The following is a 70177-nucleotide window of genomic DNA, read 5'->3' on the forward strand; positions in this document are numbered from 1 at the left end:
GGAGCACTGATGCCCTGACGCACAGATGCTCTGTTTCATATAGGTGCAATGAATTATGGTCATTGTGGTTCACTAACAGGCTTTCAGGGCCTGGCAGCATTAAATCTCGATAGTTTGAAAACTAAATCATCGAGAACCTGGGGGATTCATGTATCATGGCACCTGTAATAAATCTAAAACAAAGGTTTACTTATTGGATTGTTAATTTAGCTGGTAATACATCCTGTGAAAGACACAGTCATCTATAAATAACCACTGCCTTTGCAAGCTCAGATGTAATAGAGTACTTGTTTCCACCAGTCAAGAACACTGTGTAGAAGTAGCCTTATAGAGTGTGGAGTGGTAGTTGTTTAAATTCAGGTTCAATATCAGGTAGAGTAAGCTTCCCTAAGCTTTTCTGTGGGAACCATCTGTGAATGTTTCCCATGCAGTAGATGAGAAGGATGAGACAGCCCCAAACAGTGTTAGGTGGCCCTGTGCTTTGCCACAACAGTCAAAGGTAGTTATAACAGGCCCAGCTCATAAGTATAACCTGATATTGTTGAGGGTTGGAGAGAAAACCAGCCAGATGCAGAGCTGCACGTTGATCCGGTCCCTGTCAGAGAAGACTCTATAGCACTAACGTCAAAAGGTGCACTTTCATGACAACATAAATCGTGACATGTGGAGGATGTTATTTCCGGGCCTTGAACTTGCCTCTGTGCTGGAGATGTTCCTGTCTTTGAGGAGGCACTTTATTAATTGGAGTCAAAGGGGTGACTTCACAATGACCAAGCCACAAAAACCTCTTAATAAAGGTTCATTTTTCCTTGTTGATTACCAGCTCTGTAATTTCTGGGCCTTTAACCTCATACTGGCCCAGAATCCATGCAGTCATGCTGATAGCATGCACTTCACTTCTTCACAGGATGGAGTATTGACTCTAAATCATCCGTCCACCAGCAAGTTGTTGAACCCTACAACTCCATTCTTGGACACCACATTTCTTACCCGACAATGCAATAATATCTTTCTTAGCCACATGTACAAACATCATGTGGGAGATTGTGGATCCAGTTGTTGGAACAGGTTATGAGGCCAATGGTTTTAAACTGTAACTGGATGCTTCAGAAATAACAAAGGATTTTTCCATGAGAAGAATATTCTATTTTTAGCCATGTTAGTGGTGTAGCTCTAAGGATGGCGGTGTTGGTCTGTTTAGCACCACTTGGTCCAGATTGAACTATCTGATAAAATATTTGATGGATTGCTAGAAATTTCTTTACAGATAGCCATGGATAGGATAAATGTCACTGACTTGACTTTTCATCTAGCACCATCATCATGTTATCATGGACTTCATGTCCATGCTTCATGGTTGTCTGACAATTAATCGTACTGACATTGATACAGACAATCATTTTCCCCTCAGGATGAACAGTGAGTCTTTTTTTTTTTTTAACCTGAATCTTTCTTTCATACTTTTGCCTTCCGCCTGCAGGATAATCACCACAAGCAGTCAAACAACCAGAGTTTAAACAAATCCTCAATTTATCACCATTATTTATTTTTGTCTGGCCCGCACCCAGAATGTCACATATAATTGTTCATTGTATAATAAAATTGTATATGCATAAATGAGCATGGTAAGTCAAATTAAAAAAAGAAAAAGAAAAACACTTGAAGGTGAAACACAGGCCCTCAACAAGAGCTTTAGCCAGGAAAAGCTGGACTTAACTGTTGGATCTTTTCCCCTTCTTGTCCCTCTGGTATCCTTTAGTATACGCCATCACAGGTGAGCCAGGTTTGTAGACCTGCATGTAGTTTATCGACACCACGTTAAATAATGTCTGGGTATCAGAGTATAAAATTTTCAAACAAGTGTCTCTTGCTGCCTTTTAAAGCCACCAATGTGTGAAGGTGCCTGGTCCAGCAGGATTAATGCTGGTCTTTGTGTTGAGAGTTTTGTTGTCAAAATAACAGAGGATTCATGCTTTAAAATGAATTAGTTCATTTCGGGTGATTGAACCTGTGCCACTTCTGCCTGGGCAATCTGATATGTTGCCCTCATGGTGTGCTGCAAACAACTTCTTTGTAAGTTGTGTTCTTTCTCTCTGGTGAACACAACAGCAATTACTTTCGGTGGTTGGCCTTTTCACACCTCCCATTCACATTTTTTTTTTTTGAGCCTGTCCATTCAGCCATTTGGAGTAAGGGGGTGAGATGGAATGGGGGGTGGGGGGTCGTATTGTTTAACTACAGCCATTTCCCAGTGAAAGACCTCAAGTCATTCATCTTGTAGAGTACAGGTGAACTCACCCCATGAGGGGAAATAAATATGAACACTGACCCGAGCAAATGGATATTTTTCTTCGCAGCAATGACTGTGGTGGGAAGCAGGGATCTAAGTTCAGAATAAGAGTGAAATTGAGGGAGAAAAAACAAGTGTGACAAAGTGCACAGCTGACAGTATACGAAATGGATGAAGGTCACCGAGTCCAAGGTGAGAAATGGAAAACCATGGTATGTGAGAGTGTTAGATTATCATGATATGAAATGGTTGTGGATTCAGTGGAGTCAAATCAGGAGGGTAACAATGCAAAATATTCTTCCCATTCCAAACCAGGAGAAAATATAAGCCCGTAAAACACAAAAGACAGACAGAAATAAAGAAAGAGAGCAGCACAGAGAGGGAGGCTGAAGGGTAGATTACCTCTGGGTTCACCTCAGGTGTGCCTCTTGATCATGCTGTTGGTCTGGCTTAGAGATTTTGATATGGGTAGTGACTGTTTATTGAAGCTGGCAGAGGTTGTGCTCTCGGAGGTGGCAGCCTCACATGAGCCTCAGAAACAAGCAGCGTGGAAAACATCCAGGGAACAGAGAGGCCATAAACCATCATCCTGGCACATATAAAGGCTGATATAAACATGCATCTCACTCGTATTTCACCTCTTTATTGGACTCGGCTTCATAGCACATCCAAGATATACAAGTGTCTACAAGAAGATAGTCTAAATTATCTCTCTATCACTGTACCTGCTGTGAGTTACTGAGCAATTTGATGCCTAAAAACCCAAAATGTAAACATTCCTCCGATGATGGAGCTGGCAGCTAAGCATTAAAAAATCAGAGTGGGGTAATGGCCCAAAAATATTCTGACTCATATCTTATGAATTCTTCCAGTGACATTTATTTTAATTTTCTAAATCTTAAGACAGTAGGAAGAGCCTGAGCCAGATGTAATTTATTTTCTTGTTTACATACCTGTTAATCTCATACGTTTCGTCTTAGTCATTCAGTATTCTTCTATTGGCTCATGTGCTGATTAATATTGGTGGCTTTAATCAATATTTTTGTATCAACAAACAATTACTTAGCTTCACAGATCGTAATAATGCCTCTCAGGCTTTCTTTGTTTTGGTTTTTCTAGTCTGCAAATGTAATGTTTCAGTTCACTCTCTACACTCTCATAGTGTCACTTTCAGCCACAGCCAGCTGCAAAAGATCTCTGATAAACCCACGTTATGTTACCTGCCCAGCACCAAACAGCAGATAGACAAAGTTAGCGACTACCTGGTAGCTGAGGAGCCACATATTTATTTAAAATATATTTAAACAAAAGCTAAAAAGAAAGTGAATACTGGACTGTTGGTGTTTATCAGGTGGCCAGAAATATGATTTTCAAATAAATGCTTAAGCTGCTTCACATTTGCTAGATGCTTAAATGGGCAAGTGTTTGCTAACGCACTCAGCATAATAACTAAGTAAGTACTTTAAAGCAGCAATAATGTTAACACAACTGAAAGAATTTTACATTTTCACCTCATAAAGTTGCTGTGTTGAACATGTTAGCAAACACTTGCCTATGTACACATTCATGGGCTATCATTAGCATTCATTTAGAGTTGTGTTTTTGTGGCCACCAGACCCCCGGAGGGAAATATCTGAGTGTTTAACAGACACATGCTCCATATGTTCAGCAGCAAGTTGCTTACTTTGTCAGTTTATTGCTGGGCAGGTAGCATATGGCGACTTTTTGAAGCTTATTTGTTTGTTTGTTTGTTTTTCTCAGTATTTTTCACCTTAGCCTGTATCTTTAAGAACAACAACAACAACAACAAAAAACTGGTGGTTCTAATTAATTAATGCATAATCATTGCTTAATTAAGCCTTAACAAGGGGAAGTGTAGTGTATGGTGTTAGTCTGTTTTCTTTTGATATATGGGAAGCAACTGATGATCAGCACAGTTCCTCACTGTGTCATGTGAGTGTGTTGTGTGTCTCACAGGTCCTCTGCTTTTCATTAATAAATTCAATTACAGCATCGTGTCTCTGCTGATGCTGCTGCAGCGTAAAAGACAAGGTTACTCCAGAGGAGTGCTGCTGAGCTCGAGGCAAGGCAAAAAATTACAGCCTTTACAGCAAAACATCATTGTTTAATAAATTGCCTTAAACAGTGAAAACCTGGCGTGTGAGAAACTGCTTTTAGAGAAAGACACTTATACAAAGGGGTGTATAAAGTTTAAGGGATGGGAACTTTTGCAGTTTCACTTTAACTTGCATTGGTTATCTGGGGACTATTTGATGATATACATCATTGATTCTGAGCTTTCCCCTTGAGACCGGCTCCTGCAGTCGATATTTATTGAAAGAGGAACTCAGCTTAGTACATTTATTCGATACTTTTCTTAAAGCTGCACTAATTAATATTTTTTACGTTAACAATGGGTGAAATGACTGTGTAACGTGAAAGGTGCCCATTGTAGTGAAAACCCCACAGAGAATTATCACCAGAATTGACAGTTCCCCTCAGGTCTGTAGAGCATTTTAGCATCTTTCAGTTTTGGTTTTGTGGCTCGCAACTTTACTGTCCCTCCGTCTCACTACTCGAATAGCATCGTTTCTAGCATCAGCAGGAAGCATTGCAAAGCTCTGATAAACCAAAATGAATGCTACCTGCCCAAGACCAAATGGCAGACAGATAAAGTTACTGATTAGCCGGTGAATGAAACAGAGCCTGTGGCAGCTTAAAGAGCCACATATTTCCCTCAGGAGACCAAAATCAGAGCTAAAAGAAGAGTTAAAATCGGGCTGGAAACATGACTCTGAATGCTAATGTTGCTCTGTTCTTTGTTCAGTGTCTAATTAGGCAACTGTTCTCTATCACTTTATACTAGTACTCCACCATATTTATAAGGAAACATTAGACTTTTCTAAAAACTGTGTATTTATTTGAGAACTGTAGCTGCCAACACTGCTGATTTTAAATCTACATACGATAATGTTAATTCTGTTTAGAAAATGTGATGCGTTGTTATAGCTTAGGATTTAAAAATAGTACCTCCACCAGCTACAACATGAAAAATGCTGGACATGTAAATTTGTCAGTAATAATTATAAAAATACTAATTTAACACTCTGAGAGGAATCACACTTTTACTTTTGATATTCTAAGAAAATGTTGTTGGTAATTATTCTGGCATTTACTTGAGTAAGAATGAATGCAGGAATTTTACTTGTAAAAGAGAATTTATACATTGTAGTATTGCTACTTAAGTAAAAGATCTGAATACCCCATGTTAGCTGCCTGTACCTGCACTATCCATTAAAGGCACAACTTGTAAAGAAGAATATAAAAACAAAGACTGTTAATGAATAAATCCTATTCTAAAATGGTATTGTTTGCTGATTCCCCTGAACATGCCTTAAAAAAAAAACACACAGTGCAACCCTTTGCATGCTAAAAACGCCACTAAACCGCACCAATTCTGTGTGGAATAAAAAATAATCAATTAAGTTTACCCACAGCATTTTTATACTGAGTTGCACACAACAGTCAGCAAATAGAAAGAAGCAGAGGGAGCGAGGTGATGGCACAAAAGCAGCACAGTACAAAAAGACAGAGAGAGAGAGACAGACGAGAGAGAAGGAGAGAGAGAGAGAGAGAGAGAGAGAGAGAGGGGTAAAGAGAGCTCTCCGTTCTTTCATAAGTACTCTTAAGACAGACACCCACAATGAGAATAAATTAATCATTGTTCAGGGAAATGGGAGACATGGTCCAATTTACAGGAGATTTATAGGTAGGAAATCAAATGCCACAGCATATCAATTAGCCAAGGTTACACCTCCACAATCCAATGTGCAGAAACAATGACACCAGAGAAGGTAATGTATGGGTGGGGAGGTCTAGAACAATTTACTGTGATATGTAACAGTATTATTCTATTAGCTTTGAATGACTTTAGCTCATATGTGATTCTTAATAATTGCAATTGAAAGTGGGTTTTGATTTGTGCTCTTTTATCAATGAGTACAGGAGAAAGGATACATTTACAGATAGCACCTCTTTAGCAGAGACCAAGCAGCCATCATCCTCCAACAGCTTGTTGAAGCCACAAGCCTCAGCCCACCAGTCAGCTCTCCGTGGTAAAATATATGTGCCTATTCCTCCTGCAAAACTCTATCATCTGGCAGGGAAAGCCTCTAAATCTTGTTATAAGCTCAGAGAGGATAGAGTGGCACACCATTTATGAACGCTGCACTGAAGCCCAGGGGATGTTATAAGAATTATTATTGCTCTTTTCGATGCCAAAAAAAAAAAACCCAATCATGACAAAACTGATTTTAATTGTCACAGGTTTTAATGTTGTGTCATCTGAGACAAGGAAACATGGAGGTGACTCAAACAGTGGCATTATGTCAAGTTTGACCTTTTCCTCGGGGCCCCCTGACCTCATCTTCACACAAAAACAAACAATGACAAATGATTTACAATTAAATTTGATGGAGGGAAAAGCCTAAAGCAATTCCTCTTACATACACGAGCCATTTTTAAAAATGGGCTGAAATTATGGTGCATGTGAGATGCATGTGCCTAACTATTCCAGTCCTGAATTATCTGCCTCTCAAAGTCATTGTGCCTTCTGCTCTGATGAAAAGCGTGGCAAACATGCTTAGGCTGAGCCCTCAGTCACAGGCCCTGTGAGGGTTACTTTGAATGTCTTTTTCTCTTCGATTTCACTATCTTATAGTCTAACAATGGAGACGTGACTTCCCGGGAGAGAAATAAGGAAGATCTTCATCTGAGATCAATAGTGGACAGAGAAACTATAAAAAGCTAAACACACGGAACATAAAAAACAGAATGTATTTAAATTTAATTATTCAACCAATATCAAGCTATTTTATGTTTTAAATTCAAGTCCATAAAAACACTGGTATGCAGTGTTATTGATTTATGGCTTGGCAATGCTGCCCTTCAGTGGCAGCTGACTAGAATCACTTTTTTCGGCACAAGAGGAATGTAACTTGTCATGCTGAGGAGAAATAGGCTGTGATGCAGGGGCAGTAAGGACAGAATAAACCCAGAGAAATATAGTAACAGACTCTCACCTTCTTATAGTAATCAACTTCATGCTGAAAACATTTCACAGTGATGAAATAACCTTTTTCTGATCCCCAAAAGTCATTCTTCTCAATTATTTCCAACCACAATACCAAGTGAAAACCAGCAATTAATCAGCGTGAGCTCATATCATGAAAGAGCGTACCTCTCTGTAGGTCAAGTGCAGGCAAATGTCAGATTTTGTCCCAAAGAAATACAGACAGATGTTTTGTGGCACTTGCCCGAAAACTAATCTAAGCTGGCATTCCATCAAGCGCCTGAGTTTCAGCCCTGCTCAGTGCACCGGTTTCATCATCTCAAGCCTCAAGGACGGACTGATCTGCAGGCTACCTCTGGTTTCTTGCCTCAGAGATCAAAGTGTCTGCATCTGAAAAGAACAAAACTACGGTCGGCTTTTGGATGTTGAAAACGTGGAAACCGCAGTGCCACATTCAATCTTGTTAAAGCATTGTCCTCAGCTGGCTTTTTTGAAAACATAAATGTCAAACTATTCCCCCAGTCCAGCTGAGTGACACGTGTTTAGAGTATTTGATGGTGCTGTACACAGAGTGGTGCTGACCTCATTGTGACACTGATTCTCTTCCAGGGCTGCTATCACATTGTTGAGACTGACAGGGTCCAGATGCAATGAAATATAATTATATTATGTGTAGTCTGTTTAAGAGTATAATTTGTAATACTTTTCCACCCTTTGATGATATGATGAAATCATCAACCGCTTGTTCTTTTTCAATAACAACACTGGGCAATATTTACTAGGGATTTGAATCAATTCTTCACACATGACCACCACTCCATGCACCACCACCCATGTGCCACCCACACACAACAAAACAAAGAGCTAAACAAAGCACACCCATGAAAAATGGCACGTCCAAAACCTAAAACACATAAAACACATGCATAAACAATATACATTACATAAGTGACCACCCCCTTCCCATCCACACTCACACAACAGAAGATAAATCAATTTAGAAGGATCACGGAATGTGTTTTCTAAAGTGCTGAGTAATAATCACACAAGACTGTGAACGGCAAACAGATATAAAGTAGTGAATATTCTCACAACATCCTCTCAGTATCAGCATCCCACAGGAGTTGCAGCAGCTCCCTTTGTCCGTTAGGTGTCGCTCGACTACTACACCTAGGTGCATCCAGCCCTCAACCTCTGGCCCGGATCGTCTGGGCTCGTAATTGTCCCGGACCAATCACAGAGGAGGTAGGCGGGTCTCCATTGTTACTACAGATACTCGAAGAAGTTTGCGTCGACCTGCTGCTGCTGCTGCACCTATGAGTCTCCACGTTAATGAATAGCCGCGGCCCGCGCGAGACATACGAGCTGATTATGCCGAGATAAAGAGCATCTGACTTGCGCTCCGTCCGATAATGGCATGCGATGGTTCACCCGCGGAGGATTTCCCGGGCAAAGTGATGCCCAGAGCGGCTCCCTGCACGTGCAACAAGAAGTGCAGGAGTCGGAGCAGCAGTGTCGTCTTCCTGGGATTATTCCTGCTGTCGCTGTCTCTGCACGCTGTCACCCTCGTCTGCTATTTGGACCTGCGGTCCGAAGTCAAAAGGGAAATTATCCACCAGAAGCGGGACTCCATGTTGACACTTGCGGGGAGTGACCTGGCTGACCCGGCGACGGTGCTCTCCTCGCCTGGCCACCCGCGACTGGACTCCGGCAGCAGCCGCGGCGGAGGAGAGGGTCATGAGGTAAAAACATCCAACAATAAAATGAAACCGTAAAAAAAATGTGAAAAAAGAAAACACAAAGCTAAATGAAGAGCAGCTTCTTTAACACGACATTGTTTTCATTCCTCACACGGAGGCAGTTCGTGTTCATTCACCTCCGTTCAGTCCTCCTGTTCCCGTATCACGGTGTCAGGTTTTGTGTCTGTGCTCTGTTATGGCATGTTTCTGGGCAACTTATTTTACAGTAGCCTGTCACGAAGTTTTGCCAGCTCCGTTTACACACAAATATGTTTTTGAATTATGGCTCCCGTGTGCGTGATTCAGCCTCTTTGGGCAAAGATGCGCAGAGGTATAAGCTTCAAGTCTGTCACCTGGCCAATGTTGAGGTAAACACATCCAGGGGGATGGGGGTATATCAAGGAAGTTAGGATAGTATGGTCCAAATTCTACCTTAACAAAACAAGAACCTGACTTTTAAAGAATGTCCTTCAGTAAAATAATTCACATCTGAAATGACTTTTTTTTTTCTGTAATCAAACCACATTTAACTCAATTTGTCTTGTTTCCAGAGCTCCCCCTCAGCAGACAGAGGTTGATGTTAAAAACGTAGGCAGGCTGCCCAGCTGGATTCACAGAGATGGGTCAGTCAGTGTGCTCGAGCAGGTGGACGGAAAATTAACTGGATCACCAGCAGGTGCAAAGCCCAAGGGCTGATGTAAATTCATCAGGACTTAGATGGGGCAGTTGGTACTTGGAGCAGAGCCAGCCCGTCTCACATGTGTTTTCTTTTCTGGCAGCGGGCTGATTGAATGTTCATTGTGTTGTCTGTGGCTTTGGCAACAGCCCCACCACCACCAGCACCGCCACACACTCCCTAATTTCATCAGTACAAAGGGACCAAGTGTAGGTCTCAACTTTGCATTGCTTGCTCAATTAGCTCATATGTCACCGGTTGTGTAACCTTTTTTGTAGAGAAATTGATCCTCTGTGTGTGGAGCATTGGCTGGACATTTCGCTGTGCAGAACCGTCTACTTGATAGTCATTCAGAGGAATTTAGGTTATTAAGGATGGAGGCGTTTATTTCTCCGTAGGAAAGTATTGGGGCTTGCTCTGTAACATTTTCCTTTCACAAGTGGGAAGCTCAACCTATTCATTTAGTCCTTAGTGTGTCCTTTGCTAAGCTTATTTTAGATAGTAGTGGTTTCCCTGGTTAGGGCCGAGTGAGATGGGCCTGGTATTCAACCCAGATGGTGACGCTTCATGAGGTGAAAGACTGTAGCCCAGCTGTAAATATTTAACAGCGCTGTGATGCTGTCCTTGCCAGATGTCTGCATTAAACAACTCTGATTACACATCCCACAGTTTACATAGTTGGAGAAACAGGAGCATGTGGCATTTGGACGCAGCGGCCGCACTTGTTAGCTTTTCAGGCATTTCCTTTGAAGAATCCCTTTTGTACAGCTAAAAATTGTTTATTGGATTTTTCACACAGCTCTTCATCAAAGGCACTTCAGCAGCATCAGTGAAATTTGACGTGATGTGCAGGTATACAGACAAGTGTAACAGTACATGACAAGTCTAACTCGAAAACAAAGACAAGCTTAAACAATCAGGTATAGGAACAAATATACAAACCACATAGACATCAAACATAGAGTGTATAGGCCTTGTCATGAAATATCAGTAGTGTGTGACCTCTCTTCAGATGGACTTGTTCTGATTTGCGGTTGAGTTTTATTTTTGTAAAATACAAATGGTGTGGTTCCTCATCATGCAAAAACAGCTTTGCACACTGAATTTAGTGCGTGTCAGCTTTCAACTGGGCTGGTCAGCGTCAAGCATAAATCAACCTTGGTAAACAGTGCACCCAGTGGAAATCAAGACACTTTTTTGGCACAACTGTCTTGTTTAGTGGCTTCTTGAGTTAAACAGAGTGGAAAGAGAACTTTTGCTCAATTGAGATTACGGTATTGTGGAGGATGAAGCTTCTTTTAACTGGAAAAAAGAAAGAAAGATTAAAATAGAAAGTTTTAAGCTGTAAATATCAAAACTGCTTATTGATAGCAGCAAAGTTTTTTCTTCTGTAAATGTTTTAATGCATAAGTTTATGGCTCCTTTGGCTCAAGTTTACAGTCCTGTGTTTTATTCTGGAGGCAAATTTAGTTTTAGTCTAGTGTCATTAAATTTTAGTTCTATTATTGTTCAGATCTTAATACATTTTTATCTAATTTTTGTCTTCTTGTACTTCAACCGTCACTTGTTTTACAGTCTTCTGCTGAAGTGGAGCAGTTAGGGTCAGGTGTTTTGTACTGAAACTTGGAATAATTTATAGGTACACACCTGATCTGAAGAGAGCTATTGTGGCCAAATAAGGACCATGGCTGTATAAGGTGTAATACTCCAAGTCTCTAATCAGTTTTGAGAATCTCTGTGTGAACAGAAGAGGGACTGCTTGTAACTTGATTTGTGGGGTGGTGTGAGGCAAATAAAGAAAACAAGACACAACAGCAAATGCTATCAAACCAAATTTGTAACAATATAACACAATTTGAGCCTATCTATACTTGACAGGATGCCTATAAAAATTTTATTTCATCTGTTTTCTCAGATGTAAGAGCTGAAATAGAAACGGTATTGCTCTGTTATCTAAACTGCCACTTGAAAGGTTTATAGATCCTCTGATATTTCCCCAGCAATAAGACTCACTGTAACAGGAAAATATAGAATAAAAGCGTCAGGAACATGTTGGTGAGGTCTTTGTTGGAGAAATTCACTCATTTCTGACCTGCAGTTAAATGTTATGTACCACTTAACATCTCACACTTTTTCAGATGCCTGTAGTTGCTTCTTAATGAGAGCAGATGATCTGGTCATTTACGATGTGGGTCTGGGAAGTGAGGAAACACTCGTCCACTCAACAGTCACAGTTGGTATGCCCTTGAGCAAGGCAGTAAATCCCAGCTGTCCGGTAGATCTGCCCAGTTCCCAACAGTAAAAAGCCCCTCCCAGGTGTGTGTTGCTCTGAAGTGCGAGGTACGAGTGTGATGCAGGGCATGGGTGAATTAGTGTCACTCACAGTCGGCCAACCTCAGTAAGTAAAACATAATGAAATTCAATCCACAGAATTGTGTTAGCTTGGATTGTGTTTTCTTCTTGAGCCTAACATTTTTCTTACAACCCTTATATGAAATAATTTTCTCCTCTGAAGTATGCCTTCAAAGCCTCACAAAGAACAGATGCTGAAACATCTGGAGTCTAGTTAACGGCTATTAAAAAAGTCAGTTTGATGGGACACAAAGTCCTCAGCAGCATACATGCTCTGGGGGTCCGGGGTGGGCTATCACCCACATGTACTTTAATTGTGACCAGTGCATGATTAGTTAAAATGGCAGTATCATATGTACAGATAGAGCGAGCCTACATATCAGGGTTTAATCAGTGTGGGCACAAGTGTCATAAAAGCATAAGGCAGGGGAGGTAGAAACATCGGCGATAAGAGGCTGCAAACGTTTCCATATAAGACTGAATTGTCTTGACAGACAGATGAAGTAGACGCCCAGTAAAGATTAAGTCCAGAGTCACAAACATCCACCAAAATAATAAATTCTCAAGGCATTCACGGCACTGAGCTCGGCATCACTTTGCCAGCAAGTGTTGCAAGAATCTGAAATGTGACTGGCTGCTGACAGGCAACATTTCCCTTAGGTTGAGCTCCACAGCTTTTTTTTCGATGACAATCTATGGAAGCTGTTATTAAATTACCCAAGTTATGGTTTGAAACACATGGCTTTCGAGAGAACAGTGTGTGATATTGGCTGAGGCAGGGACACTCCTTTTGGGTGATATTTAAGAGGAAAACACGCTGTCATTGTTCTGCCCAGGAGTGTGAATCACAGGAGTATTATGAGACTTGAGTTCTCAAACAGTATGCATGCCATTAAAGTTAGTAATGCCTGTACTGCGGTGATGGGCACCCATCTGGCACCCTCAGCCACCAGCCCTCAGTTTCACCTCCTCAACTTTTGTAACCTCACATTCTTAACCGCAATTTAGTGACGAAATCTTGGACGAGCAATGGAAATTAGAGGCATTACTGTAGCCACAAATGTCTGTTTGTGGAGAAAATGTGAGCTTGAAGCAGGTCTGAAGGCATGATGGTTTAAGAATAAACAAGCTCTTGCATTTTATTACCATAATCAGCTTGAAATGGTATGAATGTCAGGGAATTTCAGTAGTATAAGTGCAGAGAAGGGTAGAAATAAAAGCTGTAATAGGAAGTGTTAATAGGGCAAAAAGAAATCTTGTGATCAGAAAATTACACATCCCTGAGGTGACTGAATTTTAGTCATATCCTCACGGAGCAACGGGGAATCGCGTCTTGTGAGCGTAACAGCACCCCCCCACGCTTTGAAGATTTGAAAGCCCTCTAATTAATAGCATTTTTTTTCCCTCGTGCTGAAAAAGAATGGTTTACTCAATAGTTGGCACTTGGCATACATACCAACACGTTGTCATCCTGATTTACTGTAACTCTGCGTGCCTTTGAAGGGTATGAAGGCTGTAAATGTTTTAATGAAGTGAAATGAAGCAAAGAAGGGCGCAAAACCATTTCTTATAGTCGTATAATGGTATACTTTTTTTCTTTTTTTTTCTTTTTTTCTTTAAATCACTTAGTTGCCTTCATTTTCAACACCAGCCACACCAGTTTGGTGGTAGCCTAGCAGATTGCTTGTTTGTTTTTTGTCGTTCTGCTGGAGCTTAATCTCGGGCCAGAAATTGGCTGTTGAATCATTTTTGGCTGTCAGAACAGACGAAAGTGTAATGCCATATGCCTGAACATACACCCAGAATCCTTTGAGAGGTAAAAGCCCCCTATATGCCAACAGCTGGAGAGGAGATGTGGAGACACCTGCGCACCAAATGAACAGCAAACGTCGCTGCTTGCGGGAACATCTGGAGGTCTGTGTGTGTCGATAAACCATTCCAACACATACTCCTCCATCAGGCTGGAATTCCCGTGCTTATAAGGTCAGACATGGCTGGCAGCTGGTCAGGGATGTAGACTTTAAATACTCTGAGCTTGCCCAACACAGCCAGCGGGGGGTGTTTGACATGATACAGCTCATCCTTCACCGCAGGGGGGGGTTCCCACATCTGAGACGAGGTATAGAAGAAACTCGAAACATAACTTTTCTTGTCTGTCTTCTTACGATCTTTCAGTGGCTCTGCTCGAAAACCACACAAAGAGGCACTGGGAGTTCACGCTGCTTTCGGGAGAAGAGGATTTCTCGCCGGAAAGGGGGGGGGGGGGGGGGGGGGGGGGGGTTTAAACAACTATGTTTACTTGAGCTTCCCTGATGGAAACATGGAATATGTCATCTCGTATCCTCAACTGGGATAAACCCCCCATGGAACGAGAGAGGTCAAAGTGTCTGTCAGTAACCATGTCTGATTAATTCGCCGCAGAATGAATGATACATTGGTATTTATTATCTTTTGATCCATGCTAAGGTGCTGCACGTGTCACTGCTTTGGAGATGTCAGTTACACAAACTCCAAGCAGATGTCCAGCACAATACAAGCTGTCTGGTCGTCTGTCCTCAGCCTTTTATACCTCACGCTCTTACCATTATTTATGCTGACACTCCAAAGTGTGACCGAAAGCGATCTCGTAATATTGCGAGGCTCGACGAAAAGAGGGCTTTGGGTGGCCTTGTTGTGTTTCCAGTGCCGCGTTCCTTTGTCTATCGGGTTCTGGGAATCCTCCAAGGAGATGTGATCACAAACTGGCTCTTCTAACAGAAAGTGACTTTGAACAATCTGCGTTTTTTAGACTCCAAATCCTGTGCATGAAATATTTTGTTGTCAGAGCCGTTCATGTCTCGAGCGTGCCACAGTCAGGTCAGCACGTCCCACAGAGTTCATGTGAATGTAGGTCAACCAGAACCAGTCACATAAGAACACAGGCATGCGGTTTGTCCCGCCACTCGCTGGCCCATGGGAACACCCCACCACTGTAGCATAGCCTTTTCCTGTTTTTAGGGATGAGCTCAGACCAGCTCCATCAGATCCTTTTCTTTCTTCTCCCCGTTGTTTTAGCTTATTCACGCTATCTCTGAATAGGGTTGGGACCAGGTGCCATGTGAATGGGTATTGCTCTCAGATTAACCACAATTCATACCCTCCTTTTGTATAAAAAGGTGAATTTTAGAGCAGTCGTGTCCAGGTGACTGTCTCAAACGGCAGAAACACAGACAAAAGTGACTTGGGTTACAGGATAGGTTACAGCCCCAGTGGGACAGACAATGACTTGGCCACAAATGAATGTGCTGGCTGACAGTGTCTCACATCTTTTCAAATGTCCCAAGTTGTCCCTGTGCAAACATTATACCCAAAGAATAGAAAGGCCACTTGAAACATGGGTTTCGCTCTCATAAACTTGTATCACTCATTGCTTTTGTTTTCTTTCTTGGAATTAATATAAGGTGGTCTCTGTGTCCACGGTGAGTAATCACTCTCGAATTTTGTGCTATAGGAATTTTCCATACTTATTAATATTTTCTTTTGTTTTTCACCAGGAGAGGTTACTGCACAGAAATAGCGACTTCCATGCCACAGAGGATAACAGGGGCATAACTCAGCGAGCGAAAAGGAGTCCCGGCAAGCAGCCAGAGACAGGTACCAGGTTTTTTGTTTTTTTTTTCTTCAGGATTTATCATCATGTAGTGTCTCTTATCCTCACACCTTGACACAGACGTATGCTGATACTTAAGCTTTATTGTCTCCCCATCTATATTTTTCAGGCTCTAACTTTAAATTCAGTACATTTAATGATGAAAAAACACACACACACACTCTGCTCTCTGGTGCACCTGCATCAGTCTATTTTCTGGATATATACCAAACAAGCAAGAGGTTTCTGTAACTTTTGTGTGTTTGGAGGAGATTCAGTACAGTGTAAATAACCGGCTTATGGTGGGCTTAAGGCTGTTAAATTTTGAAAACAGTTTGTTAATGGTTTCTCACTTTTTTGTGGAATTGATTTTTTACTGCTCTGTGCTGCACCACATAATGTTGCTGAGTTTATAGAGCAAGAGATTAAATAGAATGGGACTGATTATTACTTGGATAGCAAACAAGGACAACAACGGGTTTTGGAGGGTTTCACCAATTTGAAACAGACAGCAAAGCCCGCGTTGATTTCCCCCATCTCAAAATAATATCAGGTCCCCAAAATATCTTTTGTATCTGTCAGCTAAGCAGATTAAGGCTTTGGAATCCATCTGTGTTATCGGTCAGGCCCAAACTGTCAGAAAATAAGACAAAAAAAACAAAAACATCACTTTTGAGAACGAGGTCATTTTACAGAACCAGGTGGGCATATGGGCTATCATCTGAGGCTTTGATGGCTTTCATTAATTCCACCAAATTGATAAATCATAATCAATAGCTCCACAGAAAACCATCTGGCCAATATGTCTGAATTTGCTTTTGTAGTTTTTGTTTAGAATGTGAGCTATGCAAATAAAAAAGCAAAGCCTTTGAAGTTTCATGTCTGAGTGCAACAAGTGCAGCATGATCACAAGGCATTCCAATGTCTGTGGCGTGACACTGAATACTTGGGGGGAAGTTTAGTGATTGTGTTTAAATTAGAAGAAAAAACTCACCTTTGAGACTTTCTACATAAATCAGCAAAGTCCCGAGCCTCTAAACACTAATCATTCCCAGGTCTCTCCTCTGCTCTCAGCGCACAGACAAAGGCTTTTGTAATCTCAGCCTTAGATGTGTGTTTGTGTGTGTGTGAGTGAGTGAGTGAGTGAGTGTGTGTGTGAGTGAGTGAGTGTGTGTGTGAGTGTGTGTGTGCACGCGTGCATGTGCGTGCATGCGTGTGCTTGTGTGTGCGTGCGTGCGTGTGTGCGTGTGTGTGTGTGTGTGTGTGTTCTCAGCACTCCTAACGGGCACCAGATTCCAGATAGGGCTGCTCGTTAAGAGAAATCTATGCGGATGCATCCAGTCATTTAGCCAGAGGAGAAACACTGGCCATATGTTTGAGGGGGACTCAAACTGTGAGGTTTTAAGGTTAAATGGCCTTTGTAGTTGTAATGACATGGTAAACACAAGAACAGCGAGACAGCTTTGTGAAAAGGATTCTTCAGCTGCACACGGAGCAGACACACACGCAGCAGCACACTAAGTGCATTTTGTCTTTCAAGCACTGACATAGATGCCCCACCAACATCCATGCACGCACACACAAACACATGGTTGTAAAGGGGAGACACACACACACACACACACACACACACACACACACACACACACACACACACACACACTTTCATCTACATTCTCCATCTGGGCTTAATTCAAAGAAAAGGATTTTGGCAGGATAAAGTATCTCTCTAATGATCTTCTCCAGTTCCACTGCCTGTGAATGCTTAAGGCACTTGTTCATACAGAGGAGGTGAAACCACACTTACAAATTACTACACTAGAAGATACCACAGACTGACATACCTCCACTCCAGTGTTCAGCACACAACATCTGAATCTGTTATTTTAGCCTATTTAGGATACCTACATGGAATGAGCTGGATACCCGAGATGTTATCTGAGATGATAATTGTTCAGGAGACCATTTCAAGCTTAATCACACTGTTTTTGTTTCTTACAGAATCGACAGGAAAGGAAAAAAGGAAAGAGAAGAAAAAAGGTATTTCAAAATTCAGCCTAAAATTCACTTCCCACTTTTTTTGGTATTGTTTAGACTGCAACCTGCCGTCAAGTTTCTGGAAGTGTTCTTGAGATGTCATCCAAAATCCAGTCATGGTGTTTGCTCAAAGAAAATGACAAGCTTTCAATATTTGACTCTGTCCGACCTGAAAAAATTCTGATATTATTCCCGACTCTTGCGGCCCTTCATATCAGAGTTTACAGTCTGTACAGAAGTTGAGTGGATCATAAAGCCCTTGGAGGCAAATTTCTTATTTTGGCTTTTATGAATGAAACTGATTTGACAGTCAAAAGATTAACCTCCTCGGTTTTTCAGTTTGCCAACCATTTTTGCTTTCTCTCTTTACAGGGAAGAAAAAGTCTGTGCCGGGGCCCCCTGGTCCCCCCGGTCCCCCGGGCCCACAGGGGCCACCGGGCATCCCTGGAATCCCCGGTATTCCAGGAAGCATCGGTGTGGGGCCTGCAGGACCCCCTGGACCTCCTGGGCCACAGGGACCTCCGGGCGTGCAAGGTCCAGCAGGTATAAAACTTAAAATAGACACGATAACACGCTGAGATAGCCAAGACTCAAGCCAGAGATCCTGAAAACACCCAAAAGTTGAGAGATTTGTTCTTAGATTACAGTATTTTCCTGAAAGTAGAGATATTCCCACACTAGAAGGGGCTCAAGATGTCAAAATCGATGAACTCATTGTCTGCACAGTGTGAGTTACTGATTCAGGATGTCAAACACTGTGTGGGATAGCAGTGATCTATCTTCAAACTATGTCAGTGTTTGTTTTGCTTTAATCTTCATCACTTCTTTGTTCCTCTGCCATGTTGAAGGCCAGAATTTTATCATGTCTCTCTCCTATTGTTGCAGGGGTAGTCGATAAGACGAAAACAAAGGAATTCCAGGTAGAGTGTGTCACCTATTGAAATTTAATTTTATCCCACACTAAATCCCAGATAAAACAGCCATTCTCCTGTTTTAATGTGTGTCCAGATTAGTCACCAGAGACTTTTTTGTTTTTCAGCCTGCAGTGGTTCATTTACAAGGGCAGGAAACAACCATCCAAGTCAGAGAAGGTGGGCCCTTCTGTCTGTGCTCATTTGTAGTTACACCACTGTGTTTGACAGAAAACAATAAACATGTGTAATCGCTGTCAAAGTCCTGGATCCGCAACTGTACAAATAGACGTGACTGCTTAACCTCAACACCTTGTTTTGGCTACATTTGGTTGATTTTTAAAATGTTTACGCCAGATATTCTTTTCTTTATTTGATCACCCTATGGAAAGTTGATGCAGTCACCTACAGAACCTAAGATCTTATGGTTTAGGGGGCTAAATGTTAATACTAATATTTACTGAAAGATTATATAAGATTATAGTAACCCTAATGTAATCCTATAGCTATTAGAGGATTAGCAAACAGTTATAGGCTTATGTTTTAAGTCAGGCCCATGTTAACTCAGGTCAGGAGCAGAAGCCTCGCATGCTAGCAGGCTCAGCTTACCCTGCATCAGTCAGTCTGTCTGAAATGAGTGTAAGCATCATTAGCAGGTTTATATTTTCTGTCAGTGCTGAGCTCTGGTTGTAGTTAAACCCTGCTGAAAGCTGTTTATGTTGACTGCTTGCCTCTTTGTTTGTTTGTTGTGACATGTTTAGATCTGTCTGAAGGCATCCTTAGGAACTGGAAGATGGTGTCCATCCATCACCGCGTGTTTAAAATGCACCCTCGCTCTGGAGAGCTAGAGGTGCTGTTGGACGGTGTCTACTTCATATATAGTCAGGTAGAAGTGAGTACGGTCCTTGACGTAACTCTTAAAATTTACAGTTCAGAGTCAAAAGAACTGGCAGTTGTTCTGTAGTTAAGCTTAAAAACCTGCTTGCTTTGCTTATCTGTAATTTTTTTGATTTATATTATGAGACATATTTCTTTTTCTCCACTCCCTGTGGCTAAATGTGAAGCTCTATAACTCAAATCCTTGTCGGCCACTCTGATATTCCAGCTGTTTCAGCTTTAAATGAGCTCTTAAATATTATGTGGACTTGTTTTGACTACCCCTCTCAGTCTTTTGTGAATTTTATGTCTCCCTTCTCCACCAGGTGTACTACCTCAACTTCACCGACATTGCCAGCTATGAGGTGATGGTGGACTCCAACCCGTTCCTCCGCTGCACCTGCAGCATCGAGACGGGCCAACGCAAGTTCAACACCTGCTACACGGCTGGGGTGAGCCTGCTTCGCGCCGGCCAGAGGATCTCCATACGCATAGTTTATGAAGACACGCTCATCAGTATGACCAACCACACCACCTTCCTGGGAAGTGTCAGACTAGGAGAGGCTCCATCTGCTGGACAGAACTGATAACTACACAGCCACCAGGCCTCCACAGAAATGAAAAAGTTGCTCACAACGGTCAAATCAGTCCAGAGTGATACTGTCCTACCATTCTGCCTGATCTAGGATTTATGAATTGATTAGAACTGTTTTTAGAAGCAACTTCTAGCCCGTGTCTTGCCCCTGTTTAGAGGGCACTCAAATCCTCTAGGTTATTAAAGTTGAGGGAGCCCCTGGGTGACTTTAGTTCACGTTCACAGCTCTGTATTAAAAAGGACAATATAGACTGTTATGGTTCCCCTCACATTGATTCTGTGCAAAGAGATCAGCCTTGATGAGCCACGTGTCCTCATCAAACAAAGGTTTCTATTTATAGTCACCATTTTGTGTCAATACAGACAGCATCTCTCTTTATAACAAGGAAGGACACTGCGCTGACAGATACTTAATATTTACATACTTTTAAGTGCTGTTGAATGATAATCTTGTATCTCCAAAAACACCAGCTATTTGAAATGTTTTATTTGCAGTTTGTATACTTGGCCTTTTTAATTAATTTAATTATATTAACAGTTATAAGTGAGTGGTTTAACAAGGGGTTTAAAGCTCCATATGCCCCTGGGTTATAAAAATGATTAAAAGAGCATATAAATGTTCAAAGCAAGGACAAAGGTATCTATGCAAAGCTGAGAAACCCCATTAAAACTGGATTTATAAGGTATTCACAGAGCAACAGCACTATATATTTTGCACACATTTGCACTACAGCATCCCTGCAGAATACCAGTGATATGTTTTGTTACAGTGCTATTGTTTAGTTACCATATGAGTGAATCCATGTGGAAAACTGATAGTTGTTTATACGTCTCTGTACATATTGTATATAAAATGGGATATACTTTTGTAAATGGAGTTGATTGATGGATTAAAATGTTTCATTTTCTGTCTAAAGGCATTTGTCTGTCTTTATTGTTTGTGCAGCCGGTGGTATTGATTTAAAAGGTTAAAACTTCTCTTTCATATTGGACTCTGCTGGCACAAGTACTGACAAGAACAAATGATGTTCTTTGAGTGAGGCCTTTGTCTTTATTAAAACGTGGCTTTTACTTTGACTGCAAGTTTCACAATACATTGCAATTTGGCTATAATCTTCATAGAATCTAAATGAAATCCATCTTGAGAGGCAGAGAGGAGATAGTTCCTCATTTAGAAACTAGTTTTGAAACTGAACATTGCTTTCCGGGGTTAACTCATGTGTGACCTCACCCATTTGAGTAACTTGAGGACATCCAGTCTGCAAGTCTCGGTATGCTTTACAATGCTTTATTATCACTAATGGCATTTATGTTTTGTCTTAGTCTTTTCCTGGTGCACAGAGCCAGTGTTTTAGAAAATGATTTTCGAAAACTCCAAGGGGACTTAATTCTACAATTAAATCAGCCACGTTCTGAGGGAGTCAATGGGAAAATGGCCAAGATGTCTAAAACAAGGGAGGTATGTCACTGATTATGTAGGATGGAGTCATCTTGGACATTGTACTACTGAGATTTATGCTATTAGTGAGTATTCAGATAACGCTGCAATAATAAATTTTCTCTTAATGCTTTGTTTTCTCATAGGACATTAAGCCAAGTACTTTCCAAAAAGCTCAGAGTTCTCTGAAGATGTCTTCAAGGAGAGTAAAACGGGAACAAGGCAGCTGCAGAGGTGGGTTGGAGCTGAGAACTGAAAATGTGTCCATTAGTTACGGTCTAATCTGGTAGTGAGACCATAAACAGTACATGCTAAGTTAATAAAATTAAAGTATTATGTTTATTTCCCCCTCTTGCCAGCTCCAACATCATTCCTGCAGTTAACTGCTAACACTAACAAACAGCCAGACATGAGAGGTAAAACTAAATTCAAGTCTTTGGCTTTAGCATCGCAACGTCTGCCATTATTTTGAATAAGTGTATCTTGCCTTTTCCCATAGGAAATATAACAGTGATCCCTTGGACTGTTTCTGCGCAGCAAGGAAATGCAATTTCACAAAAGGAAAACAGAATTGTTGTCCAAGAGGATGGTTATTACTTGGTGTTTGGACAAGTATTGTGTCACTGTAACTCAAGCATAACTAAGTTGATATTACATCTGATTTGTTCCAGCTTTTCAGCTAATGTTCTGCTTAATTCACAGGTTTTGTTCACAAGCCCAAGCACAGTTATGGGTTATATTATTCGAAGTTTGGGCTCCACTAATGCAGAGACGACATCAACAGAGGTGTTGCGCTGCCTGCAAGAGATGCCTGATGCAACTCCTGCCAATACATGCTACACTTCAGGTCAGTGAAGCACTACTGCTGCTCTGCATTAAAGAAATAGAAATTTATGCTCATTTGCATTTCTTGCTGAAACTTAGATAGAAGATTGACACCACTCTCATGGCTGCACAGTAAATATAAAACTGTAGCCAGCAGCAAGTTAGCTTAGCATAGCTCAAAGACTGGAAACACAAACCAAGCCTGGCTCCGTCCAAAACTAACAAAATCCACCTGCCAGCACCTCTTAGATATCTCATTTGTTCATTACATACAAAACTTAAGTCTAAAAAACAACACATGGTTGTGAGGGTGGTTACGTGCCAGACTATTTCTTGGCCCAGAGCAGTTACTTCCTGGAGTCTAAGGCCAAGACCAAGAAAAAGGCTGGCACATCACACACCCCCGTAAAAAGTAAGTGTCATTGTTACACTTTGGTTTTTATATGGATTAAGCAAACTCGACTGATTAAACTTGCTGTTTCCACCAGTTAACAGGCTTTGTGCTTAAATAAGCTAACCAGCAGCTGGCTGCACCACACAATAACTGTTCAGAGAAGTGAGTGGCGTCAATCTTCTCATCTAACTCTTGGCAAGAAAGCTAGCTGCATTATTCCCAAAATTTCATTTATCATTTTCACAGTCACCATATTTCAGCCTATGGGAGATTGTGGATTGATATGTTAGACATTATAGAGACATAGAGAGAGACATGTAGAGTGTATGCCAAGAAGCACTGAAGCAATGAAAACTCCTTACTGTGGCACTTTATGTCAGTTTTCTCTTTAACATCACCTATCTTGTGTCTATCCCGATACCATCTGTTTCAACAGCATGTATCTGTTACAGGTATTGTGCAGCTGCATCAGAACGATGAGCTCGAGCTGGTGATCCCATACAGGCCCCAAGCCGTCATCTCAGTGGAGGCAGACTCGACCTTTTTTGGTGTCATACAGTTAAACTGAAACAAGACAGAATGAAGAAGATAACCGGTGCAGCTCAGGAAGTGGGAAGCTGACACTGAGCTGTGTGAAGGCGTGCTGATAAAGGACTGAGTGACAGCAGCAGGAAGACTGCAGGAACCTGTTATTAATCTCTGGAAAATACAGAATCGACTTTTTAAATGAACTGCCCATCTCATCGGTCAGGTTTTTTTTTTGTTTTTTTTTTCATTTTTGAACCAAGCTACTTTTAAAATTCTTTTGCCTTAAAGTGTTAAAGTGTGTCTTTCAGCTAGTTCACCTGGGCCTGTCCCTTTGCATTGTTCATATGTGCCACCTCCTTTCATCAGTCTATTTTTGCATGTCTCTTTATACCTTGCTGAGCTGCTTCCCTCCAGCTCCACCTCCACACTGTCTGTTTATTTGTTCCTCATCTATTTTTGAATGGTTTCCGTTTCCCTTAGACTATGTCAGGAACAAATATAGGTATAAATTTATATCACTCAGGAGGTGTTTTCCTGGTTAACATGCAATCTCAATACTGTAAATGCTTTGGTATATCATGATAAAGTTGTAATAAATGGGATAATATTCCCTTGTGTAAACAAATTCTCAATTGGTATTTGAATCCCTAACTGATTTAAATGTATTTATCTGTGTAATAGACTACATTTAACACAGAAATATGACCAACTTGCTCTAAAAACTGTTTTTATCTAAATTAGAAAGTCCTTACTCAGATGCTTTCTCAAGCTTTATTGAAAGTGATATATCAGTGGCAAAGCCTTTATTGTCTAAATATAGTATCCACAGTGTCTATCTGGTGTCCACAGCTGTTTTCTCTCTCCCTTTTTTTTATGAAGCATGGCTATAAGAGGGTGTGTGTGAGTGTGTATATGAGCTCTGACAACAGTAGTGATACTGTGCAGTTTAACAGCAGCAGAAGCAGCAGCAGAGGGAGAATGGTCAAACATATGTTCTCCAATCTCCTATTTCTCTGGTCACTCAGCCAGGACATTTATATAACTGGACTGACTTATGATGATCCAAAGGTAGGCTCAAGATGGGTAATTTAAGTGCAAAATGTGTAAAATCGTTGCAATTTATTCAATTATTTTAGTCTATAAAGTTGCACAATTACTGGTTTTGAGATCTTAGATACTGCTAAGATTGTTTGACTTTGGTTTCCATGGTTCACTCTCTGATTATGATTAATGTTCCTTTCATTTCAAGGAGCAGTCGTGGAACAACCAGAGCCTCTATTCTGTCCCCTTGGATTTGGATGTAAGACTTAGAAGACTAGACCTGTCCAATAACTTCATCAGACAGTTGCACACACTTGTTTTGCCATACTTGGAGCAGCTGGACCTGAGCTCCAACCAGCTGGATCTCATCTCCGAGGGGGCTTTTGAAAATCTGGCTCAACTTGAAGAGTTGAATTTGTCCAGAAATGCGCTGAACAACAACCTTGGCAGTAACAGCAAAGCTCTCCAATCCATCAGTAGACTGAGGAGTTTGGATATATCAATGAACGGTCTGAGTGATGATGCAGCAGAGCTGTACCTTCGAAACAAACCTTCTCTTGATCAACTTAAGATGACCGGTAATGCTTTGACAAGACTTTCACACAACTTGTTCAAGGAGAGTAAAGGTCTGAGGACCATTACTATTGATGACAATCTGATATCAGTGATAGAACAGGGGACATTCGAACCATTGACCAATCTAGAGAAGCTAAGCTTGGCCAAAAATAACCTTGAACGTATCTGTGATTTTAAATTACATCAAGTTAAATATCTAAATCTTAGTCAAAATTCAGTGGAGTTTTTTATTACACGTGAGGATGACCAGGTGTATGGGCTTGAAACTCTTGACTTGAGTTTCAACAAACTCCTTTATTTCCCAATTGTTCCAAAAAGGAACTTTTTGAGGTATCTTCATTTACAGAATAATATGATTGGTACCTTAAATTCAGAGGCTACAATGGTATCAGAGGCCAACTCTCTTTATAATGAGATTACAAATGAGAGAATAGTTAGAAAAAATAACCTACATGCAAACTGGAGGCAGATGCCCTTGATTTACATTGACCTGAGCTATAACCACTTCAGGTCTTTCCCACTGGAGACGTTGAGCCTTCTCTCCTCTTTAAAAACGCTGAACTTCAGTCACAACTGTCTGCGAAATATTATCTGGAACGTTAGAAATTATAGTGATTCAGAAATCCGTCGGCAGCTTTTCTTTCCCTCCTTAAAGCACCTCGAGCTGCAGAGCAATGGACTTGCATTTATTTCCCCGCTCTTTCTCAATGCACTCACACAAATAGATAAATTAAATCTACAAGACAACTCTGTGCAGCCTTGTGCTCTCATGGACCATTTGGGAAGCTCTCAATCAGCACAGCAACTAAATCTCAACACATCATGTGTTGCCTTCGGGCAGTTAAGAACTCTTAAACACCTCAGTCTTAAAGAAAACAAGATAAAAATGCTTCATCCAAACACATTTCAGGAAACTTCTTTGGTTTCCCTCAATCTTGCAAGAAATCCACACATGGTAATGCATGTGGGTGCACTAGAGGGTGTGCAGGAAACTCTTCAGTCCTTGATTATCAGTGAAATAAACATGACCAGCTCTGATCTGTCGTTACCCTGTATGCCAGCATTAACTCAGCTGGACATATCCAACAACCATCTTGATATTATTCCCAGCAGTTTAAGCTGCTCTCCTCTGAGAGAAATCGACATAAGAAACAACCACTTTGTGTCTTTAAACCTTTCTTTGATTCATAATTTATCTGATCACCTTAATCTCATGTATATTAGTGGGAATTATTTTAACTGCTGCGACAGTAAATGGCTGAGAATCTTAAATGAGTCGGTAATAAAACTGGCTGATATCAGAGACGCTGAATGCTTTACAGATGATAGTAAAATGATGATGATGATGACAGAGTATCTGAACAGCTCTTTGGTGTATTGTTTGTTTCACAGAAAAGCACAGGAAGTTCACTTTGGACAAATATTCATCATTGTTTTATTTGTATTTGTCATATTAACAGTGTTCATCATATTTAGCAGGAAGCTGTGTTGCAGATAAAAATCATTTTTAGTGTGAAATCTAAAATCTATTGTCATTGGTTTCTTTTCCACATTGCTCAACATATGGGTTACATAAAGTAAGCAAACCAAAAACAGTCAGTAAGAAACTGGAGAGCAGACCTGAGTAACTGAAGCATAATTCCTGTGAATTTCACTTTGCATGACGCATTAACAGAAGTGTGGCTTAATGGCTGCTTAGGCTGTAAAAACAAGCAGACTTTCGGTTAAGTAAATGCAGTAACATAATCAGACACATGGATCTATTCTCACTTCTCTTCACATTACTCGTCTGTCAGACACGTATCACGCTGTGTGACCTGCGTAGCTAAGATGTTGTGATTGAAATTGGCTTTTTCGACTCCCAAGCTGTTTGGTTACAGTGCATGCCAAATCACTAATCAGCCCGAGAACTTTTTGCCCCATCCTTCGTTGTGAAATGTTTGTTTGCAACTAAAACTTTAACCTTGGCTCAAATTTTTATGACGTCCATGAAGCCTTGCACAATCTTCCCAGAATCAAGACTGACCTCCTCAAAAATTCAATACAACACCTTGTAAGAGTTTCTGTATAAACATGTAAATATTTTTTAATAAATATAACTTATTTGAAAGTGTGTATACACACGATCCATTTTTAATATCACTATCTGCAGCTATCTGTGTTTTGTAATGTATAATTTGTGTGGATCTGACCCTGGGAGACTGTTATCAAATAAAGTGGTAAATGTGGCAATGCTGCTGCATGCTGTAGGCTAATAATAAATATGCTCTATCTAATAATCAGAAAATGTTGTCAATCTTGATTTTAGAATATGAATCACCCATTTCCATATCAGCAAAATAAAGCACTGAGGTTCAGAGGGGAAGAACTTTGATTTCTGTGAATGTCTGTTTTTAGCTGATCAACTTGAATCCCATAAAATCTTGAGTAGAAGAAGACTATTATCATTCAGTGTGTGCTGCTTTATCATTCAATAAATCTGACTGAATTTGGATCAACTACTTCAAGGAAATGAGACCCCTCTGTGAAACACATGATCATTAGCATGAAGTTAAACTAACAACACATGCATCAGCTTTGAATTTTATCCCACACTGCTGATCCACACAAAAGGGGGAGGGGGGGTTGCATTAAAAAATGCCATAAGGCAAAAGCCTTATGGCATTGTAGTGTAAAATGCATCTGAAATGAATAGATATTGAAAATTCTGAAGATTTTATTACAGTCTGAGCAAGTAGCTTTGGGTACACCAGGGAGAAACTACTGTTGCAGGATATCCTGTTGAGCAATTCTCTTATTGTTTACCTATTGACTCAACTTTCTCCTTTAGACTGATGCAAGCAAGTGCCATTTTGCAATTCTTACGCCCATTACCACTTTGTCCACTGGCTAGAGCCAGGCATGTGATCCCAACATTAGTATCAAAACAGCCAGGATGCCTATCAATCTAGCTCTTGAGCAATATAACTGTAGGAAATGTCTTTGTTGCCCCACCCACAAGATTTAGGTACTAGATCAAGTAGCAGCTTGACAAGTTCAAACAAAGAGCACTCAAAGAAAAGAACACTGTGTGTATAGTATTATGTGTAAAACCATAGGAATGCAAGTAGCAAATTGTATTCATTCTTCTACTTGGCAGTTAATGGTAGCTGGCATTTAGATATCAGCTGCAGCTTGTTTGTTAGCACAGCATATGAACTGTTAGCACAGTAAAACTTGTATCACTGTCAGTCCCTCTAGGGTAACTGTATTTCCAATAAACCTCATCCATACAAGTAAAGGATTGCCATCCTTGCCCAATTAAACCTGATGCTAAGAAAACATCATTTTTATCTTACATCCATGATATATTCTTCTTCAAATTTAGCAAAAGTCATACATCTTGTTTGATCCAGAATAAAATCCTCTTTGTTCTATCTGTTCTGCTGTAAACTCATTCCTTGATAGTTACTTATCTCAGCACTCAGCTGTTTGTTCTGCTTTCATTTTCTGTTTTTGCTCTATGTTCTATTTAACAATATGCTGACCTGTAGTTGTAGTTTTATTATCAAATGCATTGTGCTCCTTCTACCAACATACTCTTGATATAAATACAGACTCACTCAAGAAAAGATATGGTGCCATGCTCCATAATACAGACATCCTCCTAACCATATTATCACAGGAAGCTGAAAATATGTATTTTTCTTATGAGATATGTCATTTTTCAATAGGATGCTAAACAAAATACTCCAGGAAAGCTACTGAGTTGTCACTTACACAATTCTAATGTAGGCTTGCTGTAGCTTATATGCACCTTGAAGCTGTATTTTGTAGAGAAAAACAGAGTGCCTGCCTTAGGGGCCCATTGTCCCTATCAGGCCCATGAGGCCTGTGTCCCATAGGCCCATTCAGGTATCCATCCATGACAGCAGAGGTGCCTGGCTGCTCCTAGTTAAGATTATTGTAGGAAGCAGTCTTAATTTGTTTATGCAGTCTCAGATAATTAACAAATGGTGGGCTACATTAAACCCAGAAACACTGAAATAAAGGCTACCCATGGACAGGTTATATTGATTTTCTTCACATTTTCTCTCCATTTACAGCTCATGATCTACACTGTTTACACGAGATTGGTGTTTTGATTATTCTTCATCCAGCCCTCTGCACCAGGAAAAGGCCATCCAATAATAGTCCCATCAAAATCCATTTAGAGGGGGGCAGTCCTGGAAGGTGACACACAACCAGTGAGGCTGCTTTAAAAAAAGAGCAGGACACCCACTAATATTTACGTAACACCATACCTTCCCAACAAATTAGATAACTACTTCGGCTGTACACAAACCGGAGTTTCCAACATGGCAGGTAGCGGCCCCTCGTCGTCCAGCGGCTGTTTGTCGCTGAAGTAAGAGCAGGAAACTTTTCACTGACAACCGAGGCGGGAAGAAGAAACCGGTGAAGTCAAGAAGACAGAGAGACAGAAAAAGAAAATAGCTGCACTGTGATAACTTCCCAGACCCAGATGCATTAAACTATCTTCAAACAGAACCTTCAAAGGTGCTAACAGGTAACAACGTCGTCACATTTTGGTTAGCCTACACAGCTAATTGGCTACACACCTAGCTCACCACATTAGCTAGCAGCAGTCGCGCAGACAGAGCTCGGGCACCAACAGCTGCAGCGCTTACTCCCCGTCGACCATGGCTCCTTCTCAGCAGCAGCTTGTCCCCCGCCTGCCGCAGCCCTGCTTCGTCACTCAGAAGGTGCAGTTGATTTACAAGCTGTTTCTGCTGGAAAACGCCAGGAGTACTCTTGAACAACAACTTCGCAGCTTCATCAACAAGGTAATGTTAACACCAGTTCATACGTTTTTACATTTAATGTATATCTGCGGACTATTTTAGCTAGCTAGCAGGCGCACAGACCACATGGTCAAATCTGCCTCAGGTGAATTATAATTTGTCTAGCTAATTAAGTTGAGTCATTTTTAATTAAACAAAACACTGTTGTTTGAAAATTGCATGTAAGTTTTGCCAGAGCTGCAAATGCTTACATTCATTACTGATTAGTAGTATTTCCAATTGTTAAGCAAGCTGTCTGGTAAGTTATTACTAAATTGTTAACTGGCTGTTTTTCTGGCTGGTTTTCTGCCTATCAACGAATATGCTCAACAAAAAAACTTCTAAAAAGAAAAAATCTTTGATGCAAGTTTTTTTGTCCTTTTTTTTTCACTCAGGCCTATGAAGAAGTCCACAGTTTCTTGAATTCATCTTTTCCTGCCTGTGAGTTCAGTGACCTTGCAAAGGCTTTGGATACCAAATGTGGAGCTGTTGACAAGCTCTCAGCTTTATTAAAGGACTTAATAGTTGGTAAGTCAAGAAGTAATAATATCATTTTAGCTGCTAATCTGACAGTTATCCATGTTGAAGACAAATTTACCAAATTTAAAAATGCCTTGTCTACTGCCAGAATTACACAGGTGTCCAAGGTGTGATTTAGGAAAAGATTTTCAGTGCAATTTCATTTAACAAAACACTCTTTCTTGCTGCTTCTCTCATCTTTACAGAGCCACAAGTTTGTGTCCAGCCCGCTGTTAAAAATGGAGTGAGAACAAACCAACTTCAGCCACTCCTGAAGACAGATGTTCTCAAATTTGGGCCCATGTTGCAGAATGGGCTTATGGCAAGCTCCATAGCAAAAGCAGTCCAGGTGCTTGGAGCCACACTGTCCCTTCAGCAGTTTAAACATTTCCTCATCTCCCAGCCTGCAGCGGTCCAGGAGGATGACATGATTTGCACCATCTCACCCAGCTACAATAACACAGTTCAGACTCCAAGTTTGTCCAGTCATTTAAAGGCTGAAGAAAAAGAACAAGCTGTTATTTCTGAGGAGAAAGGTCAACCAGATCCTGTGATTCTGCCACCTGCCCTTATTCAGAGTCCCAGGAGTAATGCAGAGAGACCACTGATATTACTACCACCAATACAAACTATATTCCCAGAAATCAGTAACCCTAAACCCATGAAAATAACCCCACTAATAGGCTGGGGATGGGAGGAAGATGTCCAGGTGCAACACCAAAAACAAACATCCTCTCAGCTGCTGCACTTCCTCAGAGCCAAAACTAAAAACACGGGTGCACTGGAGGTCGCTGTCATGCAGTGGAGTAAAAGCACGTACACTTCAGGCTTGCCACAGTCAACGTCACCCACCATCAAAACACAAAGCTTCCAATTCAGGCATGTTGTGACAGACGGCGTGATGGAAGGACTAGCCCAGAAAACGTTGTGTGCAGACATTGAAAACCAAGCCCCAGTCTTCAGAGTAAAAAGAGTGGAGTCAAGTGGTTCTCTGACCTACACATGTGTAGTTGCAACAAAGACTGAATTGTGGGATATTGGAGACATCTTCACAGAGGTAAAACAAGAACACTCTGACAACATCCCAGTGAAAAATGAAGACTGCCAAAATGTAACCACTCAAAACTGTTGTGTAAACATCTACCTGAAACCCCAAACTCTCCAGTGCTCACAACCTGAAAGAGAGAACAATCCTGCTGGTGCAAAAACACCAGTGGTCAATAGTGTTACCATTCCCGAGTTCCATATCAGGAGGTTTGAAGAGACTGAAGTTGTGGTGTCTCATATTGTTAGCCCAGGCAACTTCTACATCCAACACGCAGACTCCAACATGAAGCTGCAAGCCTTTCTCACAGAGTAAGTCGTTCAGTATGGATTCTAATCTCTTGTCTGCTTTTTCTCAGCTTTTCTCAACCCTCACTGATTCCCTGATCACATTTACAGAACTTAAAGAGCCACTTATCTCTTTTTGTTCATTACAGCTTTCTTTGTAGATTTTTTTTTTTCCCTTTTTTTTTAATAATCCACATGTTTCTGGTTGTCATTATTTTTTCTCTTATTTGCAGCAGCTGGAAAGCCAGTAGTTCATATGCTGAGCAGAACTGCATTCCAAACATTGGAACCCAAGTAATGTGTTGGTTCCCTAAGCAAGAACAATGGTGTAGGGCTCAGGTGACGAAGATATGTGGTGTAAGTGGAGGTGGGTTTAGTTTTGTGTGTTGGCATGATTTTGCAAATATGTACCTCTAGATGGTAGCAGCGTCGCTTTGCTTTCCTGTAGCCACTTGGGAATTTCATACTGTATTTTTAACTTAACCTGCTGTGCTCTCTGTCTTTTGAATGTAAGATAATAATTCCACTGATGGTGCTGGGATTGAGACATCAATCAAGGTGGAGGTGAAGATGCTGGACCTTGGTGGCACTACTTGCCTGTCACTATTGAACATCAAGGAGCTGACCCCAGAAATGGCCGTCCTTCCTCTTCAGGCTGTACAGGTGTCACTGGCAAATGTAAGCAGTTTCCTGCTGACATTGTAGCACTGTTGGCTTTGTAATTTTCCACGTGTATGTAAACTAGCACACAAACCTCTGATTGATGAACATGTTCAGATTTTCCATGACAGGCGTGCAGATTATCCCTCTCAGGATTTGCATACATGGAAATGTTTAATACACTACACTCTGATGTGAGAGTGTAGACTCAATTATTGGCATTTGTCCACATGATTAGTCACAGCCTTATCTATTGCTCACTGATAAAGGAAATGAATTATCTCAGTTCATGGTATTTTGTGTCCGTTTCCTCCCTCCCTCAGGTGACGCCTGTGAATGGGAGAGACTGGTCTGAGGAGGCAGTGGGCTGGTTCAAAGCGATGGTGCACAACAGGACACTCTATGCCAGACTTTACCCGCAGGGGCCCATAGTTACAGTCGAGCTGTTCTTGGAAAAGGGAAAGCTTGGAGCTATGAGGTACTTCATTTTGAAACAGTGAACTAACGGTGAACTGTAAATTTTGAATTAAAGAATTGTTAATTGCAAAATAAACAAGTCACCAGGATTTTATGATGCATCTGAATCTTGGTTGTAGTGACAAAAGTGACTTTTTACTTGATATTACTGGCTGTCATGGTACAAATTAGGTATTATGCTGAATTAAGAAGTAGTCTAGTGTTTGACTACTTGACCTTTTTATAATGAGTATAGTTTTAAAGATAGTAATAACACAAAGTGTTAACCATATAATTGTATTGTAATGTTCATTTTAGGAGGGGTGCATCACTGTCTTTGAGACTGGCCCAAAATGGACATGCAAAACACAACAAACTGAAGAATGTTGGTCTTATGAAAAGAAGTAAGTACAGTTACAGTTTGGACGTTGTTTGTCCTAAATTGTGCATCTACAGCAGGTGGCAGTGTAGCCTTTGTGTGACCATAGCAGCTCTCTTCATTGTGTTCATTATTGCAGTGCTCTCCTCACTGGTTTACCCAATAAGACCATTAGACAGCTACAAGTCATTCAGATTGCCGTTGCTTAGGTTCTTTCTAAAATGAAGACAAGAGAGCATATTACTCCAGTTCTCAGGTCTTTGCACTGGCTTCCAGTCAGATACAGAGTTCCATTCAAAGTTTTACTTATTGTCTATAAGTTACTTTATGACCTGGGCCCTAAATATATTTCAGAAATGTTCCATGTATATGAGCCCCATAGGTCTCTAAGATCCGCAGGACGCTGGTCAGTTAGTGGTGCCCAGAGTTAAAGCTAAACAGGGTGAAATGGCTTTTAGCCATTATGCTGCCCACTACTGGAACCAGCTCCCAATGGAGTTCAAATCTGCCCTAACCGTAACTGGCTTTGAAAAGAAGCTTAAAAACTGCTCTACTCTATCCTCCTTTGCCTTCATCAAATCTTTTAATCTTGCACTTTTTTGAGATATTATCTATTTTATACTGTTTTCTTTTATGCTTTTTACTTCTATTTTTATGGTTCTTTTATTTCTGTTAAGCACATTCAATTACTCCTATATATGATAAAGTGCTATACAAATAAACTTGCCTTGCAATTCAAAATCTTGTCTTTTACTTTTTAGGCACTGTTCAACTTAAAATGAGAAAACAGGACTCTGACTGGGAGAAATACCTCATCTCTTGCTACACTCAAAGTAAGAAGTAACTGTGAAAGCAGTAAATGCTGGTTGTTTTGTTGAGAACTCTCACAAACAACCCATGTTGTGGTCAAATTAAAAAGCAGATTGCATACAGCTGACAAAATCTTAATCACTGAGACATCTAATGATTCTTAAATGAGAGCTTTGAATTTATTATTTAATTTCAATGGACCATGTGTGTATGAGTGAACATACAAAAGACTTTTAGTAAACACTGACAAACTGCTGTGTTTGGCACTTGGCAGTATAAAGGTACTTCAAGGATATTTAAATAAAATTAAAAAGACATTCACTGCATTGGTACACATTAAGTATGTATGAGCTTTTTTGTGTATTTTAAGTCTTTCAATGCACTCTTAACTACAGAACTGTCTAGTGAACATGAGTCTAAAACTAATGTGCTTTGTAACATTATTTGAACTTGAGAATTTCTGTTTTGCTCTTTTCTATATAAAAATTCCTATTTTAGAGTCTAGAAAGTTATGACTCTTAGCAGTGATAAGAAAGTGAATATATTTTATACCAAGTTGTGGTTTGTGGTGGTTTATTTTGAATATATCCTCCCACTTTCAGACAAAGTTTTGTACTCCTTTCTCAGGGAACAGGGAAGTGTCTCAGGTCCTGATTTATTGCAGCCACGAGATAATGCAAGTTCAGTCAGATTATCTACCCACCTATTTCATTTTTATATATCTTTCTTTCAATAATAATCGTTCTTAGAACCATCTTGCTTTTGTTTAATATCGAGTTTGTGTACAATGGCAAATCTATTATTTTGTTTGTGTGTGTGTATAAAAAAAAAAAAAAAAAAAAAAGTAAAAAAATAAAAGATCTATAACTGTGTGCCCCGTGTCTCTATATTGTAGTGTAGTTTATCTTGGAGAGAATATAAATGAGGTTTAGTTCATTCAAAGAATTACCAGGCCACGCAAACCCTCCCACTACATCTGTCATAAGTGACGCAGAAATGCTCATGGCATAGTGAACTGCTGTAGGTCATCTGATAGTACATGACAAATGACCACATTGTGTTTGTTGTTACTGTAAATAATTGTCTCTACTGTCATAGGGAGGAGTTTGACCAGAACAAGTTGAGAAATCAAAATATAAAGAATAATGATTTCACAACATTATTTATGCATTGAGTTTGCATTCATCATTGTTAATATGTAGATTTGTTAACATACTGTATTAGCTCATTCATAATCAGGCTTGTATAATATAGCAGATGGCAGAGATAAATGTAGGTAACTGAAAATTTGGGTTAAATCAAATGGATGGATATTTTTCCTTTGCATATCATGAAATAGATGTCATCAACTCATGATTAGATCAAAACATTGGAAGTAAGTTTTATTGAAAGGTACTTGGTAATCAAAAGTAGTTTAGGCCAAGATGATTATAAAAAACAGAAATCAGGTCGAAAACTGTTGTTCATATACAATACACTGTATTTATAGTTTATCAAAGCTTTTGGTTGATGAAGTTACAGTTACATGCCTAGTTTACAGTAATGCAGTGTTTTGAATGTTACAAAATTGAGATGTCTGAAAACAAATTTAAAGGGTCTGAATTAAATCCTGCATATACAATTTTCAATTAGACTGACTTTCATTTTCCATTCCATTAGTGTTTGTAACAGTTGAAAAGCTTCTATATTTCCTGCATGAATCTGCAAACCTGTGAGTGACTCTGTGCTCTCAATGACAGTGGCTCAGGTCAAAAGCTTCCTTCACTTCCCTGCCCTGCCAAGCACAATAAATAATGTGGCAGGCTGAGGCCTTTTGTGTCCACACAGATTCCTTCTTTTGCCCGGGGTAGGCGGAAATCGAGGCGTTTGATCTGAATTCTAAAGAGTCTTGTTGCAGCCCAATAAAGGCTGCCATTGTATGTAAATAGTTTATATAAGAGCATATGACTGCTACGGTGCAGGGCAGTGGCTAGTGGCGGAGGAATGATTAGCATTTTCCAAACGCAGGGTGTTCTCAGTCCAGCCTTTTGGCTTCCTAAAAAAGACAATATTTTCATTCATTTCCACCTGTTTTGTACACATTTTTGTGTACCACCAGAGCTGAAGGTAAAATATGTGTTCTGTCATTTTCATTATTTTTCTACTAACATTCAGTGTGCAGTGAGGTCAGACTTTATGTGAGTGATGGCTGACATGCCCCAGTGCCTCGGCTCGACAAATACTTGGCATGATGTTGTTTAAATTATCATTACCCTTTAGAGTAAGTCATATTTGAATGAATCAGCTTTTAAAGAGTGTGATCATTTTTAGTTTTCATCAGGCAGTCTGGTCAAGTCCATAGCCTTTCTTACAAACAATGAGATCTCTCACATCTTAAAAAAATTCTCATAATGAGATGGATGTCTTGCTGGACCCTTGGAGAAATTTGCTGGCAGTCTGTCAGTCTGTCTGCAACTGGACTGTAGGTCAGTTTGGGAGTAGAGTATTAATACAGGGTGACAGGATCACGTGGCTCGGTGAATGTTTCGCAATTGGCTTCGACTTGTTGCGTCCTGTGACGGTGCATGTTGGTAAGCCATCGCCCCTGCTTTTATACGGCCAACGGGCTACTTGGCAATTCTTGTCTGTTGTTCCTTACTCTGCCAAATCCAGCTTGATGCTCAGGCCACACCTCAAGATGGTCATCTTTGGACCCGGCGCTGCTTACGCCGCTTGCACCGCCGGCTGAGCCTGGTAAACCTCTAAAAACTAATGTTACAACAGTTAGACTTTTACTAAGTTGTTTGTGGAAAACAACAGTGTTTACAGCTAAGTTATTTAACCTAATAAGCCATTTCTCCAAATGTGATTGTGTAAATATGAAGGGCTCAAAGGTTCATGTTCTTTAGCTAATTAGATTATTCTACTTTTGAGGCATTTTGAGGATTTTTTTCTTTTCAATAAAATGTACTTATATCTACCTATATCTACATTAATGAATAAAAGTTGCCCTTGAGCTAGAGAGATGGCGTTACCTACATCCATGTAACCATAACTGAATATTTATCCTTTTTTGTGCAGACCTGGAGGCGAAAATGAACTGGGGGACCTTTTATGCCGTGATCAGCGGCGTAAATAGGCACTCTACTGGCATCGGACGCATCTGGCTCTCGGTCATCTTCATCTTCCGTATTCTGGTCCTGGTTGTTGCTGCCGAGAGTGTTTGGGGAGATGAGAAGTCTGGCTTCACCTGCAACACCCAACAGCCTGGCTGTAACAGTGTGTGTTATGACCAGTTCTTCCCCATCTCGCACATCCGCCTGTGGGCGCTCCAGCTCATCCTGGTCTCCACCCCCGCCTTGCTGGTGGCCATGCATGTTGCCCACCGCCGCCATATCGACAAGAAGATCTTGAAGAGGTCGGGCCGCGGCAGCCCCAAGGACCTGGAACACATCAAGAACCAGAAGTTTCAGATCACCGGAGCTCTGTGGTGGACATACATGATCAGTATCATCTTCAGAATCATCTTTGAGGTGGCTTTTCTCTACATCTTCTACTTGATCTATCCTGACTTTAAGATGGTGCGTTTGGTGAAGTGTGACTCATACCCTTGCCCCAACACAGTGGACTGTTTTGTCTCCAGGCCAACAGAAAAGACCATATTTACTGTGTTCATGCTGGCAGTGTCTGGGGTGTGTGTGCTGCTTAATCTGGCCGAGGTGGTGTACCTCATAGGCAGGGCCTGCAAACGGTGCTTACGAGGCTCTGAAGATGAGTCCAAAGTAGCTTGGATAAGTCAAAGATTGTCTTCTTATAGGCAAAATGAAATCAATCAGCTGATAGCAGACCATTCTCTCAAGTCTAAATTCACTGTGACCAAAAAGAACCCACCTGAGAAGGGTGAGAGGTGTTCTGCTTTCTGAGACTTTGCCTTTCCATTTCCCTTTAAACTAATCAACAATAATCACACGTCCAATGGAGCATGTTGCATTAATGTTACATATACTGTATATTTGATCATTGTCAGCGTCAACATGTAGATCATTTATTTATGTATTGTATCAATCGCTTATCGATTCATCTGTTTTTTCTTTATCGGTTTTACTGACACAAGTGTTAGTTGCTGTTGGAACTTGTCTAAACTATTTGGAGCCAGTGGCGAAGGTTAATGGCCAATACCAATATTTTTGCATGTTTCAGCTCATTTACTACAAATCAAACATGATTGACAGTATTGTCAGTCACCTTAATTTGTTAGATTTTGTCTGTTTTTTCGGCCTTTAAAGCAACTTTCGTGCATTTCAGTATGAAAAGCTGCCAAGTTGCCAAGGTGGGATGATTGCTTGAGCTAAACAAACCATGAATATGAGGATCATGCTTCCATTTATTTTTGTCAAAGTTTTATAGTTGTTTTGTGACAGTTCACTTTAATGTGTGGATTTGATGAAATCTTGCAAGTGTGGCAGGTTTTTGTACTTGTTCGAAGCCGAGATAGCCAAAATAGTTGTATTTATGAGCTATCACATAGGTAAACCAAGGCCAAAATACAAACATAAAATAGATATGAGATGTTTAACATGAATATTTTTATTTTTTATTTTTTGCATTATAAAGGCTGCTGTTTGGAAACCGACTGTAGTTTTTGGATATCAGTTTCTCATTAGCACATGAATGCACCATCCAACAAATTTTTCAAATTCTTCCAATGCAATGGCTTCTTTTACAACAAAAATGAAGCTTTGACAACAAAAAAGATGAATAAACTATCTTAAGGATGTTGCATTAAGTCTTCGTGAATAGATTTCCATACCATACTGAAATGAAAGGAAATGGCTGGCAGCCTGGAGAGCACAAAAAATTCCAAAAGGTAAAAAACACTTACAAGATTAACTGTTAAAAGCTGTAATGTTAAGTATATGTGATTTCTAGTAAATTGATCAAAATGTGCAAAAAACAATGGCTTGATCTTGAAAAGAAGCAGAGATTACTGTAAAGATTAAAATGCTGGATAGGAAAGTTGATTTTTTCATTTAGATAAAAAATAATACTACTATGTATCATATTTAATCCAGTTTAAAAGCTAGTGTAAAGTATTGGAGAGAAGTGTATTTATGTGAGTGAAATGACTATTAGGAACAGTACCATTTCTTTAATCCAGTGGTAGAATGCTTGGATTATTGTCAGTGATTATGATTGATTATGGGCAGACAGTAATAACTATTATGTAAATTAGCATTCTGCTCTGGAGATATAACAGTTGGTGCTAGAAAACCAAAGAAAGTTTTGAAATATTGTCCAGTTGTGGATAACTGCCATTAGATATTATATAGCCAATGTAACAAGGAGAGAAAATTAATTTGAACTACAATTTTCCCTCAAACACTTATACATTCTGACTTTTTAACACTTTTAATCAGAATTATCTACATCCCAAAAGTAAGGTAAAGTCAAGCCCTCACTTTGACATGTCAGTAAACCTTCCTGGACTTTTTTTCAGGTACTGTTGGAAGATATCACATTATGTTCAACTCATGAAATGGCAAAATTACAGTTGTTCATTCCTCTTCTTCACTTGTCTGCTGGGTCACTTTTAGAATATTGTAAATCCCAGTACTGTACATATGTCTGTAGATTTGTATAACGTTGTATGCAGTTGTAAATACCACCTACTTACTTCGTTGCAGCTTCTGTCTGAAGTTATTTTCCAGTTGGCTCTGATAAATGTTTGAGGTTGACCTACTTTTTTTTTAACAGAGACCCATCACTCTTTGACAGATGGCACCTGCTTTCCTTAACATTACCCTGCATAGTATATTGTTCAGTATCTCTCTGGTCCTGAAAATGTAATGTCCCATACGCTGGTATGTCATGAAGTTAACCTGTTTTTATACACACTGTAATGCATACAAAAGCCCTTATGTTCATATGCCTAAATGTACATATTATCAGTTTACATCCAGGTAAACAATCCAGATAAAATATACAATGGGTCGAAACTCTATACTGTGTGTACATTATGTAATATAAAGAAATAAATTGCCTGATAATTTGACAAATGCACTTCATCCAACTGATTGTTTTTTTTTCCTTGGCTTTCTTTTGAACGGGTTGAAGGGAATTGATAAAATCATGAACTCTTTCAAAGGAAAGTATATATAAGCAGTTTTTTCCATTTTAGTATCCACAAGTGGGGCCCATGTCACTGATATTATGAAACGGAACTTTTTTTTGTATTGACTTACCTCCTTCCTGTAACTGTGTGAGGATGCAAATGGCAACTCGTCTCCAAATCACCCCCCTGAATGCCCAATGATAGGAGAGACCCTCGTGCTATATTTAGACACCAGGAGCACTTGTGATCCTGTGGCCAGACAGACTTACCAGACAACACCATTGGCCAACTGCCCTGTCACTCATTGTAACAAGCGAGTAGAGGGGCTCTAATAGTTTATATTAGAGAGTTTGCCCTGTGCCAAATTTAACCATGGGGTCGGGAGGTGTCGGGGTTTGTGGGAGGGCAGGCCAGACATGGTTGAGAGCGCATCCGGTGTGTGTGTGTGTGTGTGTGTTGTGGTCAGTAGAGGACCCCAGGGCCTGGATCCTGATTCCTGCCTGAGCTGTATTTGAAGACAGAAGACTGAGTCAGTGGGTTTGCTGGTGTGGGCCGAGGTTGTAGCTAGCAGGAGTCCACTTTTCCTGTCCATTCAAGGGCATTGCCGGGGGCCCGAAGATCAGCTTTGCACTGAGGCCTGTCAGCGGAGCAGGGCGGCCTAATGGACCCTCAAAGACATGTAGTGCTTCACCACAGGGGATGTATAAGCTGACAAGGTAGGTTTAACCAGTAAATATGACTTTCTGTGTGATTCTTTAGCCGTCTGTGTGGGTTGAAGTATTTGCTCTTTCAGGTTAGACATAAACTTTAGACAACTTAAGGTACATGTTGTGGCCAAAGGCTGTAGTTTGTTTACAGCTGTGTTGTGTGGGAACATGATACTAGAAGTTCCTTGTTTCCACACTCAAGAGTGTGGAAAAAAAACACTTCTTTATTTTTTTCTAGCAATGTTTGTCATATCATTATCAGCAGATTGACAGCAAGATCACATATTCTGAGAGGTTTAATACTGGAAAAAATACTTTTGTTAAAATTACAACCCAATATAGTTGTTAAAAGACTAGACAGATTTTTAGTTGCGGCTCCTGAAACATCAATTCACCTGCCACATTTCAGTAGCTATCAGAATTCATTCTCCCTCACAGCAGCATATGCAGAATTTGGTGTCATGCCACTGTATAGTAATCCATCAAAAGCAGAATATATTTATAACATAATGTGTTACAGGAACTGACAGTACCGACATTACTCAAATGTTTCTAATACGCACTCTTACCACATCTGCCTGGGGTTTGATTTCACTTTGTGTGGATCAGGTTGCCGTGGCTCAGGTCATGAAGGCCAGGAGCCGCAGAATCATGACTGGAACTGCCTTCCTCCCCTGTCCACACTTGCCAAATATATACCCTCCTAAAGTAAATATAATCCTGTCTGCGTCCACACGTTAAAGGCCACTACCTGCTCGGCAGCAAAGTCCCCCCGGTTGAACATTAGTAACTTGGCTCCCTAGAGACTCCTTTGGTCTGAGCTCTGCTGAACTTGGTAAGACATTTTAACAAATAGAGTAAACTTTGTTAGTTACATGGCAGCTTACTTTTATTTTGATCATGGAAAATCAAATGAAGTGTTTTTGTATTTGAGCTTTTTCTCAATGCTTGTGTAGTCCCAGGTCTGAGCTCACACAGCCATGGGGGACTGGAACCTGCTAGGAAAACTTCTCGAAAAAGCCCAGGAGCACTCCACCGTGGTGGGGAAGGTGTGGCTCACCGTCCTGTTCATCTTCCGCATCCTGATCCTGAGTGCTGCGACAGAGAAGGTGTGGGGCGACGAGCAGTCGGGCTTCACCTGTGACACCAAGCAGCCCGGTTGCGAGAATGTCTGCTATGACATCACTTTCCCCATCTCCCACGTCCGCTTTTGGGTGCTGCAGATCATCTTTGTGTCCACGCCTACGCTGATCTACCTGGGGCACATCCTCCATCTGGTGCGGATGGAGGAAAAGCACAGAGAGAAGGAGAAAGAGAGGGAGAGGGAACATGCGCATCACTCGGACAAACAGGCCCTCATTGTGGATGGTCACCACAAAAAGGCTCTGGTGAGGGACGAGAAGGGCAGAGTGCGTCTGCAGGGGGAGCTCTTGCGCACATATGTCTTTAATGTGATCTTTAAAACCCTGTTTGAGGTGGGCTTCATTGTGGCTCAATACCTCTTATACGGCTTTGAGCTGAGGCCCATGTACACATGCGATAGACCGCCCTGCCCCAATGTGGTAAATTGCTACATATCCCGTCCCACAGAGAAAACCATCTTCATCATCTTCATGCTGGGGGTGGCCAGCGTGTCTCTTTTGCTCAACCTCGTAGAAATCTACCACCTGGGCTTCACCAAGTGCCGTCAGGGCATCATCTTCAGGAGAGGTGAACAGTCAACTGGGAGCATTTCCAAGGAGCCCAGTGATACCGCTGTGCCCTTTGTGCCAAGTTATGACGACTACTTCCACGGGCACCACCAAGTCCAGGCTGCCTACCCTCCCGTCCCCAGCTACAACCTCTCCCCTCTGTCCGAGGGCACAGACTCATCGTTCCACCCATACCACAGCAAGGCGGCTTACAAACAGAATAAAGACAACTTGGCGGTGGAAAGGAGCAGCAGCAAGCCAGAGGAATGTGACCTGAAAGGAAAGAAGGGAGCAGGATCAGCCCCTGGGTCACCTACGCAGGCCAGGCCTGGCCGCAGTGCCAAACACAGCAACAACAAGACTAGAATAGACGATCTGAAGATATGAAGAGGTTTATGTTTCTCTGAGGGGTCTTAAATTGCTGTTACAGGATCATATGTTGTTTGGACGCATTCATACATGTTGAACTGACTCCCCTCTATAAGATGGCACAGGTTTGACTCATTCCAGCTTTGAGGGGAGTGACATTTATAGGGAACATGAAGAAGCTGCAGTTGTTCTGTGATATGTAATAAAGACTGTGGCTCAACAAAAGCATTTCTAATGAACTAAGACCTAATTTTTCTCTCCTTTCTTTCTTTCTTTCTTTCTTTCTTTCTTTCTTTCTTTCTTTCTAAAAACTTGATTGGATTTCACATTAGATTGTAGCATAAATGGTTTATGGTACCCCACTTGTGGCAACACCATATTTTCAGTAAATGTTCATATTTATCAAATGTACTGATGTTTTGTGAAGTGAATTGATTTGTGTATCGTTCCACTCTTCACCATTATTTCTCTTCACTATTAACAAAATCAACAAAAACTATGGTAGGCTCAGGTTTTAGATTGAGCTCATCTTTTTTTTTCTTCTTTTCTTTGTTCAGTATGTGATGAATGTGAATGAACCCTGCCCAAACTTTTGAAACAGAATCCAGGGCAGAAACTTGTTTCAGCGTTGACCTGACCTTGTTTAAGGAAATCAGATAGGGCAAATAGTTAAATTTAACTTCCTTTAACTGTTTTGAGGTCACCATCTAGCATAGTTCACTTGTTTAGACTTGAAGTGAAAAGTTGTGCAATACCTGACAACACATTGGACACTGGAGTCACTGTAACTAATTCCAGGACGCGCCTCAAAAGAAATTGCACTGGTCTCAGGAGTTCCCACATTCTCTCTCTTTTTATTGCGACAGCCATCAAGTACATAATTATAAGCACATTGTTTTGTTTATCCGTGTTTATATCTGTGTTTGTGTCGTTAGTTTTCTGTAAAGCACTTGGTGACAACCATATTTGTAAAACTGCCTGAAATAAACCTGTCTTAAATTTGCAGCGTTAGCAGTGCATTTGTATTTATCTCCAGTCTTTATCAGGAGCACAGAAAACCATTTCACTGCAACACATAATAAATCAAGATCAACCCAGAAGCAGAGACAATAATACTGGTTGTATTTAATATTCATACACAGTAGCTCCAACACACAGTCAAGATCTGCAGCCATATTTTTCAAACAGAAAATTACAACAGTAAATTGAAATTTACTGAAGACTGAAGCTGTGAGTCATCAGTATCTACGCATAAACATTTACGGCTATTAAAAACTGATGTGCTTGAGAGGGAATAAACGTATCATTTGTTAAGTCTTTCCTGTCTGCATATCCCCCACATGCACATCGCATACTTATCTGTGCCAGGAAAGCACAGCCTGCTATGGAAACGTAAATTAATGACATAGCATGTGGATGACGAAGAAGCTCTCTCATGCCCTTGGACTGGTTTGTTCGTGATTTCCTGTCAATGTTTGGGAAGAGCAGATAGGATTTTTCTTTTTTTTCACTTACTAATGTATTAAAGTTCAATGTCTTTCAGCTGGAGTTTAGAGTGTAGTCTGGATATACTATGTTTTATTTTAGTGTGTTGTAGTGCCAAAAACAACATATTTCAAATCTCCAATACGTCAGTTGAGAAAATAAATAATAGCATCACCAGACAAAACCACCAGGAGTGTTATTTGTTACGAATGTATAAAAAAAAAAACTGTCACATCTAATTTTACAAATAATAAAACATGAGGGTTAGTCACAGCTTCTTTAAGACATGCATCATCTTAAAATACAATAAAGCGATCATCTTTGAGACAAGGATTATATGTTTTTGAAATGTTGACAGATGAACAGATATGAGTGATGACTATAGCTGGCTATCCAGCACTTTGAAATGAAATCCTTCTAGTGTAAGGCCAAGGTTTCAAATTGTGTCAAGACAGTCAGTCCATGATAGAAGACGTACAGTATAGCACATTTTTAGGCATACTGAGCATACTGTATAATGCAGAGCATCGTAATTCAAAGGTTGTGGCTCTGTCTATTTCTTGAAAATACCCACGTAATTCAACCATATAACTGCAATAAATCTACATGGTCCATGTTCTTTATTTCAACCATTTACTGAAAAACTACAAACATGATAACAAACCAATTTAAGCGTACTACAGTTAAACACAACAAGCACGGTGCGCACAGGCAAACACTGGCGCGCTCTCAAGGCTCCATAACTCCAGTTAAACTAACTAAGCATGAGCAGCTTACTCATTTTAACCAATCAGACGGCAGAGCTGACTGCAGTCATTAAGGGTCCTAATTGAGCTTTATCTACATAGCTGCTTAGTGTTAGCAAATTAAACACAGCACAATAGAATTTATTTACAAATTTCTCCCTCTTGTAAAAATGGCCTCAATAGATGACAAATTACAAAATCTCTGTAGAGATAACTTTCAATTACTAAAGAATCTCGCCTACTCCACACTCCCTCACGACTAAAAAATGTACACCACCCTCCCTTCTGCAAATTACTCTCCTCCTTTTCTGAGCACCCCCATCCCTCTCTCCTCAACCCTAATAATTTTGGTACAGTACCTAAAAGCTGCTACAAGAGTGTCAGAAGTGTAGTTGCTGCTTATTTACTTTACCATACTCATTAGAGATAATGGGTTATTTTTTGTACTTTCAAATCCCAATGGGAGCCATAAGCAACTTTAAAAATGCTATGAAGGAGCCGACAGCCCTCCAATTACCGTTCACTTCAATTAAAAACACTAAAGCTCGAAATATACCGGCATAGTCGTACTTGCATAACACTGCATACACAGCTTAATGCAGAACACCTACACAAACATAATGTCAGCAATGCTTTCATAGTCTATTGTGACAGGGCTGGGGATACTTGGTTCTTCTTAAAAACTTGCAAAGTAATTATATATGCTATCTACGCTTTTACCCTGCTATACTGTAGCTATTTGAAATAAAGATTTAAAAAAAAAGCATGTGTTACATGCTTGGGATAAATAAGTGATACCGCACTACTGTTATTTTTTCAATGCTGAAGCCAGTAATTATCTTCTCAAAAGCACCTAAGCAGAGTTTCATGGGAAATAACAGCTCAGTCTAACACAATAAAGAGCTCTCTTGGCTTTGTTTAATGGTGGATATAATTTTATGTGTCCAGATGAGTTATTCTTTCACTTTATTCTGTTTGTTCCCTGTGGTGTAATGCTTCATATTAGTTTCTCACCAGCTGAAATACAGTACTCTACTGCCCTCTCCCTATATTCTTACTTAAACACCACCATGCTGCATGTCTGAGGGTTGCATCTGCTGGGCACGCCACCTGCTGGGCAAAGAAAATCCAAGTCACAGAGATACTTAATATTTTGAAATGGCATTTATATTTGAATTTGAACTAATACTCTGACATATTCCTACTTTACTACTCTGTTCAATTGGGACATATGAATACAAGGAGTCAGTGAATGTGGGTTGCATGCAGGACACAGAATAAAATCATCAAGGAGTGTTGTAGTTGTTTGGGTGTTACCTCTAGACTGGTAATCTACTGTAATTCTTTATTATCAGGATGTCCCAATAACTCTGTATAAAGTCTCCAGATGATTCAATATGCTGCAGCACGAGCACTGACAGGAACTAAGAAAAGATATCATATTTGTCCTGTGTTAACAACCTCTCTACATCTAAGATTAGATCTTTCCTCTTTGACAAAGCTTACAGAGCTGGCTCAGGTGAGGCCCGAACTGCCCCTTAGTTATGCAGGTATAGGCCTAGACTGCTGGGGGTACTCCCATGATGCACTGAGCACTTCTCTCTCTCTCTCTGTCTGGAGCTACAGGATCCGAACCTGCCACTACAACATTCATTATTATTTAGTCACTTTTGCTGCTGTTATTACTGATAACACCATTACGCCGATGGATATTGATATGATTATTGGCACTTTAACAGTCAGTCAGGGTGCTTGAATATTTCTTGCATCGTGGGAACTGTTTCTCTCTCTAATATTGTAAGGTCTTGAGCTCACCCTGTAAAGTGCCCTAAGATAATGTATGTTGTGATTTGACGCTATACAAATAAAATTGAATTGAATATAATAGAATAGTAGTGTTTATTTAATCCCTGACTCTAGTAAGTGTTCAGCGCTCTCTGGCTTGTTTTCCATCACACTGACACTATTCGCCCAACCTGCTAATGTGTGATAAATGACAAAGAGCCAGAAGCAAAGCCTGCCCTTGCACCAACTTTGTGTTGCTGCAAGGGTAAGCTTATGAAATATCAGCCAAAAGGGAAACAGGGCTTCTGATGTTTGCTGACTGAATCAGTCTGATTGCTTGCAGGCCTGTCACCTCATCACCAACACCAGCCTTGTTAAACTCAATGCAGACTGCACAGCTCCAGTACCAAACTCTGTGGGAGCTACACAGGAGTACTGTTGAAAACGGAAGACTCATGCGGCGCAGTGCGAGACGAACAGAAATCAGCTGCTGACACGGTTTCTGAGGCAGAAATCGTCATCATGGCTTGGCATCTGTCATTTCTTGTCTTAGCTTCTTTGTTGAGTTATCTGTGGGAACAAGCCGACTGTTTGCTGCCACCATGTGACAGTGGAGATTCTCTGCATAAGTCACTGAGGCATCTTAGCAGCCTTGTTGTTTTGGCAACTTGATTGATTCTTTTCACTGTAATCTCTTTCAGGCCAGGGAAAAATCAGGGCAATCAATTTAAAAAGTGAAAGATCTTTTTTTTTTCTTAGCACACAATATGAAATATTTCTCATATTAAAAGGCCTTAGTGTGCATTCTTTTTTGAAAGATGATGAACAAAGAAATCGATTTTAATAGTTTTGTCTATAGCATTTTGTTATTGCATGTCAGGCTTGTTAATGTTGGGAAAGTTTAATTTGCTTCTGGTATAAACACTATAACAAGTCCATCTATCCATGACAAAGTGAACCACACAAGGAGTGTTTCTCCTTACATGCACAGAGCTTTTGTTTTCAATAGAGGCTCTGAGTTTGACTGAGCATAAATGAACCTAAGCTGGCATTCCTAGGAAAAAAGTCCCTAAGTAAATAAATGCACCTACATGCACATACATACACACACACACACACACACACATACATACACACACAGGAATCTCTATGCACACATTTTGGTTTGGTGTGGCTTATGAAACAGATGGTAGGGGAAGTCATGGCCTCTTGTGTGATACAACTTGTTTATCATGTGCACAGACCACGTGTATATAGCAAATATGTTCATCTTAGATTTTATCATAGAATCTCAAAGATAAATCCTCCACTGATATATATTATTTTATATGTGAATAGATGAACAGAATCTGTGTAAGTCAATGACATTTTACCTCATAAGATAATGTACTAATAATAAATACATAAGGTAATCAAACAATAAATCAAAAACGATAATACTTGTCTACTTATCTCTACTTTTTTAATCATGTCATGTTGCCAGTGTGAGATGAATATTGTATATTGGAATTTTATTTTTTATAGGGAACATCAAGAAGCCCTTGAAAATATGTGAAACAAATACAATGTTACAATTTTTCAAGTTTATTTGAGCAAGTCAATATCCTCTTCTGAATTACATTGACTTCAATGACATCTAGATCCTCAAGCTCACCCATCATCTTCAATACAAAACATTTCTTTAAATACAGCCTGATCTTGCAATAATGTCCTAATTCAAAGTTGCGACATATAATTTCACTACAGTGCACAAACGCATTAAAACTGAAAGAAAAACACAGAAGAACAAACTGATTATTTTATCGACAAAACATCATGAAGAGTTCGTTCCAAAATACAGCCTGAAGTTTAAGCACATTATGGGTTTATATTGAAGTTAAGAGTCACCTTTAAATGAATGCAGATTAGAACTGAAATTTGAGGACAGAACGATCAATTTAGAAGCACAAATTTTCACAGAAAGGATGTAGCAGAGTATTTTTGAAATCAAATCCTTCATACACACATTACAGGTACATACAGTGTGTGTTTGCACACGCATGCATCATCGAAAGCCCAAGATGTTTTCCTACATGACAAAGTCTCTACTGTGAAGGGACTTACAGCACTTAGCCAAATGGCAGCTTATAAGAAAGCCTCTTAAAAATGTGGGCTGTCCTCTGTCAACAAAAGTAACAATGTCAGAGAACAAAAAGTCAAAAAAGCAGGCCTGCTGAGGCTGGTGAAAAAACACACCCAACAGCACCCCCCCACCCCAGGGAATATACAGTAGATTCATGCTTTAACCTCAGGTTAAAGCCTAAGCTCAAACCACATCCCCTAACTGTCTGGTTGGTAGATGTTGCCATGTTTAGTGCTGGAGCCCATGGTGGAGTGGGTGGGTGGGGGTGGGGGGCCTATGAATCTCCGAGTCTTTCCATCTCCTCCGGTCTTATACAAGCTCATAAGGACATGCCTTAATCGTGTTTGCCCTTCCCTTTAGGCGTGCCTTCGTTCCAGGCTACATAAACAAACAAAGCCAAAACCACATGCACAGCGAGAACAGCAACAATGGCTGCATAGAAGTAGCTGTCAGAGCTCGACATCTTCATTGAACCTGGGAAGAGGAGGCGGAGAAGCGAATGTTAAAAATACATAAATAAATGAAATAACTAAAACAATTATTTGATTATCAAAATCGTTGCTGATTATTTTTTCTGAGTTCTTTGTTTTTCTAAGCTCTTAGTTTAAATGTCTTGATTTCTAAATGATCTGATGACAGTTTGCATCAACAATGATAGCAAGAATACTGCAAACCATCTCTCTGTCTTTCAGTTACTATTGGAGCCTGACCTATAAATTGGCCAATATTATCTGTCAATAACAGCTTTTTTTATATTAAAAGGCAAATGTCAGCTGATATATTGTAATTTGACTTAAAGCTGCAACAATTAGTCGGTTAACAGAAGTAACTGGCAGATATTATGATAACCAATTAACCGTTTAAGTCATTTTTTAAAGCTAAAACACGATGAGGACTTTCTGCTTTTCTGTTTCATATAATTGTAAACTGAATATCTTTGGGTTTTGGATTTTTGCTCAGAAAAACAAGGACTGTAGGACAATATGATGAGTATTTTTCACTGCTTTTTATGCCTCTGGCCAGTGACAGCTGTGGCAGAAGGCATTATGTTTTCAAGTTGTCCGTCCATCCATACCGTTCCCGTGAATGCAATATCTCAGGAACACCTTGATGAAATGTCCTCAGATTTGGCAATCACGTTAACTTAAACTCAGGGAAGAACTTATAAGAATTCGGTGCTAAAAGGTCAAGGTCAATGTGACCTCACAAAACACATTTTAAGCCATAACCCAAAAATTAATTATCTTATCATGACACATTTCAACACATATCTAATAGGATAAAATGATGAAGTGATGACATTTTCTATCCAAAAATTGTCAATTTTTATGCCATAATGTTCTTCAAAAGACACTTAAAGCCATATTTCAACACCGTAATTTAGGAACAGAAGGGGAGATTATGACCAGAAGGGGAGATTATTTCCTGTAACTTCACTAGTTGGGGGCGGTAATTGTAGTTTGCATTTTATAGACCAAACAATTAACTATTATTTTTGAAAATGTTGTGCAGATTAACGATTGATTGCAGCCCTGATCGCATTTTGTAACTCTCCAATATGAACAGAAACACAAATCCAGTACCGGTGAGGCTCTGTTTGGGATCGGGAACAAATTCTTTGTTTGATCGGGAACAAAGACAAGACTTGTAAGTACGTGAGAGGGGCAGTTGGTGGTAGCATCCTCAATAAATCAACAGTGAATAAAAATAGACATCAAAGGGCTGGTACTGTACTACCAACACAAACCATGTAGTGTTACAAACCTTACCCTCAAAGATGTACGCCTTTGATGCGAAGTACAGTCCTATGGGAAGCGTGACCATCAGGATAGTGAAGAATAGCAGTGTCTTGAGGGCAGAAACCAGGGAGCTTTCATTTCTGCAGAGGAGTACAAGTTCATGAGTCAGCCAAGATGAAACAAGACAGCAACCTTACTGTTGAGGAGGGACGGGACTCCAACATGCTGACTACTGGCGTGGGGATGTCCCTTGGCGGTGATGTTGTGTTCCAGGATTATGCCACAGTAGATAAAAGTATTTTATAAACTTTGGCACATGTCCAGCATCGAGCAGAGCGGGGAGACGGATGTTTAGAGTCACTCAACAGACAGATGGGGGCTGCTAAACTCAGCTAGGCTAATGCTAGCTGATCATTTAAAGTAACGGTTTGTTTTCTTACCCTCGAAAATAAGGCGGCGGTCCGGCTGCAGCGTCTGAAGATGCTCTGACTGATCCGTCCATTGCTGGGCTGATATGAGGCTAGATACAGATATAAAATGGAAAATAGACACAGTTTATGCTAGCGTGCAGCTGTTTGTTGTGTTGTCACTGTTAAAATCCCTCTCTTCCGCATGGAGTCACGGGAAACGTCACATGACGAGGTTTGACGCCAGTTAGTCTCGCGATGCCAGACTGTATGGCTGTAGCATCGACCAAAGAATGGATATAAAAGGGTTGATGTACCTCCTCTGTTTTCGCAGTTTCCCTCTGGGCCTGACTTTGATTCACAATGAAATAAGGTGAAATACAAGTAAAGTACAAAATTACACATCATGCAATAGAATACTCATTTCAAATTTGTGTTATTGTAGCCCTTATATTGTAGGATTATTCATGTATATGCCTGTATTATATATATTATATATTATATATTATTTTTGTGAAGTGACCATTCATGTCAGTTTTTTTGTTATGCTGTATTGCATTGATAAATAATAGTTGTGTTGTATATTCTGATTCTACAGATGTGCGTTTTTTAATTTATCTTGAATATCATATAAAAAAAACATTAAAATAATATAAATAATATTTTGTGAAAAACATAAGGCTGTTTTTTAGTGGAAATTACATAACTATAATCCAAATGAATTCAAATTTGAGGAAAATAGGTGGGCAGTTAAAAGCTAATCATAAATTCCTCACATACACAGTGTTTCATTTAGGATCTTGAAGAGTATGTCTTGACTTCTTTCTTCTGGGAGGCCAGACTTTATGGTCAAAGCCTGGCTGACTATTGCCAGACTATGTCTTCAAGAATTCACTAGTATTATTGGATTGGCATTGTTTATATTTAGGCTCTAAGTTTATTTGAGCAAAGTATTAGATAGATTTTCAATCAATCTTTCATCAATCAATTTTTCCCCTGAGGATTTTCCTCAATCCACACCTTGTACACCTGCATCTGGAATGGAAACTGCTTTACAATCAAGAAACGTACATTTTTTCATTCTAGAATACAAACAATCATACCAATACAGGGATTATTATAATACATACTGTGATCAAACAAAGTAAATTAATAGAATAAAGTAATAAAGAGTAAGGTGAGCACATATTTTAATAACATTTGAAGGCCCTACACACCCAAACAGATGTTTTCACTTATTCTGACTGATTACACCTCCAGTTGAGCAGAGCTATGTTGGGAATAGGTTTTTCACACAGCAGACTTCTTGACTCATCACAGCAGGAAACGCACAGTTGTAAATAACACGAAGATTAGCTGAATTCCATTTAGCCGCTTTAACGGACCATGAGTTATTAAAATGTGTGTTCATTTTCAGATTTGTGATAAGGCATTTGTCAGATAATCCTGCAAGGTGTTAAATGGTTTGTTAAGGTTGAATATCAGAAATTTCTCAACCAATTAAGAAACATTAATCATTCACAAAAATAATCTGAAAAATTCTAATTGCCAAAATTTGTATGTTTTTTCACTGGATTGCAACAGTGCTTTTGTAGAAATAGATATTGGAATTGGATATACGATATGGATATACGATATCTCATTCTGGACCATAATAGTGGTCCTAGTGTCGTCTTTACCAGCTGGATTTAATCATTCTTGTTATTTCATTCTAAATATTTCTCCTCAGGACTTCTGTAAACATTGCACCTTTTGTGGACTGATTGTGTAAAAGTTTTCTTTTTGAATGGGAAACCACAGAATTTTATTGGTTTGGATTGTGGAATAATCAAGCCTTGTTTCGTGGTAGATAGTAAACACATCTGTTATACATATTCCTAAAGAGATAAATGAGCATTCTAATATCATACCCCGAAGAAGAACTCAAATCAGCGTCACATAATAAAGTTGCAGTTGCATTGCAAGGGATTTCTTCATCATGCCTTTCTTGCCTCATCATTCAAAAACTACATCTTTTAATAATATGTTTATACTCATAGTTCTGTAATGTGAGACCCATCCTTAACAGTTCAAAATCAAAAAGTCCAGACCGTAAGTATTTGAACAGTTGTACATCTTCTGTTCTTCACGCACTGTGCACATTCAATTAAAAATAAAATAATAGATAGACTCACATAAAAGTGCCATCTCTCAGCTTTAATTTTAGAAGGTTTAGTCAATATTTAGAAAAAACGTTGTGTAGATATCGTCTTTTTAAAAGATAGTTCTTCAATTGCAAGGGTTCAAAAGTAATTGGACACTTCACTACTGAATATTATGTAAGTTCATTCACAAAATAGCTCACATGTGGCTCTGAATTGATTGAGAGTTGCCATTTAGATTGAAGTGTTCACCTGACAAATGAAGAAGATCATGATGTGGCTCAAAAACACCAAAATATGTCAGAAAGATATTAAAGGCTAAATTTAACAGTTGGATAAATTCTAACAAAAAAAAGTGCAATGTGCAAAAAATGTCAAACGAAAAGGTAGACGGAGGAGCGCAACTCATGTGGATCACAAGAAATTAATTCGCATGGGTGAAGAAAAATGTCTTTTTAACTGCACAGCAAGTCAAGAATGCTCTCCAGCATGAAGGTGGGCAAAATCAAGAGAAGACTTCATGACCATAAAACCTCAGAGATTCACCACAAGATGCAAACACCTAAGCCTCAGCAACAGAAACAAACATGGTGGTGGTTCTGTTATGGCTTGGGCTTGTATGGCCACTGGTGGAACTGGCATACTGACATTTACTGAGGATTTCCCAGAAGCAGCAGGATGAATGCAGTGGTCTACAAGAGTAATCTTTGTTTCTGTGAGCTCACATTCAGCCTAATGCATCAAAACTCTTTGGACGACACGTCATCATTCACCCAGATGACATATGGCCGAAGCAACCAAAAAGTATTTCAGGTTGGAGAGTGCAAAATATTGTATACATTTTGTCTAGGTATATATCTGTGTATATATCTCCCACATATTTTTTTATATATTGATGTAAACCTGCTCAAATTTAAACTGGAGACCTGGCACTTTATCGTTATTTTATTTCTAATTGAATGTGCTCAAGCTCAGAGCCAAACAAAACAAACAAAAAAGTGTAACTGTTCAACTAGTTACAGTCTGAGCTGTATGTTTTCCTCTTATCAAGATACTAATGTCCACTCATACTTACATCACTGTCTTTTCTTCCATTCATAATCAATCTAAAACAGAAGTAAACATATAGTTTCATTATTCAAGGATCATTTGTTGCAGTCTAAAATAACTTTGGTGGAATAAAAATATGAGATGACATCACATCAGTGTCCTCAGTGGCTGTACATGCACAATGCACATATACAGTACGCCTATATGCCTGTGTTCCCCTACATTCCTGAATAATGTAATACTGTAGACTATTTCTTGTTTAATTGCAGATGTAACAGTATATACATTTAGTGTCGGTACACTGGCTGTGTTTCTGGTTGAAGTCTCCCTAGCCGAGTGTCAAGGAGTGGCACTTTCTGCTCCAGTTGGCTTCGTTCTCACCGGTCTCACGCTCAGCAGGTTCCCCAAAACACATTTCATTTGAAAAGACATTCAAAAGAGACCAGCCGGAGCCACTAAGAACACTCCAGTGATATGTGTTTAAAATAATAATTTTGCTTGTTGTGGCAATTTCACTCCCAAGTTGTTACCCAACAAAAAGCCAGCAAGACGCCACTGACTCTGAGGAGTGTCACAGTGAATTGTATTATTATCTGATTTGCTGCTGAATGAAGCACCAAGAACAATTTCAAAAATTATGTTCTGCCTTTATAGTTTTGTTAGATTTTGCACTTTGCAAACAGGAAGCATGGGAAAGTGTTTTAACCCTCTTTCACTCAGAGCAACCCACAGATCAGACAGGCTTGTGTGATGACTTGCCTTGTTTATATTAAAATACATTTATTTTTATTTATAAGCAGGAGGAATCATTCATTTAAATGTAAAATGTTTTAGTGGCTTGGTTTGGGGTCCTCTGAAACCTTAACAAATTTTCCAAATGCATACAGATGTTAATTTTAAGGAATTGCCGGTGCATTTCAAAATGTCTTGTGTATAATAATATTTATTCTCAGTTTAAATGACAGAAGTGTGACAAATGTATCTAGAGATCAGGTCAACCGCGTGCAAAATGTTCCACACATACCTGTGTTTATGAGCTGCTGACTAACATTATTATTATACTGTATGTTAGTGGTGGTTTTAAAATCTCACTGTCCCATAAGTTACTTCCCTTTTTTCTAATTGTACAACAAAATATCTCATGTCAATCATTAGCGCTGGCAACCATTACAAAATAAGCAATGACCTCTTTTCATAAACAGCAATTATTCTAGGTCAAAAGTACATCCTCCCAATGCGCTGGAATTTTATTTTCTCTGGAAACAGATGCAAAACTCAAAATTAATTTGATGGTTTATTGCAGTGACCATTGGGAATAGACCATAAACCCTAGAGGACAGAACTGTTGCAGTCAGTGGCTGCACATGTTCACCTTGTTATGGTGGGATTATGAATTTTAATAAAACAACTGGTTCAAAAATAGAAGCTTGACAAAATCCATGTTCTCAATTGAATAGCAGTGTGTAGATCTGGTCAAGGGTTCTTCGGCTGCAAGTTCAATACTAGGTTGTCCTTCCTCATGGATCTCGACCTCTGACCTTCTGGAAGTATTTCCCACGGCTCCTTCTGTCTGGTCTCTCCTAGCTATGCCTTTTGCATTCCACCTGTCACCAGTGGTCTATGTCAAACACGAGGCACCCTGCATGCCACACCTGTTATTTTGACCAAGCGACACGGCGTCCTTCAGAAAATATTCAGTGTCGTAATGGGGACTATTACTGTAAATGAAGTTTCCATTTGAAAAGACACAGAGAATAAAACACTTTAAAAATAGTTCCATGCTATTTTTAGCCTTGTGATTCACTGCATTTACAACTACTGCAAAGGATGAGATGACTGTTGTCAGCATTAATTCAAGTCAGCAAGTTCATAAGTTGGTAGTTTCCTCTGGCATGCGCAAGTGGAAAGTTACCAATTAGGCTACTGTACTTCAATTACAGTTTTGATGTACTTGTCCTTCAGTTTTTCAATTTTATGCCTCTTTATACTTTTCAACATTTCATTACAACATTTCAGAGGAAAATATTCTTTTCAGATTAAAGGTCTCATATTTGACACTTTTCCAGTGTTTTATTTGAAGTGTTGATCCATAAGAAGATATATTTGCGGTTTTAAGAACCAAAAACCATCTCAGTGTAGTTTAACATCTCCTCTCTCAGGCTTCTCTCTGGATCATCCTCTCCACAACATTCTGGCAGGACAGAGAAGCAGCTACAGCTGCAGCAAACGTCTCATTTCTCTGCGCTGCAGAACAGAGAGGTTCAGGAGATCCTTTGTTCCCACTGCCATCAGGCTATACAACAACTCAGCCAAAGGAAGTGGACTAATCTAATTATTATTGTTTATTTATTATTAACAGTTTTTTTTATTATTATTACTATTATTATTTTATCAACAATGAGTAAAGTATCTATCTATCTATTTGTATGAGTGGGATCAATCTTCCCATCCAACCCTCTGTGGAACACAAATATGGTCCAGGTCCAAAGAGCTGAAATGATCCATTATTTCAGAAGAAGCAAAGATTAGAGGAAAACAATTGATGGAAATATGTGCTGCACATCAATTTTTTCTTCATTATTTCCCATTAATCACGATGCTTCAGATTTATCTTGTGACCGTCTGGAGGCCTGAAGCCTAGTTTGAAAGCCACTAGAATGCCAAACTGCAAATAGAGTAGTTAAAACTATCTCCAGATACAAAAGCTTCTTCCTGTTTATGTGGTTTTATCAGTATTAGCGATCTAATAATTGAATAAATATCATTGACTATGTGAGGGGCCATTTTTCTGTAGAGCATGTAATTATACAGTATATTAATACCTCTACTTAAGATTGTGATGGCAGGACTTCTACTTGCAATGGAATATTTTTGTTATATTGATACTTTCACTTCCTGTAAATCAAAGATCTGAGTACTTCTTGACACACCAGAAGTTAGTGTCAGCAAACAAGGAGCATGGGAACATTTTGTCAAGTAAAAATAACTAATAGTTTACAGATGCATCCATAATCCCCTCCACTGTATATGATTCAGTCTAAAAATAAAGTCAAGAAATCTGACGCGAATAATCACCATCATCCCTATTTCCTGCTCTCATTGGCTTCCTTGGACCCACGACACCTAAAACCTCCTGGTAGTGTTGTGACCCAGAGCCCACTGGGACATGTAGGAACACATCATATGCATGAGAACACAGGCAGTGCTAGACCCGATGCACAAATCCATTAGGAGACTTGCTATTGTGGCAGTAGGCCCACAGTGAGACCCCACTGCTGTAAAATGCAGTGATGTGCAAGAGCTGTAGAAATTCCTCTGTGCAAAGAGTTGTGTTACGTTTAGCTTCATCCAGCGGGCAGAAAACCATCATGTCATGCTAGCGTTAGGCCATATAATGTCTCATTGCTCATCCATTTTGTGTTAATCGCATTTGTGGCAATATTCTGCTGTTGTGGAAATAATCTTTATCTCCCACAAATGAGAATTGGTTTCTTCGAGGCCTCTCCTGCTCACATACCACTGAGAAGGAGAAGAAAATAAGCAAGTGAAAACACGGCTGTGGAGGGAGTAGAGTATCATGTCCTCACACAGCCTCCAGTTTAACTGTCTACGCCTTGTTCCCCCTGTGCTTGGTCCATTTTTGGCAATAAATACTCACTGACATAAAGTGGATGCTGCACAGGGCACTGTATTTCTTTTTGATATATTTCCAAAAGATAAAACAGGTATGCCTTGGATCTGATATGTGACAATAAAACCATATAATTTATGATATTAAATTCTGATATGTCCCTATATGATAATACATAGTTACTCATGATGTGGCCTGGCTGCTGAAAGCTCGTGTGAGACACAAAGTAGCAGCTAAAGCAAAAGCAAATGAAGCTGATGTTGGTGAGAAAAACCTGAGAAAACACTTCTTGGAAAGATAATGTAACTCACAGTGAGAAAGAACCACATATGTACATGGAATCGGCAAAATGAAGTCATGAGTTATGATGGATCTTATAGGGTAGGGCGGCATGGATAGATCATGCTGTCCTTGAACATAACCGTAAGAAAAATGTCTCCACGAGCTATTGCCCTTCATATTAAATCACTGGCAAAATGACAGGCAGTGTGGGTGGATAGACCAGTCATTTCAACTATTCATCCTTGACTCTGGATTGTACTTTTGGTCTATCTACTGAGCAATATGACTTGTGAATAGTCTATTTTTTAATCAATATGGTTGTAACCAAACATGTTAATGATACATACATATATAAATAGGCTATAGAAATTCTATAAGCTTGTATGTGTTTTTCTATTTCTCATTCATTTTAAACATCTCTAACTTCCTATACTAGGAAAAGTGGTCTCTGGACTCTCGGAACCCACTGTATATAATATCAATCTTACACTTGGCAAGAAAGCAAAAGACGCATATTTTTCAAAATGTCAAGGTACACATCAGATGCCTTAGGAGAGAGCAGGATAAATATATAGGAGTGTGGTGAGCAAGAAAATGAGAGAATGAAGAGCAGAAGGTGAGAGGGGGGAGAAAAAGAACAATGACCCTGCCATTAGTCTTTGACTCTTTGGTGTTGTAGAGCCGACACTGTCATCCTCCCTCAAGCCCCTTTAGCCACTCATCTGTGGCTGACCTTGCACTGGCATGTGGGCTGCTTCTTTCCTCCACATCAGAGACACCAACTTATAAGACTGCAAGCAGAATTGAACAGTTTTGTGGCATTTCGCAGCTCTGCAAATAGATGGCACCTGACTCTGCAAGACAGCTGGAGTCTCCCTGCGCTGATCCGAGATCCATCATGGATTCAGGGTCCTATCCCTGCATCTATAGTCATCCACTGAGGTTTTAATTTAACTAGACATCAGACAGCTTATCCAGACTTCTAGATTCAGCAAAGCACAGCAGAATATAAAAGTCTGAAAATTTATTTGAAAGTATATCTGGAATATACTGGGAGTATTTATAAATCATTTCAATTAGACAGTGAGAATGTGAAGTGTCTTTAATATTCCAGCAACAGTACATCATGTCAAGAATGTGTCACACTGACATCTTGGAGCTTCCCTGTGAGGTGAACCGCTCATAGTTTGTTTGCTGGGTGGAAGTTACGCTGGGAGGCTGTCAGAGCTCATTTCGGCTAGGGTGACGTGCGCGGGCACACTCGCACTATCACAAAATTACATCTCCTGCTCCTGATGCGTATCATGTCCCCCGGGCATTTAATAAACAAGAAAGTTGCTTTGTGTTTTGTCATCTGTTCTCCCACTTTTCATAATTCCCTAAATCATCCTGGGTCAGAGAGGGAACGCCCCGAGCTTTTAACTTTTTTAAGACTAAATTGGTAGTTGACATGTGGTAGTTGAAACAGTTAAAAGTTTACCAGAATAATTGTCTGTTGTCGTTGAGCACACAAAGCCAGTCCTGAAATGATAGCTTTGGTTCTTGTTTCTAATTTCTCCAGCTGAAACCAGAGCAAAAGCTTCCACAATCTTCCAGTGTATTTTATGAGGGCAACGTTGCTCAGAAGACAAGCCTGAGGGTGAAGGAACATAGCGGTCAATTAATACACACCACACAGAAGGGGTCTTAGATATCCATATACACTGAGAATCAATTATAAAGTATATTTTTTTTGGCTTTTTATGCCTTTATTTGATAGTATAGTGGAGAGAGGCAGGAAACAGGGAGGTAGAGAGGGGGAATGACATGCAGCGAAAGGCCATCCGATGCGGGATTCGAACCGGGGCCAACTGCAGCGAGGACTGTAGCCTCTACACATGGGGCGCCTGCTTAGACCACTACGCTACACGACGTCCCGAGAATCAATTATAGGATTCAAACTTCTCCAGACAACTGCTAAAATGTGTTTTCCTAATGGGCACACGGCCTATTTTTTAATATTCTCAATCACAAAAACCCAAATAATTGCCCTAACTCTTTGACAATTGGACTGAGAACTGAATGAAAGGGCTTCAGTGTAAATCTATAATTAGATTATGGATTTCACCTAAGGGAAAAAACAAACCCTTAGGCTTTCCCATCATTAATGTTGCATTTAAAACCGCAATGACACCGTGGTGATAGAAAATTCATTTATTTCATTTTCAATATGTTGTTGATGTACTCATGATTGAACTGAGCAAACAGGCAGTGCATGTGATGTACACATGCTGGGATGTGGCTTGAAAAGTGAAGTCTCTCATCCAAAAATAGGCTTTACAGTATGAGCTGACGCCCCTCCCTGGTCCTCCGTGGTGAATACTGACTAGTTGTTTGAACTCTTTCTGTCTTGCTTGCTAATCAGTTAGGAACACAATGTACTGGTGATACAATTTCCTCTCGTCATGAGGAAACGGTTTGTGTACGACATGGCTGAAAGGGATACGTGTGGTAGCAGTGTCCTCTCCAAACGTGCTTATCTCTTTACATGATACACATCTCGTGAAAAGGCACTTGGTGAATCATGGCACACAACCACAACTGATGCACCGGAGACACTTAATCTTAAGCAGATGTTTTATACATTTATCTCTGCTACATTGTTGTTTGTTGCAGCCGGCGAGGGCTTACTCTTCAGTCCCTCTGTGGCACACCTGGATGTCTCCATGAGGAGCAAACGCGGGACGCAAAGAGCGAGGAGGATCGTCTTGTACTCTTTGCGGAAGTTTTGGTTTAGAAGCCCATATATGATGGCGTTGAGGCAGCTGTTGAAATACGCCATAAAATAGCTTGTGACGAAGAGCCACTCAGGGATGTTGGGTGCAACCTTCACAGGGTTTATAGCTACGGCCAGGCCTATGAGGTTTAGTGGAGCCCAGCATACTGCGAACAACACAAACACCATAAACATAGTCAGGAAGTTCCGCACATCACTCGGTTTCAGTTTGGTCCTTTGTTCTGGTTTAACCCGATGTTTCACTTGAATCACCAGCACCCATATCCTCATGTAGCAGTAAGACACCACCAGCAGCGGGATCAGGAAGTGAATGATCACCACAGAGATGGTGTAGTACGAGCTGACCGTCTGGGCGAAGGTGCAGGAGTAGATGCGGGGGTCGTACTGTAGCGAGCCGACAAAGAAGTTGGGCACTGTGGCGAGGGCAGTGAGCAGCCAGGTGAGGCCCAGGTAGCAGCAGGTGTTCCTCAGGCTGTACAGACGGTCGTAGTGGAGGCTGTGGCAGATGTAGCAGTAGCGGTTGATGGCGATTGCCGTGATGTTGAAGATGGAGCCGATGACGCTGAGGCCCATGATGAAGCCGCTGGCTTGGCAGTGCAGGTCACCCATGGTCCAGTCATTGTGTAAGATGGCTGTCAGGACCAGAGGGTAGGGGTACAATGCCACCACCAGGTCTGCTACGGACAAACTCACCACGAAGATGTTGCCTGGAGAAACAGAAGAGGTTTAGACAACAGACAAAAACGTGTCCCAGACTGGTGTATAATTAAAGCATACAGCTCTACCGCTCCGGGTTAAATTTCTTAAAGTAAACTGGGTCACTGGAGGTATGATCATAAAAGAGCAACTTCATTGTGCCCTCTGCCCCTTCACTGGGTTCATTTTGGTGAGGCTTTTAAGATGTACTCTCCACTGCACTAATGTGGATCCAGGCGAGTGTTGTATTGTCACAGCTCTCCATGTCACAACCCCTTTTCTTTTCATGGTAACCGGTTTTAAAACCAACATGTTTAGCCATAGTAGTGGTGCCAATCCACCACTTTGGCCCAGACTGAAAGATCTCAACAGCTGGATGGATGGATGGATGGATGGATGGATTACCATGGAATTTGGTACATATATCCATGGCGCCCAGGGGATGAGTCCCACTGACTTTGGTGATCCTCTGACGTTCCCTTTAGCGCTACCATGAGGTTCATATGAATGGTTTTGAGTGAAATATTTTAACAAGTATTCCCATGATATGCGCTGTGTATATAACTGCAGCCTCACAGAGCAGCAGCATGGTTGTGGGCTGCTTAGTCTTTTCTACATACACCAACATATTTAGTCAAGGATACAACAGAATAATTGTAAGAACAGTGCTTTTTTTATTTCTGTCAGTCCATCGCAATAAAATGCTCATATCAAGCGGTTCTTGTTTCAAAGCTTCTTCGCCCCTGGCATCAGACAGCTGAACACAAAGTTGAAGCACATAAAAACCAAGACATGGGAAATTTTAACGTCTGATTACATCCAAACAAGTTCCTGTCCTCCGGAGGTCTAAGCTGATGGTAGTGTGACACTGGATCTCCTCAGAAGACATGAATCATTGAAAATGACGTCTGATATTGTAACAGTGCAGCTGTTCTGGGGAGGGGGAGAATAAAACAATAAATCAAGATGTAATGCTGTGTCAGATAAGAAGAACATACACTGGAGCCATAATGCAGCTGAACTAGTGTTTCACAAAAAGGAGAATGAGCTTCACAAACATTTTGAGTAGACGCTGTGCAATAGAGGCTCTATTGTGAGTGCGAGCTGCACATTTTCGGAGTAAAGGTTGAGGTGTGACGAAGTGGAGATTCTGTCCAGAGTTTGCTGCCGTTTAACTTTACCCAGCTTTTTAGCAATAAAACATGATAGTGAGAAGTAACATCTGAATAAAGCTGCACAATAAAAATCTTAATATATGACTCCCCACTGCTCGTCTTACTGCTCATTTTACAGCCAGTTTCTCTGGCACCATTACATCACTGGTTAGAATAAATAATCTGTGAAGGATTATATATAATGTGCCTCATTTCCACAACATTTTGTGTCAGACGTTGGGGTGATTCCAGGGTGAATTTAACATAAACCACCTCCTGAAGTTGAAATGTGCAGGCATGAGGCTCTCACTTGCTCAGACAACAGCTGAAACAACAGCGTTGATTGGCAGATATGACGGGAGTGGATTTAAAACACATGTTGGCCATCAATCCTCAGCGTTCAAAGCCTTGTTACAATCCCTGCACCCCCGGGACCACACAGCTACAGTATGTTGTTTAGCAACGGGCCTAATTTTAGTCTACTTGCCTAACTTGATTCATTTACTGTGGTAAAGAAAATAATAAAGTCTTCTCTGATATTTTCTTTTAATTTCAGAAGATGTTGGTTTCACATTTTTCCACAGACCTGGCTCAGGTATTCACAGGGAATCAATTTATTTCAAGTTACTAAAACAGCACGGGCCTTCTCTCAAGCCTGCTGAGACTAGAAAAAAAAATAAAAGCATTTGCTCCTCATCCGCGAGTCAGCTCAGTGGGCAAATCTGTCAGATTGTATTTGTGATGCTCACAGTACTCACTGTGTGCATTTGTCATTGTGCAGAGGTTTGATTCCTCGCTGACATCATGCGGCTCGGTGTTATCATGTGCGCTGTCTGGACAGGGCACGTTCTCTCTGGCTGAACCCTCTCTCCCCAGTTATCACCAACAGGATGAGGTAAGCGTTAAAACACTGAGAGGCTGAGAGGATTGCTGTGAAGCGGCCAGATGACAGTTTGTGTTTTGCTGGTATTCATTATTAAAACACTGGACAACCCACTACCTCTCACCGTTCAATTAACCAACTTGGCCGGCCTGATGCCCATCGCGTCCAAACTCACAGCACTCAGTCTGATTATTGTTTTAGTGTAAATCAGCCGACCAACGAAGATACTCTCAGGCCCGCGTACAGGAAGAGAGTCTTGCTCGCTGACATCTTTGGGAGCTATTTTTATCGAGTGTGAGTTGAATAGAGTTTAACCTGGATGCTGATTGGTTACAAGCCATCAGGGACAGCTGACACGCAGCCTTTAACTTCTGTGACACCACTGTCTCTGTAATTATGTGATGTTTCAGTATTCTCTCACAAAAACTGTCAGCCCAGTGCAATGAAATCAACTGATTCTTGCTTTAAAGTTTCCTCTCGAGAGCTGAGCGACCACCCACTGAATTACTTCAAGTGCATCTCTTTCTCTTTGTCTGTCACATACAACATTTTTTTTTTTTTTTTTGGCAGATGAAACATGAATGAAAACTCATACAGCAGAGAAATATTCAGCTCTGCGTGAGTGAAACAGGATATTTGTCACCAGAATCATCCGGCACACACCAGGATGCAGCATATTCAAAAATATGTCAGACAGAAAGTGCCTCACATCCTCCCCTTCCATTATACCAACCTGCATATGTATTAAAATAGGCTCTGTATAAAATGTAGGCATATTTATGGCACATTTGCTCCATTCCAGCTGAATAGTTTTGAATAGTAAAAAGAACAAATTTGGAAATAAGAGAGGAGGCATGGTGGACTAGGAATAGGTACATAATGAAGTGCAGGAGATAAACAAACCGAAAGACAAAACAAAAGCCTGCCGGCCGAGTCGGTTTTCAATCTGACAACTTGCATTGCTGTGTGCACATGTGAATCTCAAGGGCTTATGTTCCTCTGTCAAACCCACCATCTGTATCCCACCACTCATGCTGGAAACGTGATATACTACGCTTTGATTCACCCGGCTATATTTATACACCTTTGAAGTAAAGATGAATTCATAAAAAATGTGTAGGAGGGCTGGCATCGCTTGAATCCGGCTGAATGTCAGCGGCACGAGGCTTATTACTACAAGTGCATATCCCAAATTAGATTACATTCGACTGAGTCAGTCGTGTTATCATAAATAAGCAAGAGTAACCTTTCGGCAAGGGCATTAGCGCTGATGAATTAGTAGTGACTACTTCATGAACTCGTGTTCAAGGGGCCAGAGAATTTTTTTCTAAGAAGTTTAACATTAAACTGACAGGAGCTGCCTTTTGGTGATGCAGCCTGCATGAGCCCGGCCAAAAACATCATCGTCATCATCAGAGACCATCTACCAATCAGACCCCCAATGTCTGAGAAAATAAGACTCACTGGCCCTGGGAGAAATCAGACCGTCAGGACACAAGCAGCGTCTGGTGCGACGGCGTTTCACTCTGTAGCCGCAATCCCAGAAATGAACGAACGATGGTGAATTAGGGACAAAACATCCTCCTACAGTGGAGCGAAAGACTGGAAGAACTGCACACTTGAGGTTACATTTACCTTATCCAGGTGTGGTTTATTCCAATAATCCTAATCTGATAATGTCCTACCTCCACACCTCCCACACGAGCAGACTAAATGTCATCCGCTATTTTATTGTCAGGAAAAGACGACATGTTTAATGTAGTGTGCTAAGTGATATTCCCCGTGGATCTGCGCTGTCAATTTAAATCGGATTCTGGTTTGACTCACCAAGTCCACTGACTCAATTAACCCCCCTCTGGACACTCCAGTTTCTAGGTTTTATTCATGACTGGAGAGTGACTGGATGCGATGCATGATTTAACAAAATTTATGCCCATCCTCAACCTTACACACCCCCATGACCCCCCAGCTCCTGACGTCGAGGTGCAAGCTGCACATACACACACACACACACACACACACACACACACACACACACACACACACACACACACACACACAGGCTCATTATTTCATTCTTTCCTCCATCTGTTCCACTTCATTCTATTCTTTTTCTGCCCCCTCCTCTCTCTTTTTCTCATGAGTGCATTTTGTTAGTGTATTTTTAGTATGGTTAACCCCCAGTGGAAAACTCTAGTGTTAACACCCCATTGGCAGTCCTGCAGTGCCATGCTCTACCCTTTGAAGACTCGCTGGATAGATCCTATTACATTTGCACGCGTGATAGAACCTGCAAACCTGTGCAGATGGAACATATGGGTCTTCAATTCTCCCCAAAAATATATGAAGATATCAGGCAACAAATGTATTGTCACTAAGATGCACCAGCATTTTTTATAAATGTGCACACATGTTTTTTTTTTGTTTTTTTTGGGTGGATAGTGGAGGGATATATGAGGCAACGTGCAAGGCGAGTGTGTTGAAGTTAAGCAGAGCGGAAGGGTCCTGCTGCTGTGTGTGAGGTAGCAAACCAGCAGTTAGAATAGTGTGTAATGGACAGAGGAGATGGGATTTTGTTTTCAGCTGTATGTCTGACACGCCAGATTCTGCAAAAATATATGTCTGAGTTAGTCTTTACCAACTGTAAGTCATAAATCACACCCAGAGGATGTTGTTGTACTACAACAATTATAGTTCGATTATACTACCCCCCCCCTCACAAAACACCCATCTATCACAGAAACTGATTTTTTTATGGCAGACAGGTTTTCCACAGCTGTTCACTGTTCTTCAGCTGTGTCCATGCTCTCCTCTCGGAAAAGTCTATACAATTAAACATTCATACAAAGTGAGCCAAACCTATAAATAGCTTGTTAAGAACAGAGAAGAGATTGTTGATAGGCTAACAGCAATAACAAATTCAGTCCCTGAAGGACACAGAATTATAGCATGAGATGGAACGGGAGGTTCTAAGCTTCTAGTGGAGGATCGACACAACGCTGCTGAGGACTCTCGTGTGACTGGATCTGCCAGAAATTCCAATTAGAGCAGGAGAAAAATGACATGAGATCTGCAATCAGTGCAGTGTCCACAGTCCACCAGCGAGAGGAAGACTTTTGAACCTTTTGTTTGAGACCAGTCAACTGTCATTTTTTTTTTTTGCAAACCAGATAATCAAATTATCCTTCAGGCTTCTAAACTTCTTGCCAAACTGCTTTTGGCTGGTGTAAATGGGAGAACAGTGGAAGTGTTATGTAATGTGTTTGAAATTGTAATTAAAAACTCATTATTCCAAACATTGGCTGACCTAATCCTGCTGCCTAATTCCTCATGTTCTCATTAGCATCATGTTGTGATCGCCGAGTTTAGTCTTTTGCCTCAGAAGAGGACTTTCCTGACTTTATTTTTAACCCTGGACCTGCTAGGTACAAGGATTTGCATATGCATTTATTTTTCGGGACTGTATGGAAGTTATTATGGTGGGAAGGGGAGCTGATCCTTCTGTTTTTTTTGTTTTTTAAAAAAAAGATATTTAAAAAATGTTGTTTTCTTTAGAATATAACAGCCTTAAATTGGTACAACTCACTCAAGTATTAATAAATAAAAGAAGCATTTTTAATCTTAGAGTTACACTACACTGCAGTATGTTCACTGCTTGTTTTACTTGTGACGTGTGACATATATAACAGAAGAAGAAAAGCGCTAAACATTTAGTGAATAGACTCAGTTTAGCATTGATAGTTTGCTAATGTTTTCTAACAGTAGCCAGCAAAAGCTGCTGGTCATACCAGAACAAAACAGCAAAACACAGAGCACGGGTGCATTTTATTACGTCTGCCAGGGAGGTTGTGTTTTCACCCGCGTCTGTTTGTATGTCAGCAGAATTATGCAAAAAGTACTGAACTGATTGGCACCAGATTTGGAGGGAAGGATGAGGCGTGAGCCAGGGAAGAACCCATTTAGTTTCTGTGCCGATCCGGTTAATCAATTTTTCACTTTCTTAAACACTGTTGGATGAGGTGTTTCTCAAGACTTTTGCCAACTTCTCAAGCAATAATGTAGGGATCTTGATGTAATAAAAAGACATATTTATGGTGTTGAGATCTAGGAGTTTTTACAATCTGGATCTGACAGACATGTGTAGGATTATTTGGCCTTGGCAGAGATTTGCGCTCTACTGAGTGCCATCAACTTTTCATTTGTAAAAGGAATACTGTCATATTTCTCCTTCGAAAAGTTACATGAACTGACTTTAATGTGTTAATGGAATCATTTTCATAAGAGACACTAACGCACACATTGGAACTTACAAAAGAACGTTTATAAAGATGACATGCTGTTTGGAGGGTTACATTCAATCATTGATTAATAAAAGGATCCAAGTCTGTGTTTCTCAGAAATTGATATTGTGGGCAGGAGAATCAACTGCTTTACATTAGTAACAAGTCCATGGCCCCTTCCCAAATTATTTTTGTATTTTTGTATATTCCCTTATTAGTTCATGAGAACAGACTTTAGAAAACATTGTACATTACAAGGCACTGGACATGAAAAAAACTGCATTGGTGACCATTTGACACAGCTGAAGTCTAGAGAGGAAAGGGGGCAATTGAATGCATATTTGCCAGGAAAGAAAGATGACATCAAAGTGATCGTAATAAATATCTTCTTCGCCTCCACCCTGCTGTCAGGACACATCACATGTAACAACAAAATATAAGGTTGTGTTTGACACCTGCACAAAAAGGACATAGAAGCTACACAACAGCTTCTCTCACCTTGGCAGCTCATGGCACACTACAGGTCCTGATAGAAGGAGGGATGCTATTTATCTGGGAGGGAGAAACCAAGGATAAAGCCGGATGGAGGGAAGAGGGTGTTATTATTTATGAAGAGATATGAAGGCAGACAGGCAAGGCTGTGGAAACTCCATCAAACTGAGACTGGAAGCTCACTTTAGACAGAAGCCTGATTACCAAACAGCAGAGGTCACACGTTATATTACATAATTAGTTATGAATGAAGAGGGGAAAGCAGGACACCCCATATACAGAAGCTTAATGAGACTAATATTTCTTCCTTTTGGTGTTGGCCAGATGTAAATGAATAAAAAGCCAGTTGAGTGGGTTTTTTTTGTGAAATTCTTTCACAAAAAATGGATCAAATAAAAAATAATAACAATAATAATAACTTTCCCAGCTTTATTGTTAGTATCTGCTTGTTCCCAACAGGCATACTTCACATACACCCCTCCATCATTTATTTACATCGCCAAAAAATAAACAGATCTCTGCTCTATGGGTCTGTTTCAAAATCAACATTTTATCTTTTCTTTATCTCTCACCTGCATTCCTGAGCTTTTTGTTCCTGTACACGGACAGGATGACGAGGACATTGCCCAGGATGTCTACCACTATGGTGAAGATCAGCACGCTGGCCAGCGCAGTGGACACTCCACTGGAAGAAGTGCTTAGTCCGCCGTCGCTCTCATTCCGGGACAAACAGTTCGACCCGTTCACATCCTTCACCTCTAAATCCATCTCCCCTCAGGGTGCAGCGGCTGTGCTGAGGATACTCCAGTGTTGACTTGAAAATGATAATAATGATAATAATAAATATTCATAGAACAAAAATTCAAAAAAGGGATTTACTGGAGGGACTCTTGGAACTTCTTCAGGGTACGAAGCCACACTCCACACGCCTTTGGAGCAGCAGTTGCAGGACGCGAGCCGTGACATATAAAATGAATACACTTTACGCACGCAGGGAAATTGAAGAAGTTCATGTCGAAGGTGATGGAGAGAGCGGGAGCTCGCGTTTCACCGCCGTCCTCCGTTTGGTCCTCATGGTCCTCATGACTCACCGAGGCTCTTCCATTCTGCCAGGAGAGCTCGTCCAGAAGGCATGTGAGCGCTCTCCGGTGCGTAATGGAAATGCGAGGATGCGAAGCTCACACACAGGGCAACGGAGAGCACCCCGTGTTGGCTTTGGGGGATATTAATTTAAAAAAAAAAACTGCACTTGTGTCCAATTCTGTCTGCAGGCGAGTATTTGAAGCGCTGGATAAAAAAAGCCAGGTTTAAGACATATTTTTTGAGCTGTTTCAGAAACTATAAATAGTCTGAAATCGTTGCGCCCTGACCTGCTTCTCTGCACCACTCGTTGAACAACAACCCTGAGATCCGAGTGAATGTAGAGCTCGTGGCAAAGATAGTGTAGCTTATTTTAAATTTAAGGTTTACAACATCAGCCATTAATAACTTCCTATTCAGCTTCTCTTGTGCATAGAAATGGCGCCTTCATGTGTCCAGGAGAGACTCTTGCAAACAGTGAAAAACATGCACAAGAAATGAGTGGTTAATATTTTACAACTAAGAAAATAATATCATGAATTGTGCATCACTGCTGTTATATAAAGGTCTACATTTTTTCAGGCAGCACTTCTGAAATCATAAACCACAAGCTTTCA

General features: G+C 40.3%; 7 protein-coding genes across 12 annotated transcripts; 5 read left to right on the forward strand and 2 right to left on the reverse strand.

Annotated features, from left to right (window-relative positions):
* Positions 1-8626: 8626 nt before the first annotated feature.
* eda (ectodysplasin A) lies at positions 8627-21091 on the forward strand. 2 transcript variants are annotated; one of them, XM_023402103.2, is made up of 8 exons: positions 8627-9103; positions 15662-15761; positions 17758-17796; positions 18166-18336; positions 18679-18713; positions 18833-18884; positions 19466-19596; positions 19907-21091. In XM_023402103.2, the coding sequence occupies exons 1-8, from the start codon at positions 8774-8776 to the stop codon at positions 20165-20167; spliced, it is 1119 nt and encodes a 372-aa protein (XP_023257871.1). In that variant the 5' UTR covers positions 8627-8773; the 3' UTR covers positions 20168-21091. The 2 variants fall into 2 exon arrangements, with proteins under 2 accessions (XP_023257871.1, XP_023257872.1); XM_023402104.2 differs by having other exon boundaries at positions 19466-19590.
* A 315-nt stretch (positions 21092-21406) lies between these two features.
* On the forward strand, positions 21407-23985 carry LOC111652012 (tumor necrosis factor ligand superfamily member 13B-like). The gene is made up of 6 exons (XM_023402100.2): positions 21407-21634; positions 21760-21847; positions 21973-22029; positions 22113-22225; positions 22316-22460; positions 23285-23985. Exons 1-6 carry the CDS (start codon positions 21449-21451, stop codon positions 23398-23400), a joined length of 705 nt encoding a protein of 234 aa, XP_023257868.1. The 5' UTR covers positions 21407-21448; the 3' UTR covers positions 23401-23985.
* An 84-nt stretch (positions 23986-24069) lies between these two features.
* Positions 24070-27336, forward strand: LOC111652033 (transforming growth factor beta activator LRRC32-like). 2 transcript variants are annotated; one of them, XM_023402135.2, is made up of 2 exons: positions 24070-24428; positions 24610-27336. In XM_023402135.2, exons 1-2 carry the CDS (start codon positions 24117-24119, stop codon positions 26473-26475), a joined length of 2178 nt encoding a protein of 725 aa, XP_023257903.2. In that variant the 5' UTR covers positions 24070-24116; the 3' UTR covers positions 26476-27336. The 2 variants fall into 2 exon arrangements, with proteins under 2 accessions (XP_023257903.2, XP_087029023.1); XM_087172897.1 differs by having other exon boundaries at positions 24616-27336.
* An 8627-nt stretch (positions 27337-35963) lies between these two features.
* Positions 35964-40548, forward strand: LOC111652049 (gap junction beta-1 protein-like). 3 transcript variants are annotated; one of them, XM_023402161.2, is made up of 2 exons: positions 35964-36686; positions 37014-39997. In XM_023402161.2, the coding sequence occupies exon 2, from the start codon at positions 37028-37030 to the stop codon at positions 37853-37855; it is 828 nt and encodes a 275-aa protein (XP_023257929.1). In that variant the 5' UTR covers positions 35964-36686; positions 37014-37027; the 3' UTR covers positions 37856-39997. The 3 variants fall into 3 exon arrangements, with proteins under 3 accessions (XP_023257929.1, XP_023257930.1, XP_087029024.1); XM_023402162.2 differs by having other exon boundaries at positions 35964-36059; XM_087172898.1 differs by lacking the exon at positions 35964-36686 and adding an exon at positions 40511-40548 and having other exon boundaries at positions 37014-37832.
* Positions 40549-40647: 99 nt separating this feature from the next.
* LOC111652048 (gap junction alpha-3 protein-like) lies at positions 40648-43816 on the forward strand. Of its 2 annotated transcripts, none has more exons than XM_023402159.2 (2): positions 40648-40760; positions 41708-43816. In XM_023402159.2, the coding sequence occupies exon 2, from the start codon at positions 41732-41734 to the stop codon at positions 42827-42829; it is 1098 nt and encodes a 365-aa protein (XP_023257927.1). In that variant the 5' UTR covers positions 40648-40760; positions 41708-41731; the 3' UTR covers positions 42830-43816. The 2 variants fall into 2 exon arrangements, with proteins under 2 accessions (XP_023257927.1, XP_023257928.1); XM_023402160.1 differs by lacking the exon at positions 40648-40760 and adding an exon at positions 41496-41586.
* Positions 43817-48395: 4579 nt separating this feature from the next.
* vma21 (vacuolar ATPase assembly factor VMA21) lies at positions 48396-51306 on the reverse strand. The gene is made up of 3 exons (XM_023402096.2): positions 51129-51306; positions 50719-50828; positions 48396-49423 (listed from the first exon to the last, which is right to left on the reverse strand). The coding sequence occupies exons 1-3, from the start codon at positions 51188-51190 to the stop codon at positions 49284-49286; spliced, it is 312 nt and encodes a 103-aa protein (XP_023257864.1). The 5' UTR covers positions 51191-51306; the 3' UTR covers positions 48396-49283.
* An 8707-nt stretch (positions 51307-60013) lies between these two features.
* mtnr1c (melatonin receptor 1C) lies at positions 60014-69919 on the reverse strand. Its single transcript, XM_023402120.2, has 2 exons — positions 69053-69919; positions 60014-61682 (listed from the first exon to the last, which is right to left on the reverse strand). Exons 1-2 carry the CDS (start codon positions 69246-69248, stop codon positions 60817-60819), a joined length of 1062 nt encoding a protein of 353 aa, XP_023257888.1. The 5' UTR covers positions 69249-69919; the 3' UTR covers positions 60014-60816.
* Positions 69920-70177: the final 258 nt, after the last annotated feature.

This window comes from Seriola lalandi, unplaced genomic scaffold (assembly GCF_002814215.2).
Source record: "Seriola lalandi dorsalis isolate HSWRI2012SDOR001 ecotype SW California unplaced genomic scaffold, Sedor1 jcf7180002053898, whole genome shotgun sequence".
NCBI classification, from domain to species: Eukaryota; Metazoa; Chordata; class Actinopteri; order Carangiformes; family Carangidae; genus Seriola; species Seriola lalandi.

Coding starts and splice junctions, on each gene's coding strand:
- eda (XM_023402103.2), top strand. CDS start 8,774: ATGGCATGCGATGGTTCACCCGCGGAGGATTTCCCGGGCAAAGTGATG. Junction 15,762..17,757: donor CGGCAAGCAGCCAGAGACAG/GTACCAGGTTTT, acceptor TGTTTCTTACAG/AATCGACAGGAAAGGAAAAA. Junction 18,714..18,832: donor CGAAAACAAAGGAATTCCAG/GTAGAGTGTGTC, acceptor TTTGTTTTTCAG/CCTGCAGTGGTTCATTTACA.
- LOC111652012 (XM_023402100.2), top strand. CDS start 21,449: ATGCTTTACAATGCTTTATTATCACTAATGGCATTTATGTTTTGTCTT. Junction 22,030..22,112: donor CAAACAGCCAGACATGAGAG/GTAAAACTAAAT, acceptor CTTTTCCCATAG/GAAATATAACAGTGATCCCT. Junction 22,226..22,315: donor ATTACTTGGTGTTTGGACAA/GTATTGTGTCAC, acceptor CTTAATTCACAG/GTTTTGTTCACAAGCCCAAG.
- LOC111652033 (XM_023402135.2), top strand. CDS start 24,117: ATGCTTTCTCAAGCTTTATTGAAAGTGATATATCAGTGGCAAAGCCTT. Junction 24,429..24,609: donor TGACTTATGATGATCCAAAG/GTAGGCTCAAGA, acceptor TTTCATTTCAAG/GAGCAGTCGTGGAACAACCA.
- LOC111652049 (XM_087172898.1), top strand. CDS start 37,028: ATGAACTGGGGGACCTTTTATGCCGTGATCAGCGGCGTAAATAGGCAC. Junction 37,833..40,510: donor AAAGAACCCACCTGAGAAGG/GTGAGAGGTGTT, acceptor TGTTGTGGTCAG/TAGAGGACCCCAGGGCCTGG.
- LOC111652048 (XM_023402159.2), top strand. CDS start 41,732: ATGGGGGACTGGAACCTGCTAGGAAAACTTCTCGAAAAAGCCCAGGAG.
- vma21 (XM_023402096.2), bottom strand. CDS start 51,190: ATGGACGGATCAGTCAGAGCATCTTCAGACGCTGCAGCCGGACCGCCG. Junction 50,829..51,128: donor CCGCCGCCTTATTTTCGAGG/GTAAGAAAACAA, acceptor ACTCCTCTGCAG/AAATGAAAGCTCCCTGGTTT. Junction 49,424..50,718: donor AAAGGCGTACATCTTTGAGG/GTAAGGTTTGTA, acceptor TCCTCTTCCCAG/GTTCAATGAAGATGTCGAGC.
- mtnr1c (XM_023402120.2), bottom strand. CDS start 69,248: ATGGATTTAGAGGTGAAGGATGTGAACGGGTCGAACTGTTTGTCCCGG. Junction 61,683..69,052: donor CAAAAAGCTCAGGAATGCAG/GTGAGAGATAAA, acceptor CTGTTTCTCCAG/GCAACATCTTCGTGGTGAGT.